Here is a 72,089-nt window from a genome sequence, read left to right as displayed (position 1 = left end):
ATTCTCTCAACAGTTTTGTGAAGTAAGCTAATCTGAGAGATTGTGACTGATTATCATCCAGTGAGCTTCATGGCTGAATAAAGATCTGAATTCTGGTAAGTTTGGTCCTGATCCAACAATTACACTAATTGGCTTTCTATGGCTGGGTCTGCACTTTGTAATCACCCATAGGTTTGTTTACTTCTGGCCAAGTACATGTACAAATCCATCCATCTGGGATTGTAAAACATGGTATATGACTTATTGTGTTGCATCAACTGAACAATTTTAGATTTATTAATAATTCATAGATAAATTTATAATTTATGGTCATTTATTTAGTACCGAGTAGTACTATCTTATCTGCCTTGCGATTCTCAAAATTTCTTAAAGCTCATTCTCCATCCAAAAAGTAGCACTGGTACCTAAGATGAGAGTATGTTTGTCACCTAATAAAACTATTTTTCACAAGCTTCAGTTAGACTATTAGAATGCTTTTTTAAAAAAAATAAGGATAATATAAAAGAAGATATTTGAATTCATAGTTTTCCCCCCCTTAATACACTCAACAAAGCACTGGTGTAATTCTATATTCTTAAACAACTGTACCTTTCCTTTTTTTTCTTTAGTAAATTGTTGTTGTTAGTTGCGAAGTCGTGTCCGACCCATCGCGACCCTATGGACAACGTTCCTCCAGGCCTTCCTGTCCTCTACCATCTTCTGGAGTCCATTTAGGCTCACGCCTACTGCTTCAGTGACTCCATCCAGCCACCTCATTCTCTGTTGTCCCCTTCTTCTCTTGCCCTCAATCTTTCCCAGCATTAGGCTCTTCTCCAGTGAGTCCTTCCTTCTCATTAGGAAGTAGACTGATGTGAATTATAATAATCTTAATATTTTATAGTGATAACCAAGTTTCATAACAAGAAAACAATATGTAATATGACTTAGTGATTTAAAGCACATTTTTCCATTTCAGTGGAATATATGTATTAACCACAAAGAGTATTTTTTAAAAAAAAATGGGGCTACAGAGAACTTCTCTGTAAGTTAGAATAGGAAAGGAGGCAAGGAAATCCCCAGAGCCCCAGAGCTGAAGCTAAAGCAGCTGTTTTGTAATATACCAAATCCTGCACTATGCCATAGCTCTGACTCACATTCGTTGATGGGGTAATGAATGTGAAAACGCTGACCTTTTTTTTAAAGCCAAAATACATAATAATGCACAGAAAGGGCTACTATTCTAATCTACAAGTCCTGTTGGTTTAAAATCATTAGTCTTTTTTCTCATTATATTCCAGACCTTTATGCATTTCCTATGATAATATAGTCTGGTTACAAAGGCTATGTGGCTTAGCTGTTACACTTCTTTAACAGTAAACAATATCTCATCATTTAAAACTAGTATTTTAAAATATTTATCTCTACATGATCTTCTTGTAACTGTGAGAGGGATCTCGGAGTCCTAGTAGACAATCACTTAAATATGAGCCAGCAGTGTGCTGCAGCTGCCAAAAAAGCCAACACAGTGCTAGGCTGCATTAACAGAGGGATAGAATCAAGATCACGTGAAGTATTAATACCACTTTACAATGTCTTGCTAAGGCCACACCAGGAATACTGCATCCAGTTTTGGTCACCACGATGTAAAAAAGATGTTGAGACTCTAGAAAGAGTACAGAGAAGAGCAACAAAGACTGGAGGCTAAAACATATAGGGAACGGTTGCTGGAATTGGGTATGTGTAGTTTAATGAAGAGAAGGGTGACGGGTGACATGATAGCAATGTTCCAAAATCTCAGGGGCTGCCACAAAGAAGAGGGAGCCAAGCTATTCTCCAAAGCACCTGAAAGCATAACAAGAAGCAATGGATGGAAGTGGTGAATGCTCCAACACTGGAAGTTTTTAAGAAGAGACTGGACAGCCATTTGCCTGAAATGGTATAAGGTTTCCTGCCTGAGCAGGGGGTTGGACTAGATGACCTCCAAGCTCCCTTCCAAGTTATTGTTGTTGTTGTTGTTGTTATTATTATGATTATGATTATGATTATTATTATCTTAGACTTTGAGAGAAATAATAGACTTCTATTTCAGAATATTGTTATTCAAATGAAGTTATCCTAGTCAGATGTAGATCTTTACGCACTCACTCCAACTATTTCAATAAGTAATTAGTTTGTTTCTATGAATAGTGCTATTGGCACAACCAAAATGTTCTCATCTTGGTGTATAACTAAACACCAAGTGGGGAAGCTAAGAAACAAGTATTGCCTTTAGTATGCCTGGTATTTTGTAGGTAAAAGTTAGAAAGATGTTCTGCATGATCTTCCAAGGTCGCTTCATGTATGGTACACCAGATGAAAATTTAAGTGATGCAAGAAATAAGATTAACAATCCTAGGCATGAGATCTGAGTTCTAATTATTTTGGGGTACTATATCAAATTTCCCTTTTGCAGAATGTTTAAAAACTTGCTTCCTAGCCAAGTTTCTTCTTAGTAGAAGCAGAATGTCATTTTCTCTTCCAATTGGAAAATGACAAAAATTATACATGGTCATAGCAAAATTGCATACTAAAATAGAGTTTCAGAAATTAAAAATTATCATCACTGCTCCTATCAGCGAATGGCAGTATGTTTACTTGCTAGTAGACCTGTAATCCATCTCCCAGGTATAGAATCTAGCAGCTAACTCTACAAAAACAGATAATTGAACAATAATTAATTAGTGAAGAAACAGGAGAAAAACTAATATTGTATTTACTATTTGCAAGATATTTTTCCTCGGTTGTAGTGGTGAGCCTCTTAAGCCAGAGTTCCCCAACTTTTCTGGCTTTGCAAGGGAGTGGGAGAGGGGACGGTTCCATGTGAACAGCAGGCAAGCACGTGCATATGCTCACCCGCTGCTTATGCAAGTGGCGATGTTTGCGTGCTTGCCCATCACTTCTACAGTCCAGTTCCAAACAGCTCAAGGCCTGGTAGGGGGCCTGGTAGTGGGGGTTGGGGACCCCTGTCTTAAGCAATTCTCAGCTTGCCAATCTGCAGTGTTACACAAGACAGGGGTAACTTGAATGTACTACCAAAGAAATGTAGAGGTTTCTATTAAAAAAAACCTAATTACTTTAATTCATGTGTTTTAATATATCTCCTATTTTATATATCAACATTTTATATATCAATATTTTTGTCTTTTAGAATCAAAAGTCAATGGTCTTCCTCCAAAGAAAGCATCTGCTACGAAAATTTTGGCATTTCCCTTGACATTATAGGAATCCTGAGAAATCTAGTTATCCTTTATGCTTTCATCAAAGCCATCTGTCAGCAAAACATCACATGCAGTGAATTTATTTTTGGCAAACCTGCACTTATTAACCTTCTGGTGATACAAACAAAGGGAAGGGGTCCTATTAACTCTTTAAATAGTTGGAGCCCATACTAGATATCATACTAGATATGATAGTTTGAACTGTACCATCATAGTTTGAACTGTGCTGTATCTACTATGTGAGCAGAGTTATGAGTATCTTCTAACTTCCATGTTAGGCTGTTTCCAGTGTCTCTTAATTACTCCATGTCCACTTCAGTGTTTATAGCTAAGCCCCAGAATCCTTATAAGACTTCCTTCCATTTCTCTTTGATTTTTTTCAGCCTATTGGTCTGCTGCACCCATTTATTTTGTTCTGTGCCTCACACTGGTACTAACTGCACCAAAGAAGACATCACTGTCATATATGACTTTTGCTGTATGATATTTCCTGGCATTTTTTATACTTTGGAAGTGAAGTGGTGTTTGTTGTCCAAGATGTGTTCTGGAGCTGATGACCTTATCTAGTAGCTACTTTGCTTTTATTCTTTATCATCATGGAGAATGGATGAAACATTTGCCCACAATACAAATGAAACATGCAGAAATTCAACCAGCAAAAACAGTAATGAATTTGCTGATTCTGAACCTTTTCAGCTTTGGGCTAAACAAGAACTTCTGGATGGTCAATCTTTGCATATCCCCAGTCTCACTGAGGTTTGCTAAATCACACATGTTTTGTTTTGTTTTTTAATTCCTCCTAGTCCACTGTTGATTACTTTAACAAACAGAAACATTAAATCAAGCAAAAAGTGTGCTGTTTGGAAGAGTTAGGCATCAGCAAAACCAATTCTATTTATTATTCTGTAGCTTTACATTTTTTTACTATTCTTCTTTTAACTAGAAGTCCTGAACAGTGGCTTGCTGCATATGAATTTTTTACAGGTTTGAAACAATAGTGGTAAATATCAATAGTGGTAAAAACAAACAAAAAAGCAAACTTGGGGATCCTATTTGGATAACATAACAAGCATTTCATATGGTTTAACACTAGTATGTCCAATCATACTAACTGGTTCTTCCCCGCCATCTTGTATATATTTTTCTCACTACTTGAATGAATCTCCGGCAACAGCTGCAGCTCTATTAAAGGTTTAGAACATCCTGTCTCTGAAATCAAAGGGCAAATTTAAAGTAATAAATCACTAGTTATTTATTTGTTTAGTCAAGAATGAATAATAGAGATAGGCCATACTGTAAGCTTCTTAAAAAGGTACCAAGACATGGAAAGGAACCAGTTCCAACAATTAGTCTTTTTCACATTATCCATAAGCTATGCTTTTCATATTATTTAAAAATGCTATACTTTTTCACATTCAAAGTGAAATGTTTTATGGGTGTGCCCATTTGGACAATCCACTGATAAACACTGTAAAAAAGCTTATTATTATTTTTTCCACAGTTCTGTTAATGCAGATAAAACACTGAACGGTATGAATAACAAATCTAATTTACAAATCTGAGCAGCTACAAAGTGTAGCATTTGGCAGGTAGATTTAAAATACTTGTGTGAAAATGTTCCAGGAAATGATTTTATGACTGAATGCACTAAAACATTTCCATACTACTAGGGTATCCAAGCCCCTCCTCCCCCAGTCTCTCATAGTGCAATTTGAAATAATTCCATATTAATTTCAGTTATTCCACCCTTGAAATTCGGGAAACATTATGAGCCTCTCACTGGTTTTTCTTGTTTCCTATATTTGACCAATACAATTGTGCAAACGATGTCTGGAAATGTAACAAAAGTCACTCATCCCCCATTCCTTATTAAATGCACACACTCACACACACTTGTATTATCTCACCTCTGTGTATGACTTCAAAATGGCAGATCATACATTATGTCCATCTGTTTATATTTGCATTGTGATGCTCTGACACAAGCTCTCTCGTTTCTTATTTGTATTGTGATATATACAAGTATATGAGATATGGAGTTGCTTTAATTGAAAAGCTATGACATACATTTTCATGAAATGTAATGCAAGATGTAAAGTGGAATTTAAAATTGCTGATGTTTGAGGAACCACAGAAATCTTTAACTACAAATTTAAGGTAGAAAAGAAATATTACTTATTATCTGTATCCAAGGAGTATCTCTAAGATGATTCAACCAGTCATAAATCAGCTAACAGTTTACCTTTCTGGTGGTAATATTTCATACCCAGCATATGCCTTCTGGGGGTGGTTTTTGGAGTCAGCTTTTCTGGAGGTCACAAGGCAGCATGGTAGTAATGGAAGCACCTGAACATCTGAGAGCTGATATCTGTGAGCCATTTATCCAAGAGTCTAATTAGCTGTGCCCTTATGCACAACGAGCTGAACTCAGTGAGGCAGGCAGAGACATAGTCACCTTATTTTGTAAATTATATGATTTTGACATTTTGAGTAGAAAATGTTGGCTAGCTGGGACAGGGGATCACACTAATCTGGGAAGCTAAAGGTTAAATATTTAAAGTGCACATTGCACCCCAGGGTAGAGAGTTAATCATACAGATATGTTAGGACCCTTGGTTAACTTTTAAAATGTATCTCCATAGGAAGCTAGCTGTTCTAACTTGTTTTGTATACCTGGCTACAAAGCAGTAATGGTGGTGGTAGTTTATTTAACTTCCCAAACTATCCTACAGCTCTGAGATTTCTCATCAATGGATTTTCCATCCAACCTAGATTTGACCCTGTTTAATAATTTTGAGATTGCCAAAGTCAACCAGGTCACCTGCTGCAACTGGTCTGTCTTGGCTGGCTGGGAATTCTGGGAATTGAAGTCCAGACATCTTGAAGTCACCAAGGTTGAGAAACACTGGATATAGGGTGAGCCCCCAAATGGATGTATTTAAAACAAAAATTCTGCTTCTGTCAAGAAATATATGGCCTACCCATCTTGTCCTGCCTATTGTAGCTTTCACTGCCTCAAAAACTGTAAACTGTTACTAAAATTAGCTCCCTCATGTGGAAAGTTTATAACTTCCATGCAGTCTCCTGCCTTCAGATGATCGTAGTTTGGTTCACCCAATTACACCTGGTGAAAGCAATCTAAACTTTTGAGACTTTCTTTCCTATTGCAATCATTCTTCTTTATTTTTAATAGCTGAAAAGAATAGCTTTTCTAAGTTTGACATACTGTCCTTGAAGAGTTGTGTATTGGCACGCAAGACAGCAAAAAGGGCCAAGAAACAACAGAATGATACATAAATTTGACTGCAAGCTTCCAGCTGATCTTTGTCAAGAAATTTTTGAACATTGCAAATGTTCTGGACTTTTACTGATTACATTCTTTCTCCAAGGATCTTGACAGGGAAACAATATCTTTTTGAATAATTGCAGTATTATGGGATTATTACAGTTGAGGAAGACCATTAAGACTATCGCCAGCTAAAAGAAACATTAACTTCATCTGCTTACATATTATTGTTGAATAATGTCAGAGAAAGCCTGTATGTTTTATCAAAGATGATACTGACAATTGAGTCACTTCCATAGTGGTTAAAGATCAAATACTAATTACAGTCATGGAAAGGCAGAAAAAGGACCTACAGATATAGCCTTCTCTGGTTGAAGATATTGGTAATGGTCAAGGTTGAATCTTCAGTTGGTTTGAAGAGTATTTCTCATACAACTTGCTGGATTTGAACAAATTGTGTATATTATATGATATGGAAGGTTCCTATGCTGATACTATTTAAAAGCATGGGAATAACTGTATCATTTCTATCAGGATCCCTCCATCTCAAAATTTTATGAGACTGCAAACACACATAGTGCTCTCAGAAACTCACTGGTCTGTCTTTCTTTGAAACTTGATTAGTTCTAAATACACCCTAACGGAAAGTTATAAACTCATTTATAATCACCAAAGCTGAAGAACATTTCAATCTAGGAAATAACATTTAACTATGGTCAAGTTCTTGCAAATGTTATTTTAGTCAATTGACAGATTCAATACTAAATTAAAATTCCCAGCCAATATTCTGTGGGTTCCCCCTATACACTAAAAAGTTTAGAAATCAATCTTGCAAAATGCCTGGTTTGTATGTGTTTGGGTCATAAACATTAATCAGTCATTTGCTTAGCATGATTTCTTACAACATCAGTATTCAAAATGTATTGCTCAACTTTAAAAATTAATATAACTACCCCTTAGTCCATTTTCAAATTTCCACAAATACAAATCTGATTCATACCTTTAGAATGAAAAGTTTTTCATCCAGAAAGTATCTGTTTGATATGCCCCTCTCAGACATTGGCCATTTCATGACAGACAGAATGAATCCTTCTATATAAAACAATAAAGATATATAGTACTTCAACAGCCTCAGGAAATTGTGTTTTCCTTAATATCCCACCTCAAGATACTGAAAAGCAAGTGTATTGATGTGCTCTGAAAAACAGGCTTGATGCCATGGTAGCAATATTGTGGTTCAACTGGTTCTGCTGATTTCATTTGGAAGTGCCCATTCCCCTTTTGGCTATAATGGTCTTTTGTATCTGTCCCTCCTCTGCCTGCTCTTTATAGGTGCCTTTTTTTCCTTGCAGAACGTGGGTCTCTCATTATCCAATTCAGGAACTTCAAGCCAGCACTCTTTTTCTGCCTCTTCAGCCTCAGAGAATTCAGAGGACACCAGGGCAAACTGAAAATCTTGGGTTGTTGTGTCTATTTGTTTTCTCCATCTGTGAACCTACCAAGAAACATCTCTTATCTGCCACCTGGTGGTTGAAAGTTTGAATAATCTAAATCACTTTCCATTCCACGGTTGTGACAAGGTTACGTTCAGGGGGCAGCAAAATTTAGGGCAGCATGATTTACTGATAGCTCCGGGGGTAGGGGGACACCACAATGAAGCAGCTGAGTTTGTGTAGATTTTGGCAACATGGTAGCTACTAATATATGTCCAGCATGCAAAGAAAGCTGTTTCCTCTGTTTCAAACACTCTGCTAATAAATCAGATCTAAAGACAGTATAAAATGAGTAATTGGCATTCACTGAGTCCATGTATTGTTCCAAGCCATAGCTTGTCTAAGTATGGTTATTGAATACACTGAATTCATAGTACCCTAAATCACAGTTTACCACATACAGTCACTAGCAAAGCAAACCCCTTTATGGTTTAGCTCAGGAATCTCCCAAAACTTAGCATAATGTATGAATCCAGTCAGTTTATTCTATTATTCTAGTTTGTACAGGGTTGAATCACACAGTTTCAGTGAGCCATCTAGGTAATTTTTGAACTAAAATCGCCTTCTATCTTTAATGATGTTTGAATATGCATATTTTCACTTCTCACATCTCCTTTCTCTTTATATCATATTTGTTTTTACAAGTATGTTTTACTTGACAAAAAAGCAAAAGTAACCCTATGTAATACACACACACACACACACACACACACACACACACACACACACAAACACACACACACCCACACAAACACACATGCAGGGCTTTTTTGTCATAGAACGCTCAGAATGGAGTTCCGGCACCTTTTTTGGGATGGAACCTTGTAGGGTAGGCAAGGCAGGTTTTATGACATGTGTGAGTTCCGGCACCTTTTTCTTTTACAAAAAAAGCACTGCACATTCATTGCAATTCATACATTTGTGACAAAATAGCAACCCAATGCTGGCAGAACCTGATTTAAATCAACTTTCTGTGTTGTGTTGTAGCAGCTTTTCTGCAAAAGGTATTTAAAGAGAGAACTAGTCTTTTTCAAAAGTATGGTAAACCCTAAATTTCAAAACAGATCTAACACCTTTTCAAAATGATGCTGGAACCAAACAGAGACAGTGAGTTTGGGTGGCTTGAGATGAGACATTTGCAAGATCATGGGGATGTGTCCTTTAATATAACTTGCAGGGCATCCCAGTACTGTGGTTCAAGGGACCTGAGGATGAGCATTCTGTTATCTCTCTTCCATTTCTCTGATGTTTATTCAACATAAATCCAGATTATACAGTTATCTAAGCACCCTTTACCCATGGCATGGTTGGTCAAGCATGAAAATTCCACATTTAAAATATCTTGGTACTCATCATTTCATTCTAAATGCTATCAACAGTGTGAAATACCTCTGAATCTTGTGTTTTCTTTGCTCCCTTTCTTCCTTCTTTCATTTTCTAAGTTGGATTTGATAAATGTCCCTTCCCCATACTTAGGACTGTACCCTTAATGATTTCAGTCCACGTTTTATCATTTTTGATAATAAAACTTTCTTTTTCCTCAGTAAGCTATACTGTCAAACAGCCTGTAATATAAAAATACAAATCAATACCACTTAGAGGAGGATGTGTATAGATATACGCTATGATTACATACAGTTCTCTCCAAGATGAAGTCTAGCCAAAGCATAAAAGTTGCATTGCCAGCTTCTTAAAATTGTCATAAACATTGTTTTTAAATGTCCTCTACTTAATTCATTAAAACTGTGCACTCTAAGTTCTCATTGCTTAAAGACTACTGCCTTCTAATGGTCAGAAAGAGCCTGACAGCTTGTTTTCAGACTAACATTTTATTAAAAACATAAGCTTTCTTGAAGCTCAGGTTCACTACAGACCTACAAAAGCATATGCTTTTAATAAAATGTGTTAGACTGAAAATACACTACCAGACTTCTTCTGATTTAGACTACCATAAACTAAACCCTCCTTCTGTAATAACAGTCCTTGATATGACAACTAATCTTTAGGTTACCCTCAGTGGATACTCAAGATACGTTTAGATATTTAACTTATTAAATGTTTAGAGTTTGTAAAAAATAAGGGAAGTCGAAATAATGAAACAGTCACTGCAAAGAAAGCTGATTTGCTATAGTCCTCCATAACAGCATCAGACTTTTTTTTTTGGGGGGGGGAAACCCAATGGACCAAGACAGGGTCCCCTCTCTTTGCATTTTTAGAAAAGTTGATGACCTTTTTCTCATGGCATCTCGTTTATTAAATCAGATAAAATAAAATAAAATAATGAAACACCAGATCTTAGAAGAATTAACACTTTAGCAAATTTTCTATGATGTAGACTTGCTCTTCATCCTCGTTCCATAAAATGACCCACTGAAAAGTGTCCCTGGAAAAGTGGCCACAACATGACATGATGCACACTGCTTGGGGGTAAAAAGTCTTCTGAATCTAAAAAGTCTTGTGAAGAAATAGTCTATGGTATGGTAAACTTTTAAAATGGGTGATATCAACTCATGTTTTTATTTATTTGATTTGTACATTGCCCACCTGCCAATGACTCTGGGCAGTCCACAAAAATAGTATTAGTTTAGTTTAGTTTAGTTTATTATATTTGTATACCACCCTTCTCCCGAAGGACTCAGGGCGGTGAACAGGGCACATATAAAATACAAAGTACAAAAGTTAAAAAGAGAATTAAATACAAAGCCCGAGCTAAAACAATAAATAATAATGTAAAAAACCACAATAAAAAACCCCAACACATCCCCCATCAGGCCAGGCCAGCTTGTTCAAATAAATAGGTCTTCAGATCGCATCGGAAGGAGCGAAGGTCAGGCGCCGTCCGGAGCTCAACCGGCAACTGATTCCATAAGTCCGGGGCGCCCACAGAGAAGGCCCTCCCCCTGGGGGCCACCAGATGACATTCTCTGACCGGTGGCACCCTGAGGAGGCCCTCTCTATGGGAACGCACAGGGCGGAGGGAAGTTGACGCCGGCAGCAGGTGATCCCCGAGGTACTCCAGACCCATGCCATGTAGGGCCTTGAAAACCATTACCAAAACCTTGAATCTCACTCGGAAGACAACTGGCAGCCAATGCAGCTCGTGGAGCAGAGGTGTAACATGGGAGTATCAGGAGACTCCTAACACAACTCTCGCGGCTGCATTCTGTACCAATTGGAGCCTCCGAGTGGTCCTCAAGGGAAGCCCCATGTAAAGAGCGTTGCAGTAGTCCAAACGAGAGGTCACGAGCACATGAGTGACCGTACACAGGGCATCCCGGTCTAGATAGGGCCGCAACTGGCGCACCAGGCGAACCTGGGCGAAGGCCCCCCTAGTCACAGCCACTATATGGTCTTCCAAAGTAAGCCGCGAATCTAGGAGGACTCCCAAGTTGCGAGCCCTATCTACGGGGGGTAATAGCTCACCCCCCCATGGAAAGAGATGGAATATTCTGAATATCCCAGGATGCTGGTATGCACAGCCACTCAGTCTTGTCGGGGTTGAGTTGAAGTCTGTTCCTCCCCATCCAGACCCGAACCGCTTCCAGGCAACGGGACAATACAGCAATAAAAGAAGGTACAACAGTGTCAAAACCAGGCATCAACAAACATGCACTGACTCCTCAAAAGGGCTACATCCATCCTAGACAAAGGCTTGGGTGAAGGGACAGGTCTTCAAGGTCCTCTAAACACCCAGTAGGGTGGTAGCCACCCTGTATCTCAGAGGGACCCTCATTCCAGGGAGAAGGCATTGAAACAGAGAAGACAAGCTTCCAGGATCCTGATAGATGCCATTGTTTAATCATGGGAAGCTGGAGCATGCTATCTCTGCCTGATTACAGCCTTACTTAGCCAGCCCAGAATCAAAAGATATCAATTCAATATCATCAACATACTAATGATACTGAATCCTGAACTGGCCAATGAACTCTCTTAGCAGTTTCATATGAATATGAATATGAATATGAATATGAATATGAATATGGATATGGATATGCATATGCATATGCATATGAATATGAATATGAATATGAATATGAATATGAATATGAATATGAATATGAATATGAATAAAAAGAGACTGTATAGTCACTTGTCTAAGATGGTATAGGTTCTCCTGCTTGAACAGGGGGCTGGACTAGAAGACATCCAAAGTCCCTTCCAATTCTATTCTATTCTATTCTATTCTGTTCTGTTCTGTTCTGTTCTGTTCTGTTCTGTTCTGTTCTGTTCTGTTCTGTTCTAATGTTAAATATGAGGAGGGAGAGAGTAGACCCCTGTGAGGAGAGGCTGAAGGAACATTCTGCCTACCAACACCATCTGAAATCAACCCTGGAGAAAGGAAAGAACCAGGGTAAAATAGTGCTTCCTATCTCCAGCCCTAGAACCAGCTCCAAAGAATATCATGGTTGATGGTATCAAAAGCCACCAAGAATTCAAGGAGCACCACTTCTATCCTGACTACACCATAAATCATCCATAAGCTTAACCAAAAGTATTTCAATACTAAATCCTAGCCTGGAGCCCAATTGATTTACTCTGGTAGTTCTAGTAGAATCTGAAAATAAGAAAGGAAGGGAAGAAAAAAAATCCCAAAGGTAACATTATGCCTTTTCTGCTCTTCTCCTCCAGCTCACCTCCAAATTTTCAATTTACTCACTTTGTTAATTTCCATGGAATTCTCATTCTCTCAAAGTTCCATACATGGAGAAAATTAAAGAAAGCAAACAATCATTCTGAACAACAGATATCCAACTATTAGCGTACTTAAATTTTCCACACAGAAAGTTTTAAATGGCTATCACACCATAAAAGTGGCCTCTAGATCCAACTCAGAGGGAAATCACCAATGAACTTCAACAGAACCCATGTTGGTCTGCTACTGATTAGTCATTCTGTATGCAAGCCCCCTCTTTAACAATCCAAAATTTAGAAAAAGCCAGCCTCCCATTTTAATTGAGATCATGTATCAGCTATGCATGAATATTTTCAGAAAGCCAACTGCTGACTTAACTGCTCAATACTAAGGAATTAAATGGTATGTGTAGGAGACAACAAGAAGGAAGAGAAATAAATTGACTATCTTTCAAAAACTAGAAAAATGACTAATCAGCATCTGCTGCCAATTTTGGAATGCTAATTTGAAGAAAATTATCCACTTCTAGCAACAAGAGTACCTGAGTTTTCTTTTATGAAAGGACGGTAATTCCCTAGTTTCTGGTACCACCTATTCAGCTTGCTTTTCAAATTATTTTCCAAACATTTGAGACTGCTCTTGGATGAAAGTGAAATACAGTTTTGCCATCTGATATTTTGGAGACCAATGTCTCCTTCTCTGCCTGTTGTCTCTTTTCTGTCTTGTTTGTTGGAAACATAAACCCAGTTCCCAGGTCACCTGAGATGAGAATATACAACTGTGTTTGCCAAAGTCGATGAGATGTTTCTGAGTTTTCTCTCTGCTAAATTCAAAAATTGGGGGGAGAAACTGGGGAAAATTGATTAATTGATCGATCAATCAAACGACAGCTTTATGCAATTTATATGTCCACCCAACTTGCAAATAGCAGCTTTAAGGAAATAGCTTTAAAAACATAAGTAATGAGTCTAAAAACTGTAAAAGCAAAAATTCAGCAACACAAACTATTTACCCAACATCCAGTGCCCTAGGGAAGAACCTCTTACAGACTTATGGAAGGGCAAGTCTAGTTTCCAGGCATTTATTTATTTATTTCTATTCAACCTTTATTACTTTTATAAATAACTCAAAGCAGCAAACACACTAATGCTCCTTCCTCGTCCAATTTCCCCCACAACAACTCGGTAAGGTAGGTTGGGTTAAGAAAGAGTGACTGGCCCAAAGTTACCCACTTGGCTTTCTTGTCTATGGTGGGACACTATTCCAAAGGACAGATGCTACAACAAAGAAGATATGCTTCTTTATGTCCCTTTAGATGACATTGTTTCATAAAAATAACCCAGAGCATGACTATTCTGTTGTATGTCATGGGACAAGCAGACACAATCAGCCAAATGATAGATGGTTGATGTGACACATGAGAACAGAACAGATTTTTCAAATAGAGTGTACTCTTTCTTGCATTTGTCTTAAAATAGCATGTCAGCATTATAAACTCTAGCATATTACAGAGAATCAGAGGGGAGAGGCACTAGAGATTTCTTTGAGGATTTGTGACATAGTTTACAGCACTCAATCTTTTACTTCTTAAGAATCATCATTTTGCAATATTGTCCTGATATTTCAATTGGGGTGTTGCTGATTTAGCCTACCTAATAAAATCATGGCAGACAAAGCATTGCTACTGTAATAAATTCTAAGGTACAGGAATTTGTTACAATAAAACTTATAAAACATCAGTTGTTCTGATCCATTACACACATATATTATAATGTCTGTCTAACTTTTGGGAAGATGTCTAGTGAAAGGCAGGGTTGGAGTTTCCTGATTCCATGAGGAACAATGACAAATAGGGATATAATCACAAAAATTTGCTGTTTTGTACCCTTTCTCCGGCAAGGCTGTATATTGTCGCCCTGCCTATTTAACTTATATGCAGAGCACATCATGAGAAAGGCAGGGCTAGATGAATCAAAAGTTGGCATTAAGATTGCCGGAAGAAACATCAACAACCTAAGATATGCAGATGATACCACTCTAATGGCAGAAAGTGAAGAGGAACTAAAGAGCCTCTTGTTGCGAGTGAAGAAGGAGAGTGCAAAACTTGGGTTGAAACTAAACATTAAGAAAACCAAGATCATGGCATCTGGCCCTCTCAATTCCTGGCAAATAGATGGGGAAGAAATGGAGGTAGTGACAGATTTTATTTTCCTGGGTTCCAAGATCACTGCAGATGGGGACTGTAGCCAAGAAATTAAAAAACGCTTGCTCCTCGGGAGGAAAGCAATGGCAAATCTAGACAGCACACTAAAAAGCAGAGACATCACCCTGTCAACAAAAGTGCGTATAGTCAAGGCTATGGTCTTCCCAGTTGCAATGTATGGCAGTGAAAGTTGGACCATAAGAAAGGCTGAGCGCCAAAGAATTGAAGCCTTTGAACTATGGTGCTAGAGAAGACTCCTGCGAGTCCCTTGGACTGCAAGGCGATCAAACCGGTCAGTCCTAGAGGAGATCAACCCTGACTGCTCTTTAGAAGGCCAGATCCTGAAGCTAAAACTCAAATACTTTGGCCACCTAATGAGAAGGAAGGACTCACTGGAGAAGAGCCTAATGCTGGGAAAGATTGAGGGCAATAGAAGAAGAGGACGACAGAGAATGAGGTGGCTGGATGGAGTCACTGAAGCAGTAGGTGTGAGCTTAAATGGACTCCAGAAGATGGTAGAGGACAGGAAGGCCTGGAGGAACGTTGTCCATAGGGTCGCGATGGGTTGGACACGACTTCGCAACTAACAACAACAACACCCTTTCTCCATTGTATCACTAGAGTTTAAATTTAACATTCATTTGTATTTTTCTTACTTAGTCATACTGCAGTGATTCATCTGGTTTTTGTTCAATTCATAATACCAGATCAATAGATTAAACCAATTCAATTCAGATTGCAATATTGTTTATCTACATCCTCAACACACACACACAGTATAAATGGTGGCTCAAGACATAAGAAACTTTGTTAAATAGTCCATAGAGGAAAAGACATAGTGGTAACTAAGACAGAAAAGGGCCCTCTGTCACTCAACTATTGATTTCACCAGTAGATATGAAACAGAACCTATGATCAGAACAAGAATCAAATTCTGTGCCTTGAACAGCAAATTAGAAAAACAAAAAAGCAGAGCAGCTAAGAAATTGCCATCTTCCTTACCACCACTTTTTCTTGCTTTTCTCAGGAGAAAAATCAGTGTGATGATCAACAAACTTTAAGTCCTCTACAGTATAATGAGCAAATTATTATAGTAATCATAAATACCAAGTTATGAGGAGGAGGTTTGCATATAATTATCAGCCTAATTAAAAACAATTCTGTATTCTCATGATTAGAAAAATCAGTCAACTGTGAAGGTTTTACAAAATTATGCCAATGCAAATTGTGAATGCTTCTTCTTCTTCTTCTTCTTCTTCTTCTTCTTCTTCTTCTTCTTCTTCTTCTTCTTCTTCTTCTTCTTCTTCTTCTTCTTCTTCTTCTTCTTTAAATCTGGTTAATGGATTGTAATTATAAAATAAAAATCAAAAAAAGCTGGATTCAAAAGATTGGCTCCAAGACTTCCTTTGGAAGGGGGCCAGTTAAATAGCAATTGTCATCATGTGAAACATTTTAAGATATGAATGCCAAAAAGAAAAAGAGAGGACAATCTTGAAATACAACTGACTCATAAGATAATAAATACACTGAAGGGATATGGTTTGATATTAGACATGTTTTATATCTTTAAGGTTTTAGGTCCATTGACAAGATGCTATTGTAAAATATACAAAAAGAGAAAGAATAGACTGTGATCAGTTCCTTGAGGAAGCAACTTCCTCAATAAATACAGCTGTAAAATTCAACATATTCAAAAGACTCAAGAGAAACAATTTGGGGGGAAAAATAGGATTCAAACAAACAGTAAACAAATTAAGTGAAAGAAATACAACAAACAAAAACAACCATATAAAACTGGCACTTGAGTCCTTATAGAAGAGCATGGGCTGTAGATTCAATGACACCCTCACACAGTGGTGGGATTCAAATATGTGAACAACTGGTTCTCTGTGTGCATGCCACTTCCGGAAGTCCATTCTGGGCCTGGGCAACAAAAAAATTAGCTACCAGTTCTGCCGAAGTGGTGTGAACTGGCTGAATTCCACCTCAAGGGCACATTCCTAGCTTCCATAGAACCTGTTTATATTTGCTCCCCAGAACAGCTATTGTTAGGGCATTGAAGTGTGTTCTTTATAGTTTGGGAACTTAGTGTTGTAGTTTTTGCAAGGATGATTTTTTTTCAATGTTTACTCATAATTATCTGCCATAACTCAGATCTTCCCAAAGAAACAGTAACTTTAGCCTGTCAACACTCATGTAATTCTGTACAATAATCTCCCCTTTAGTCAGACCATCCTCCCTTCTTCCTACTGCATTAGGTACAACTAGGGCCACTTGAGACATATTCTTTAGATATTTAATCTGGGGCAAAGAAGCTGTATAGTCTCTTATGAGCTTCAAACAAAAGTTATATACAAGCCTTCACTGAATATAAGTTTAACTTTGATGGAATATGCTGTGCCCCTCTGGAAAAAGGAAGAATTTACAAAGAATTTTAAAAGCTAAGAATCTTCTAAAACCGTATTTTTTTAATTGGGATTAACGGACAACTAGAAAAAGCCATGGAATGTTATTTTTATATACCATCACTGCAGCGACACAACAAAATGCACAAAAATAAAAAGACTGTAATACCCACAATGGAGATTGACTGGTGAAGAAGATAGAACTAGCAGAAAATAATTTATTTGCTTAGAGTAAGATCAATTACTACACTTATTAGCGACTGGAAATCCTTTGTGTAGTTTTTATTTATCCTATTTATATAACTCTTCACTGAATTCATGGTTTATAATTTTGAAGATTAGAAAGGGTAGTTTATGGTAAAATAAATGTACTTATAATTGCTATAAGGACTATTAAGCCATTTCTTTATCGTCCTTTCTTTTATTTTTTCCCCTTTTCTATTTCCTTTGTTTTATTGCTATGACATTTCTCTACTTCTCTTAAAAGGTAAAGTTTCCCCCGCACATGCGTGCTAGTTGTTTCCAACTCTAGGGGCCGGTGCTCATCTCCGTTTCAAAGCCGAAGAGCCAGCGCTTGTCCAAAGACATCTCCTTTAACTTAAAATTGGTATTGTTTTTACAGTGGAGAAACTTCTTTAATATATACTGGAAAAATGGAAGGACTATATGCATGTCTGATTTTGTGTTACATATTTTGAATGTGCCCCAATCTTGATAGAACTATGAAAAAGTACACCCAAATATTTAAAGGTTTTAACTTGCTCTATTGTCAAACTATTTAAATCCCAAGCGTACCCTACTTTTTTTTTTTTGCAAAAGTTAGGAATTTTGTTATAGTATAATTGAATTCATGATTTTCCTCAGAAGGGTATATGGCTAGAGTCCATTGTAATTCAATAGCTAAGCATTCAGATAAATAAAAATGCCTCAGATCTTACTTAAATGCAGTGCAATAGAAACCCTGCATCATTTGCAAACAGTAAGATGGTGATATCTTTATTTGTTAATTACTGGTCTGGATTATTTAATTTGATCACAAGAGATTATAGAGCAAGGGAGCCAAGATATATCCATCTTATCTTCCTCAAGTTGGAATTTTCTTAGTATAGTAGATTTACATACTACAGAGAATATTTATTGTAGAGTTTTTATGGAAAAATTGGTTTTTTAATTTTATTCTGGAGGTAAGGTTAAATGTAGACCTAAACTCTAGGCCTGAATTAGAATGCATAATGCAGAAGCTGTCTTGGACAAATATTTTTCAGCTATATATTACAAATTAAAACATGGGCAAAAACTGAGTGTCCAGCTCTGAAATTTACTAGCTCAACTATTAAAATATGTTTATCCAATAAAACAATTATATAAACAATTAGCATTAACTTTTCACATTACTCTAAAAAGACTGATGAGTTTGTACAGCATTTAGCAGAAATAGTCTGATTGCTCTTTTTCTATATAGGTACCATAATAGCTAAACCCCAATCCTTTGTATTGAAAAAGTGCCATCAGTGTAACTAAAAAAAAATCTAAAACAGGGGTATATCATTCCAGATTGCTTTTTAAAACTTCAGCAGTAATAAAACCATTACCTGGACTATTAAGCACCATTGAACTAACTGATACTTACTTTCAAGTGCACGTGTAAAGGATGCTGTTGCCAGTCACTTATTCCCCAGACACCTATCAATCATCTTTTATCATAGAGATACATTCCACTTTTTCTACACTTTATAGTAGCACAGATCCAAGATGGTCTTCTATATTTTTTTTAGCCAGCCCCATTCAATTTCACGAAAGGGAAATTACTTTAGAAATTCTTTCAGAGAGACTGTGCTGTTATGAGGTAGTTATGATATTATGAGTTAGCCACCAAGTATGTGTGAGAATGTCCTGTCTTATTATACAAGCATCTCTTCAGTGGTCTGTGGCCTCCGTAGTTTCTGATACTTCAGTTAAATCCTTAAAGAATGAGGTAACTCCTCCCATTGGGCTTGCTCAGGTCTTGCCTTTTAAAAATTATTGGGGAATTTCTCCTTTCCTGGAAAATTTTTAGGAAATGTTATCCAGTACTAACAGAATAACAGAGATGGATGGATCTTGTGATAATGGGATCTTGTGAACTTCTCTTAAGTAGACTGATTTGGTTTAGGATTAAAGCCAATTTTGTTCTTGTTAGCATTTTTTCTTATACATGTGTAGTTCAAAGCAAGTGCAAGGTCCACTTTTTTTGGATAAACTGAGTGTCATCTGAACCTGGTGTCCTGGGTTTAGAAAGATGACTGACCCAAGTTCAGCCAGCTGGCTTTTTTAATTAAGGCAGAAACAGAACTCACAGTGTCCTGATTTCTAGCCTGGTGTCTAACAACTAGACCATACTGGCTCTCTTTAGGATTCAAGACTGACCTGAAGCAAAGATAAATTGGTGTAGGGAGTAAAGAGGATCAGTTTGACATATAGAAGGGAGATCCATTACTAGAACAATAAGGAGCAAAATATGACTTGAGTCCAAAACAAGAAGAAGCTTCTCAGACACCCCTTAATTCACCCCCTTAATTTGGTTTGTTCTGCATTATTGGCCTCAAAACTGGTTAATGTCTCACTTCATCCAACACCAACAGCAAATGGATTGTCACTGAGAGTCACTCTGCTGGACAGTCTCAACGTTTATTATATCCTCAATATTTGTATGCAGATATGACAACTATAGCCTAGGGGAGACTTCCCAAGTGAATCAAGGGGAAAGCGTAGCTATCTCAAAGAAACAGCTCAGATAGAAGCCAATGTCCCTCCTGCAAGGACAGAGGTGGGACAGGGCTTGGCAAGATAGTTCCCAAACTTGCAGCACTCTATTCCCCTTCTCAAAGATGGTAGGAGCTTTTGAGGCACAAGGGAGTGGCTCAACAGAAGCCACACTGGGCCAGCTAGTAAGGCCTGAATTTCCAACCTCACTCCAAAGAAGTGTTTGTCAGATGTGCAGACTTCAAGTCTCAGAATTCCCGAGTCAGCATGCTGGGAGTTGAAGTTCACACTTCTTAAAGTTGCCAAGTTTAAACAACATTGTTCTAAAGAGATAAAAAAAAGGAGGAACAATTTTTATTAAAAGGCATGAGCCACCAGACTACTCCTAATTTTTAACAACTACAATGTCTAAGGAAGTAAAAACATGAATAAGCACCATATTCCTCCCTGTTTTAAATGCATCCATCCGTATTACATAGTTGTGCATTCTATTGCTAATATTAAGTTACTCCTCAAGCAACCTTGGGATACATTATGATAAAGCATGTTAGGACTTTCTGCTTCATTTTACCATGTGCTGGATCTACAAGAGAGTAATAGCTATTTTGACTGGGATTGATTTGGATGGGGACTGTGTCATCCTCCAGAGGTCCAAACAGCCTGGTAAACGATGAGGGATTCATAACTGTTTAGGAAGTCTTGAAAGCTCTCCTCTCCATGTAATCTGCATAGACAAGAATATTTATGGAGCCAACGTTCTTGATAAAACAACAAATTGCAGCAGGAATCAACAAATGAAAAATCAGTTAGAAAAATAGTATGGATTAAATGACACGTCTCAGATTTTTATATGGTGATGATGCTAACTAAACTGTTTCACAAAATAATTACCCACAGGGTCATACTTAAAGAGCTGGGTTTAATCCTTCAGAGGAGATAGGGCTGGGTTATAGGGCTGGGTTATTTTCTATCTCCTTACTAATGTAAGAAAATTTTAAAAAAGAAAAATGACTTACCATTTTTTATGCTCCAGTCCCATGGTGTCCTTTTCTCCTAAGCTAGAATGCCCTCCAGTGGTAAGAAGTTCACATTTCAGATAAGAACTTTATTAACCAACTCTCATTTATCAGTCCAGAAAATACTGGTTTTAGCAACCACCATTTCCATGTTGCTCGAGTACAGCCAACTACTAAAATTAATGCAGAGCAAGCCTTATGGCTGGCTCATGAAGATATTGTGTCAGGAAGATATTCGCTAATGTCCTTCCAGAAGGTGATAGCTGTTCAGGAGAGCATTTGGTGGCTCATTTTACCATCATTGCTATTTGATTGTTATGGTTGTTAGTGTGTTAATATTTTACAATATTTAGCAATTGTATTTAGATTTTTTTTATTGTAATTCATTTGTTTACTGTCTGTGTTTTGATTGCTTGTCTTACAACTGCTTTAGTGCTTAGCTGGAAACAGCTGGGTACAATTGGCAGTATAATATAATTAATTAATTAATTAAAATGCATGTGGTTGCTGGTTACGTTTGCTTTGAGATTGGAGAAGTTGGATTCTCATCAGAGCCATTCGTTCCAGCAAACTTCTAAAAGCTTCAGAAAACAGTTTGCCCTTGATGAGATTGTACTCTCCATTGGAAATATAGACTAAATAGATTGTTTTAGGATAGGAAAAGCATTGCTCTCATACTTTAGCCCAATTTATATTCTTGCTTGAGTCTATTAAAGTATACTTATGTAACTAGAACCACTCATGGAAAGCCTCAGGCTGAAACTTTATTGTTTATCACCTACATTACAAGACTCTCACCAGACTGCTTGCCTTCCCCTGAGAATGACTAGATAAGGCTTCATGAAACTTGGGGAAAGTCATGTTTATGCTATTTACAGCAATACAGCAAGGACTCTAAGCTCATCCCTCACTTATCCCCTCCCTCTAGTCTAGCTGGCAATTCTTACACATCTGTAGCTATCCTTTGCTGGCCACTGGACCCTCCTGGATAGAAAGGGTTATTATTGCATATTACAAAGAGGTCGTCCTGAACTCATGCCCGCTCAGTTCTTTCTTATATTGTCCTTTGGATCTGACTCTGATAAATAACAATGATAATTTGGTTCACGCTTCATAGGAAAACATGGATTGCTCGATTAGGGATTTCTGGATGAATTACAAATGGATAGGCTTGAGCACCATATTATACCATATAATATGTCATATGGTTCATAAAACACAGTGCTTAGGTTCACGCAATCCATCTTATAATTTAGGGTAGTTCTCAAACTCATTGCAAGGGCCACATGAGGGCTAATTTCTTAGTGCAAATTATCTTAATACCCTTTTCTTAATACCAAGGTCTTCAGTGAATAAAAATGAAGAAAAAGATTATTAAATATGCATTTATTGTTCAAAAAGAAGTTATTGTGAATTTTTTTTTCAGCATTTTGTATTGGTCACATCTGATTGACAGAGCACCCCGTTTTGGTTTCATTGTTGTTGAATACCTACAAAATTCATGAACTTTGTACATCACCCAAGTTTCTCTGTGAACCAGCAGTCTCTAAATCTGAGAAGTAAATAATTAAATCTAATCATTTGAACCCTGGCAGGATTCATCTTCTCAGAAGAGGCAACTATGCCTAAAATATACCATGTTTTGTTGGATGTCATCTTCTCATAAGAGGGTATAATTTCTGCAAGTGTTACTTAATTTCTTTTAATGGAAAAAAACATTTAAAATGTTTAAATTACAATGTGTGGTACAGGAAAGTGCTATTAGATATTTTCCAGTTATAACTCATGGCAAAGAATATGGTTTGAATCAGATTGCAGCTAGTTCCTTTTCAGAACAGGAGGCTTGCTCCCCATTCCTGGCCAAGTTCATCAACATTTGCAGAAAGAGGCTGCACCAGCGCTGCTTTTTGCCTTTGTCCTTCTCTCCTGCTCTTTTCCCATGCCCTAACAGCTGCAGGGCCAAGGAGACCTGAGGAATGCCATCTTCACCTTGCCCTCCTTGTGGTCCCTCTCTCTTTAGCTGGGGAAGGGGAGGGTATCCACTAAAAGGGAGTACAAATGGGGTGCATAGCAAACAAATGAGGCTCCCAGTCCCAGCCTGAGTTGTGACAAAACCTCAAGGCAGGGCTAGAAATGCGGCCTGCCCAGGCCAATATTGTAGTCATGCCTTTCTCGTAGCCTAAGGGGTGATGCATAGGATCTGACAAAATTTGCTGCCTTATTTTCAACCATTGCTTTTCTGAGTATGTGTCTGTGAGCTTTAGGCTGTATAGATTGCCTGGAGGCCATCATGCAGCCTGTGAATTTGAGACGGGTTCAATATAATATATAAACTTACTTTATTGCACAAGCTCTTTGATCTTGATTTGCTTTGGTCCTAAGCTCTAACTCCAACTAGAACATTATTTTGGCTCCTGCTCTTTCCTGCATTTCATTTCATTTCATTTTGATGATGATGATGATGATGATGATGATGATGATGATGATGAAGAAGAAGAAAGGGACCTTGGAGGTCATCTAGTCCAGGGTCCCCAACCCCCAGGCCATGGACCAGTACCGGGCTGTGGCATGCCAGCAACTGGTCCACACAAACAAGGAAAGCCCCATCCACGGGATGCAGGAAGCACACAATAGCACACCCCCTCCGGTCTGTGGGAAAAACCTCTCTCCACAAAACTGGTTCCTGGTGCGCAAAAGGTTGGGGACCTCTGATCAAGTCCAACCCCCTGCTCAAGCAGGAAACCCTATACCATTTCAGACAAATGTCTGTCCAGTCTCTTCTTAAAAACTTTCAGTGTTGAAGCATTCACAGCTTCTGGAGTCCGGTTGTTCCACTGATTAATTGTTCTAACTGTCAGGAAATTTCTCTTTAGTTCTAGATTGCTTCTCTCTTTGGTTAGTTTCCATCCATTGCTTCTTGTCTTGCCTTTAGGTGCTTTGGAGAATAGCTTGACTCCCTTTTCTTTGTGGCAACCCCTGAGATATTGAAAGACTGCTATCATGTCACCCTTTCGTCCTTCTCTTCATTAAACTAGACATACCCAATTCCAGCAACTATTTTAGCCTCCAGTCCCCTAATCATCTTTACTGCTCTTCTCTGTACCCTTTCTAGAGTCTCAACATCTTTTTTACATCATGGTGACCAAAACTGGATGCAGTATTCCAAGTGTGGCTTACCAAGGCATTGTAAAGTGGTATTAACACTTCACGTAATATGGATTCTAGCCCTCTGTTAATGCAGCCTAGCATTTTCTGGAATGCCATCCTGTTTATGCTTGGCACAGCTTCTGGTTTCCTGCTCTTTCATAATGCAGCTCTGGCAGCTGAAAGCGCACTGGCATTATGTGGGTTGAGTGAGTGGATGAATGTCATTATGACTTTTTTCATATCCATTTGTCTCTTTTCTTTAGCTAGTAGAAGAAGCAACATAAATAAGCCTAATAACTTAGGAGATGGGTAATCCAGTTCACCTTGGGCCCACCTCTATGTCCATCTGCGCTGTCATATCATTTAAAAAAGTATAATTTTCATCATTAATTATGACAGCTGAATTTGTCATGTTCTTGGTGCTGATATTCGTTTATCCAATTATTCATTTAATATAATATCAGCATTTACATTTTGGATTGTTTTTCAATGTTTGGAGATGGGATTTGGAATTGAAATTGGAAACATTTAGACTTTTTGCCTTTGTTCTGTAAAACAATTGTTTTAAAAATGGGAGGAGGAAAACAATTAAAATAAATGTTCCCATGCCTTCCAGTGATGTCACCACATTACACAGTGGCCTCCTGTAGCTGTGCAGAAGGACAAGAGGCTGACTTGCATCTTTCAAACACAAACATTGCTTATCCTGATCTAAAATTCTCCTAAGACTTTTGTTTGAAATTCAGAGATGTAAGACAATAAAAAACTAAGTACTCTGCTAGCTCAGATTAATAGCTAATCTAGTCCAGTATTCCATTCACATAGAAGTATTTGGAAGTCTATTATTACAATCAGAGATAGCATCTACCTTATAGTTTGTAAAAGGTAAGGTAAAGGTTCCCCCGCACATGCGTGCTAGTCGTTTCCGACTCTAGAGGGCCGGCGCTCAGCTCTGTTTCAAAGCCGAAGAGCCAGTGCTTGTCCGAGGACATCTCCGTGGTCATGTGGCCGGCAAAGTCCATGACTAGACGCCAAAGGCGCACGGAACGCTGTTACCTTCCCTCCGTAGTGGTCCCTATTTTTCTACTTGCATTTTTACGTGCTTTCAAACTGCTAGGTTGGCAGAAGGTAGGACGAGTAACAGGCGCTCACTGTTACGCGGCACTCGGGATTCGACCCGCCAAACTGCCGAACTTCTGATCGACAAGCTCAGCGTCCTAACCCACTGAGCCACCGCATCCCTTATAGTTTGTAACCTTATATCAAAAATAGTTTGTGCTTTCTCCCAAACTCATCAGGACAGGGCTCAGCAGTCCATCTCCATCTGAAAGACAAGGGTCACTCTTTTGAAGACAGCAAAGTCCACATTCTGGACAGAGAGGACCATGTTCTGTACCAGCCTGCTACTGGCTCTGCAGAAAAGGCAGGGACAACCCCTTTTACAAGAAGGCAAGAGGCTGGAACTAAGCCTGCCAAATTTATGGATACAAAAGCAAACAGAACAAGACACGAACCATGAAACAGGAGCTATTCAAGCAGTTGCCTTCAGCAAACCAGCCCTCCCACACATTCCCCTTTTATACAGTTCAGGGCGTGGCTTCTCTCTGCCTCCTTCCGAGGTGCCCCATTGCCTTCCTCTGTTTACTCCTGACTGACTGCCTCCTGCGTCGGGCGTCCTTGAACAGGGCCAGCTGTGGGTCATCTTCATCCATGCTGTCAGGCTCACACAGCTGGGTCTGCGTCGTGACCAGGTGGGAGGGGACTGGCTGAGGGCTCTCATCAGCAAGCTCTCCAACACCTTCCGCAACCTCTCCAACACCCCCCTCCTCCTCCTCTGAATCATCCGACCCAACTGCCGAACCCACAGGCTGACCCTGAATCACAACAGACCACTGGTTTGAATGAGGAGTCAAAGAGGCCATCTGTGTTAAAATTGAACAGCCTTCCCTCAACAGAGGGGGAGGAATATAACACCACCTATGTCCTGTTTACAATTTTCAGCAGTACCAAGAAGGTTCCACACCCATTTGTGCTCTGATTCTGGTGACTCTGAGGATACAGATAAGCCCCCGAATGGCCTCAATGACTCTCACAGAGCTAACAACTAACCCTCAGAGTGCTAATGACCAGATGACTGTGAAGGATATAGATCATTTCATTCCCTCCAGTCAGTTAGAACTGAAGAATCTCCTTGGATGAAAAGTGAAATGTTTTCAAAGTAAAAAAAAAATGGAAAAAAAATCCAATTGCCTTTTTGGAAAAAGCACCTGGATGATTGACAATTTCCATCCTCTTTCTCTCTGTACTCCATCATTGGTCTAGAGTCTAAGGTTCCTTTTACTCCTCTAGATACATTTCAATTTAAAATGCCACCTCTAATCCAGGCAACCAAATTGAAAGGGATGAGCATTTTTAATAGGAAAAAATATATACCAAATCTACTTGGTGGGGAGAGATGGAAATACGACTGGCTCTAAACTAGCTTTACACCTTTTATAGGAGTTAAACACTATGGAAATACTTTTAAGCAAGTATATCACAGTTCAAACAATCTGAAGCCTTTACTCCATAAATCCCTTTATTCCCACACTCCGTAAAGCATATGTATAAATAAAAAGGAAAGAAAAATACTTGTTCTTATTTATAGTGGGTTTTCTGAGACCTGAGCTGGTGAGTAAATTCAGCTGGTTGATTGAAATGATTCCCTACTATGCAAATCCCTGGAGAACTATCACTATTAAATTGCAGCATTTTCAAGGCCATCCTAATGTGCGGTGGCATAAACCATATCATTAGTCCTTGAATGCTAAAGGCTTTTATTTTTCTCTTCAAAAACAACTGACAACAGGAAGGAGATATAAAGACACTCCTGGGGCTAGTGTGGATTTAATCTATTACCACATGCTGTGATCCAGTTTGGGGATCAGCCATTTAGTCTTACAAATTACACTGTAAAAGTAGGCCTTCTGTGAACCAGGGAAAATTTTATCCTTCCAATGAAACTTGAACAAGATTTCCCAGAATATTTTTTTAATCTAATAGAGATTTGAATTCAGCAATATGCAATCTGCTTCATTATCATTTTCTCCTAAGCTATTACCACTTTATTTATGCCTTCTGTAACAATTGACTGTCCTATTAAAGTGTATGTGCAACACATAGCAATGACAGGCCTTTTAATGGCAATATCCCCCCTTTATATATAGGTTTAAATTAGAGAATGGTCTGATATTATTAGTTTGGAGAAGTCAGAAGGGCTACTGATTTTACTGAGAAGCAGTGGTGAAGAATAAAGACTCAATATCTTTCTCCTGTACTATTTATGATTAAAATCCATGACATGCACACAGACTCAGAACTAATATTAGTTCAGTTTAAGAAATGTATTTTCTTAATACTTTTTAAATAAGACACAAGCTAGAAAAATTAAATTACATGTTTATCCAACAATATGGCTAAACTTGAAAATTATTGAGCTTTGAAATCTGCCCAGTACTCACCGCTAGAGGGCAATGTTTGATCACACATTAGGAAAAAAATAATGATAATTTAAATAATAACCATATTTCTTAATGTTAGTTCTCAGATATAGGAATGTTATACTAAGAAGAGTAATTACTATTATCCTTTTGCCCTCAATTGCATTTAAATTATATCCAGTGAAGTTGTTTAAAAAGGTTATATTTGTTGTAAAGTCCTTCTCTTATTATTAATATAAAGTATGACTGCACAAGCAAAGAAAATCTGCTTTAAAATGTGCAAACTGATTTCTGTTGAAGAAAAATATCTTCCTTCCTACAGAGTTGACCAAGGAATAATAATGCAAAGTATAATGTAAAGCTAAGTGCATCAAGGATTAATCCAGATTTTGTCATGCTTAGAAATGACTCACTGAAGTTAGTGCAACTTGAATTATGATTTATTGAAGTCTGACTGATTTCAATGGAACTGATGTTCTTCTGATCTGAGGTTCTTTAATTGATAGGCTAATAATATGTTAGTCCCTCGTTGCCTAACCAAGTTTCTTCCTGCCTCTTCTTCCAAACTTCTGTTCATTGCTCTAGGTTTCCAAATGAATGGAGGTAGAGTTTCCAAAGACTTATCATTTGTCATCATCCAGTAAATCAGTGGATGGATTGCATGTGGAACAAATCCAATCCTTTTTGCAAGATTCAAGTCTCAAAACTATGACCACTTAAATGTATCTATGACTTGATTCATATATTATATTAACAAGATGTAGGTATCCAGACATTATAGATCAAAATTTGGATTATGGTTTGGCATGATTTATGAAATTAGACTAGGTCTGGCTAAAATCCAAAATTTTGATTAGGATTTGGTTGTGTGAAATAAGATTACTGCTAAATCTTTTTGATGTACGTTTCATTCCCTACCATGTAACTATTTGTCAATGATAAATCTTCCTTTCCTTGAAATTAAAGCTGTATATTTCAAAACTGAATATAATCTCCAACTGGATCTAAGACAATGTGCCATTGTACAATAGCCATATTGCTGGTTTTTCACCTTTTCTCATTACTGGTGGCATCTTTTAGCTTGAACAGCATGGATTTGACAGGATAGAATATTGCGTATTTGTTCACATGTGTATGTTTGACTACCTAGATTCCTTGCAATTTACGCAATGAAAACAGCTTCTGTGTTTAGTTCCTTGATCCTTTTGCTTTTAAACTGGAATTTGATTTTAGCACCATGGGTTGCTTTTCAGCCTCCAGAAATTTGCATTGGCAGAAATGTGTGCCATAGCTGAGGGGGAAAAGGCTTTACTAGAATCCTAGCAAGCAAGGAAAAGGAATATGTATGAAATGCTGTTTTGACTATTCTAAAGCACCCTGCCATTCCTTCAAAAGTAGACCCACACATAAAAGGTTTGGAGTGTGTTAATGATAAGTGTAAACTGCCACTTTTATTATTGTTACAGAAATACCCACCAAGAAATGCATGCTACTGCTAATTCCTCACCCTGTAAGAGCTTGCTTAGCTGTGATCTCATGAAAGGAGCCTCCTGCTTCCCTCCCCTTTAATCTTGGTTTATTGTTAGCATTAATCCCTGTAGACCTGTAGGAGCTGAACAGGCAAGTCAGAGAATAGAAGTTCCTTCATTCTGGTCTGGGGGGTAAGTCGATCCTATTTCCTTGACAACCATTTATGTTCTGTGTCTGTTTTGTCAAAACTATGATGTGCATTCTGTTCAGTCTGTTTCAGGAGATGTTTGCTGTCTTCATCATTAACAGACTGCTTTACTGATTTTGTATTCCAGCATAATACTTTTCTCTGTCCTTTTGCTTATGACTGAATAAAATGTGGAATGAGGGGAACCATAGGGCTAATAAATCTTTGCAAATGCCTGTAACATTGAACCTTAATACTATAAGTAATTTTGAGTTATTTTTTCAATGACCTCTAGCAAATGCATTCCTTTGGCATCAATAACATGGTCTGCTGTTGTTTACTATATGGATTAAGTTTTCTTTTTAGTATGTAATCAGTTGGATATATATTGGAGTCTGCAGTTTTCTTATTGATTAGGATGATGCATTGAATTTTAGATGAATTGTGTTGTTTTATAATACAAATGATTTGCTTTACCTCCACTATCTCTTTGGGGTAATATATTAAGAGTCACAAAAGAGGGAGGAGAAAACAGCAGAAGCTTTATTTTGCTTTTCTTCCCATTTCAACTTTGACTCAGTTAATTCCTGTGTTTCTGTAGTTTTATTGATATAAGCTTTCAGCATTGCTAAAGGATATAAATGCTGAACAATTTTTTATCAGTGAAATATTTATCCATGGTATTAGATTGTAATGCATGACACATTCTCTGTTTCAAACTAAATAAAGCAAGTCCAATTATGCTACTGGGAGAGGTAGAAGTTGGAAGTTAAGCTTGTATTTTGTCATCTCTTTATGCAAAATATATGCATCCAGATTGGGACCCAGAGGGAACAGTTTGGATGTCCCACATAGTCTTGATAAGTAGCAAAATATATTAATGAATTGTCCCAAAGGTGCTTTTTCAAAAGGCAACTGAACTTTGTTTTTTTCTCTGAAGATGTTTTGCTTCTCATCGAAGAAGCTTCTTAGGTGAGAAGTGAAATGTCTTCAAGGAAAAAACAAAGAAAGTCCAGTTGCCTTTTAAAAAAGCACCTTTGGGACAACCATGACCTGGATGACTGAGAATCTCCATAGACGCATTAATGGTTTGTGGGTTTTTGTCTCTATATAAGGCTCTAAGGATCATTTGTTTTAGAATAAAGTTTGGTAGACTCTTTGTACAACTTCATGGGCATTTGATTTATTAGGGCTATGAAGGTACACAATTGATTGTCTATTCTTAGACTGACACATAGGACTTGGCAGGAATATTTTGCAAGTCACTTCTCTCTCTGTATGTCTCTTATGTCTTTTCTCTCTATAATTTAATGAACTTATATTACATGCAGACTATGAAACATATAGCATACTTTATTTCCTGGTTGTATATTTTCTCTCAGTTTCTTTCTTGGTTGGGCCACGTCTTTATGAGGTATCATTATTCATAGCTCTGTTTAGTGCCTTTGCAAACCAAACAACAGTGAAGTAGAAGAAAATGTGGATGGGTTCAATATATCATATTACATGCTTAAAATGTTTTCTGATTTTATAAAAAAAAAAAACCAACACATTGAACAATGTAAATGAACATCATGCATTTGCAAAATGGGTGACTGAGAAAAAAAGACAAAATGGAAACTGTTTTTCTCTCAAATGCCTCCTTATATATTCTGTCACGCATTAATTCCACATACTTAAGAACCATCAAAATATCAATGTCAAATGGTACACTGCTAACTAGATCAGTAATTATACTTCCACACAACCTGCTTCATTCTCAGCTTTCTTATTTTATGCCTGATGATCATGTTACTTTCTTGGTTGCTCATCTTTTTGCTGTTCATTTCAGAAGCTTAATCAAAGTAACTGTTCAGGCTTAGCCTTATTTAACATCCTAATAATTAACAGCCCACATGCTAACTGGTCTAGGGCTACCATAATTGGACTGCAAAAAGTCCACTAAGCTCTACGTTTGTTCTGTTTCACTTTGCTGCCACCTAATGGACATCTGGATTTCTACATTGCAGATATACTACCTTAGACTGGGGGCAATTTGTTTTTACCTATGCTTGTTCTGTATATTGTTGGCAGAATTTATCATTACATATGTATTTCTAAAATAAACTAATAAAATCAACAGTTCTGAAACAGATACTTTCTAGAAGCTGCCAACTTTAAATGAGTTGGCATCTTTTTTTCTAAAATTGGTTATTCATGAACATAATGTTACACTTATCATGAGAATTAAACCACCACATCAAATTATCCCAGACTTTCCAAGGTGGACATTCACCAATAGGCTGACTATGAAATAAATAGCATAAATTTATGTTTAGACTAGGATGTCAAGCTTTACTCATAGCAGTACTAGTTCAAGTATACAGCTCTCAGAAAATATTTTTATTGTTGATACCACTACCTTTAATGAACAAATGTTAGTAAACAGACTACTGAAAAATCTATAACATTAAACATTTCTTTCTCCTGCCATCATAGCAAAAGAGCCATTTGTTCCTCAGAGTAAGAACTGGTTGGCACCATACTCTCTATTAACCATCCGATTTCTCTTCAAGATAGGGAGGAAATGAAAGCCTTAACTACTTGCCACAAAAATGTATTTTTTTCTCTTTATTTTTTCCTGTGCAGTAGTGACTCCCTCTGTTCAAAATGTTCCTTTTTTAACAAAGGACTCCATTTGATCATTGGCAAACGCAGTCATGTGTTTGAAAAGTTTGCTATTCCTGAAAAAGGAGGAGGTGGAGGAAGAGCAATGTTGGGCTTTGCACCCAACTCCATTTTCCAATTCAGTGTATTTGCTCATAACAGGACATTTCCAGGGCTTCCATTTAGAAGTGCTTTCCGAAAGCTCCTTAATTGCATAAATTATTGTTAAATGTAGCTGAAGAAAAAACCCTCCTGATATGTTTGCAGTTTATCCCATAAAGGGCTTCTACCATGTAAGCCAAATGTAGCCATGGAGATAAATGGAGATACTGAGAAGATCTGAATTCAGTCTGGAACTAACTAAGAGCTCCCTGGAAGATCTATAGCTAATGGTGGTGGGAGAAAATAACATTTCTGTGGATTGTTTGCAGAAGAAAAGGATTAAAATTAGTCAACATCTTGATATGCCTAGGCTTGAGGAAACAAGTAGCATCTGTTGTTTTCATTTACTTTCTATTTAATTCTCAGATCAAGACAGAGAAACTTTGTAAACTTCCTCAACCCATATATACTCCACTAATAAGGCGATGGTAGCAACTAATAGACAGCAGCCTTGTTCCTTTCTATCCATATTTCTGCTAGTCTATTTGTTAATTTAATATTGATTTCTGCAAAATGGCAGTCTCCAAGCATACACAAACAGTACAGCGTTGTGTAGCTTTTCCTTCTATAGATGATGTATTAATTTCTTGAAGGTCCTTCATGTTGCAATCTTATCCCTTCCAGTTTGGAACTAAACTCCTAATAAGTGAAGAAAATCAGGTGCTGATCCCCACGACTTGCCTGCCACTCTGCTGATCAGTGAAGCAGCATAAACTTTGCCTGTTAGTTGGTGCCAGGCTTCTTTGGACTTTTCCTGTCAAAGGAGACATCAAGCAGCTTCATCTTTGACAGTTAACATTTAAATACTATTCCACTGATTATTTAAAGAAGACAGCACTAGTTTTATATTGAAAGTATGATGCAACAACCTATGAGATTCATTCTTAAAAAACACCCATTTTAAAAAGAACTTGGATAGAAAAGGTAACACTTTTATCAATCCAAATTCTTTAATTTTTCATTACTGTTTAAGATGTGTAGTAACATCCAAATCTTAGCCCTGAAAAAACCCAATTATCCAATTCTGGCAAGTACTCCCCAAAAGACAAATGTTTTTTTTTTAATTGAAAAGTTTTAAAATACAGTTTTCCTTTAAAAAAAACCCCTTCCCCCTCCCTGCTCCCCCCCTACCTCCCCCCAACCTCCCTCCCTCCCCCCCTCCCTCCACCCCCCCCTCCCCCCCCGACTTCCCAGAGCTAAATACAAGGTATATATATATAAAAAGGCAATCATAAACAACCATATACTAACAACTATAAATTCTAAAATCCATCACTCTCTAGCTTATATAGGATAAGACACACCTTAACAATATTAAATATATATAAAAAACTAGAATAAAAAAAGAAAAAGAAAAAAAAAACGAAAGAAGACTTATTCGAATGCTACATAAAACTTCTTAACCCTATACTTGTTCTGGATAAACTCAATCCATTTTCTCCATTCCATAATATAACGTTCTTGCGAATGATCTTTCAAATAGGCCGAAATCTTCGCCATCTCTGCCAGGTCGGAAACCTTTAAAGTCCACTCTTCTATGGTCGGCAGTTCCTCTTTCTTCCAATATTGGCCTATCAAAAGTCTTGCCGCCGTAATTAAGTTCAACATCAGCTTGGTGTCCACAACTGTAGCGTCTACAATTATTCCCAACAAAAAAAGTTGCGGACAAAACTTTATCCTCTGTTTAAAAATCTTCTGCATATTCCACCAGACTTTTATCCAAAAAGCCTTAACCTTCTTGCATGTCCACCATATGTGAAAATATGTTGCATCTTCATCACCACACCTCCAACATTTAGGCTGATAATTCGGATACATACTTGCAAGCTTTTTAGGATCTAGATGCCATCTATAAAACATTTTGTAAAAGTTCTCTCTTAGATTTTGAGCTTGAGTAAACTTTACGTTCCTCACCCAAATCTTTTCCCACGTGTCCATTGTAATAACTTCCTGGATATTTTGGGCCCATTTTATCATACAATCCTTAACAAGCTCTGTTTCCGAGTCAATCTCTATCAATGCAAGATATATCCGTTTAATATGTGCTGATCCCTGATTTCTAATCTGCTTTATCAAATTTTCATCAGTCATTGTAAATCCATTTTTCTGGTCTTCTTTCCACCTGGCCCGTAATTGGATATATTGAAACCAAGTTTGAACAACCTTCTCTTCTCGCAAGAGGCTATATGATTTCAAACACCAAACATTCCTTTCCAGGCTTAAAATTTCCTTGTACGTAGTCACATCATGTTTGAAACCAGCATGTATATTTTCTATTGCGTGTTTTGGAATTGCCCACAATGGTATCTTGCTGCTTAGCTTATGTCTATACTTCTTCCAAACTCTCAGCAATGCCTGTCTTAAAATATGCATCCTAAACACAGTATCTACCTTCTTATCATACAACAAATATGCATGCCAGCCAAACAACAAATCATGGCCCTCAAGATTTAATAACCTCAATTGCGTCAAATTAATCCAATCGCTTATTCCTACTAATGCAGCAGCTTCATAATATAATTTAAAATTAGGCAATTTAAGGCCACCTCTCTCACGAGTATCCTGCATAATCTTAAGTTTAACTCGTGGCTTTTTCCCTGCCCACACAAATTTATTGATACCACGCTGCCATTCCTCCAAGTTAGAATCTTTCTTAAGAATCGGTATCATTTGAAACAAAAATAAAAATTTGGGCAGGACATTCATTTTCACTGCTGCAATCCGTCCCAACAAAGACAATTGCAATTTTTGCCAACTCTCCAATTCTTTTTGAATTTTCCCCCATAGTTTTTCATAATTATTTTTATATAGCTTTGTATTAGAGGGCGACAAAATCACCCCCAGATATTTAACCCTTTTAACAATCTCAAATCCAGTTAATCCTTCTAAGAGAGCCTTCTGTGAAACTGTCATATTTCTAGCCAAAATTTTAGTTTTCTGTGTATTTACTTTAAATCCAGAAACCTTCCCATATTGTGTTATTATCTCCATCAGGTCCACAACAGAGTTCTCTGGCTGGGTCACTGTAACAACCAGATCATCTGCAAATGCTCTCAATCTATAGTCCTGATCTCCAACTTGTATCCCCTTAATTTTTTCCGAGTTCCGAATCTTAACCAATAGTATCTCTAATGTTAACACAAATAACAAGGGCGATAACGGACACCCTTGCCTTGTGCCCTTCTCAATATTACATGCTGCTGTCAGGCTATTGTTAACTATGATTCGGGCAGTTTGTTTTTGATATAATGCCCTAATCGGCTGTAAAAAATTTTCCCCAAAATCCATTTTATCTAAAACTTTCAACAAAAATTGCCAATTCAATTGATCAAAGGCCTTTTCAGCATCTAAAAAGATTAGCGCTGCAGAGATCTGGTTGTGCCTTTCCAAAAACTCTAACACATCAACTCTATGTCTCACATTATTTTTCATTTGCCTACCACTAATAAACCCCGTTTGATCCCCATGAATCACCTGTTGCAGAACCCTCATCAGTCTATTAGCCAAAACCTTAGCAAATATCTTATAATCTGTATTTAAAAGCAATATCGGTCTGTAATTTTTAACTTGAGTAGCATCCTGGTCTTCCTTCGGAATCAAAGAGATAAAAGCTGTTCTCCAAGACGGTGGCACCTTTCCCCCCCTCTGAATTGTCTGAAACAGTTCCTTTAACGGCTTTATCATCTCAAATTGTAAATTTTTATAATAGGCCGCAGTCAAGCCATCCGTGCCTGGCGCTTTATCCACCTTCAGTTCCTTAATTGCTGTAAGAATTTCTTCTTCTGTAATCAGTTGATTAATCCCCTCTTTTTGTACTTGCGTAAGAACCGGGATGCTAGCATTCTCCAAGTATATATCAATATCTTTTACATTAATTTCCTCTTTAGTATATAATTTCGAATAAAAATCCACAAAAGCATCCTTAATAAGATTCTGTTGAAACACAACCCTTCCTTTATACTCAATCTTATCTATATTAGAGGCCCTTTGTTTTTTCCTCAGTCTATAAGCTAACCATCTGCCTGGTTTATTAGCGTTGCAAAAAGTATTGTGCCTAGCAAACCGCAGATTGGTTGCCACTTGATCTGCCATTAATTTATCAAATTGTCCTCTTAGCAGTCTAATAGCCTCCTTGATCTTCACATCCTCTGGATTCAAAATCAAAGCCTTTTCTTTTTCCTTTATTTCATTCTCCAGTTCTTTCCTTCTAGTTTCCACTGTACGTCTATGTCTATTATTCATATATATCAACACCCCTCTCATATAGGCCTTGCTAGCATCCCAAACCATGTCCATAGAGGTACCCTTATTCATATTAATCTCAAAAAAATCCTTCATCCGCTGTTTGCATTCTTCCACATTTCTCTGATTTCTAAACAAATTCTCATTTACGCGCCACGAGCGCCTGTCTCTTTTCTCCTTATCAATCTCCAACCAAACTGGACTGTGGTCAGAAATAGTTCTTGCACAAATCTTCACCTTTTTAGTTCTCAAAAAAAATCATTAGTCAACAAAATAAAATCAATCCTCGAAAAAGATTGGTGTCTGTCAGAATAAAAAGTATAATCCTTCTCCTGCAAGTGTCTCTCACGCCAAATATCTCGCAATTCCAGGTCATCCTTCATTTCAAAAAAAGATTTAGGCAGTCTAGCATGACTTGGAATGCGCTTAAAAGCTCCAGCCTTGTCCAACTGTACATCCAAAACACCATTCCAGTCTCCCATAAAAATAAAAGATTTATAATCCAACTGGGTAAGCTTTGTGTGGAGTAAGCTAAAAAAATCAGCTTGTTGTTGGTTAGGTGCATATAATCCAACTAGAAGCGTCTTTTTACCTTCTAACAACAGCTCAATCATAACATATCTTCCATGCTTATCTGCTTCAATTAAGTCTGCTGTTAAGGCACTTTTAACATAAACAACCACTCCATTTTTCTTATTCTCTGCAGAGGCAACAAATTGCGTACCCAGTCTCGAGTTCAATAAATGCTTTTGATCCAAAACTCTAATATGCGTTTCTTGCAAACATATAACATCTATCTTAAATTGTTTTAAATATTGAAAAACTTTCTTCCTCTTCTGCGGTGAATTTAGTCCATTAACATTCCAGGTTAGAAATTTAGTTGCCATGCATATCCTCCAAAAGCTCTTGGACCACAGCTTTGATAGGACTAACTTCTTTAGGCCGTGCTCCTCCCACAGCTTGACTATATGTACGTTGTGAAGAATCTGAAGACTTTTGCTGATCTTGTTCTTTTATTTTCTTTGCTCGTTTTAAAGCAGCACGCGTTACTCTTTGCTCTCTAGGATCATCCAAAGAAGTTGTAGCTTGATCTCCTCCAGCACCACTTTCCTCTGTTTCATCCTCTTGATGTTCTCCTTCTCCAGATCCCTTTCCAGCTTCCAGAAGTGTTAATGGGGTTGCTTTTAAGACATTATTGTAGAAATCACGCGCTTGCTTCACAGTAATCAGCCGATACCTTTTACCTTCATGCATCACCATCAGCCCATCTGGAATCTCCCATCTGAACCTTATATCTCTTTGCTTAAGCTCATGCACGAGAAATGTATAGTCCTTCCTTCCCCTTAAAATCCTTGGAGGAATTTCTTTTAAAACCAAGACTTCTTGTTCAGCAATCACCACTTTAGCATCATAGGCAGCTTGTATAACTTGATCTCTAATCTCTCTTTTTGCAAAATAAACCACCACATCTCTAGGCAACTTTCTCTGTCTGGCAATCCATGAATTCACCCGAAACACTTTATCCATAGCTGCTCTTATTTCAGATGCTGGCTGGTTTAATACCACTTCAAGAGCCTCAGAAATCAGCTGCTTTAAATCTTCTTTAATATTCTCTTTTAAACCTCTGATTCTGACAGCAAACTGCATCTGGTAATATTGGGCTAGGCTTAACTCCCTTTCCACTTTGTCTCTTGCATTTTCATTCTCCCGTGCTTTTACTTCTAATATAGCATTCCTTTGAGCCAGATCATCCATTTTTTCATCTAATTCTTCCACACATTCCGCCACTTTATGCACTGAAGACAAAATGTCTACCTTCATCACGCTGAACTTCTGTTCCATCCTCTCTTCCATTCTCTCCTCCAATTTCTCCAATTTCTCCTCCATCTGTGCAAATTTATCACCCATTGATTGATTGATTGATTCCAAAAGTTTATCCAGAGCATCTCGTAAATCCTTCGATGTCAGCGCTTCAGGAGGGTGCAACGCCTGTAGTGATGATTGTTGCACCGGCGAGGATCCACCGCTCCGAAGAGTTTTAGGGGGAGGTTTCGCCGCCATCTTTTAGTCCTCAATTATGACGCACTTTCACTTAAAGTTTAAAAAGTCCAACAAGCTAGAGAGTATAGTAAAATAATCCTCTTCACCTTTGCCTCTTGTACCGCTCTGCCTGCTCCTTTAAATCATAGTCCTTTCTTCAGGCAGGGATGGTTCGCAGACGCCTGGCTCTGCTCCAAGAAGTTCGGAGCAGAGACGCCGGCCAGCTGGGAGCAACCCAGGCTTCGGGGGAGTTCAATCCTTCAGCCGCCCAAGCTCCAAGCTCAGGCGGCCCCGGAGAACTCTACCCCTACCTGGGGCCTCACCCCCTCCTCTTCTCCCGAGGAGGGGGCTTCAATTTCGCCCGAACAGCTGATCGGCGCTGTTTCGGGCGAAAAAACAAACAGCTGAGCCGCGGGCAGCCCGGGAAGGCTGTCTTCGGTGCCGCGCCGCCACCGGAAGTCCCCAAAAGACAAATGTTTTGATGCGATGGGTATAGCTACCATTCAATTTGTATCAAAGTAACACTCGGGTTTATCTTTCTTTCAGATTAGTCCAGCCTTAGGATTTTTAAACGGATCAGTTAAGCAGCTGCAAAAATCAGAATCTGTGTAGTTTTATCTGCATTTTCTATTTGCTCTAGTGCAAATAGATGATGGCTCATTCTGGACTGGAAGCAACAAATACAAGACAACAAAAGGCTATTCCACTATCTTATTCACTTAGGATTTTTGTTTACAAAAAGATTTGCAGCTGTATTTTTAAAAAAAAAATATTTAAAAAATAACTTGATATGAAGAAGGGCTTTCTTGTAAACAATGTTACTTGGAGAAAAGATCAAGCTTTCTTCTTGTACCCAATAGTCCTGATTCAAATAAGAACTTTACTCTCTTCTTCTCCCATCCCCATCATCCATTACAACCAGGAAAACCAAAGAAAATGGTAGCACAAGATGTTTTAATTATCATGTAGTTTTGCCCTAAGTATCCTATTTGAACATGTATATGTAAAATGCTTTAATTTAATTACTGTTTGAAGAAAGATTTATTCTGTGTTGTTATTATCTGGCTTTGCCCATTGTTTTCTCACAATGAATCTGGTCTATACATTCTATTCAATTTACAATTATATAATCTGTTTCAGAGTGTTAGCTCTCGATTCTAGCAGTAAACTATTAACTTAGATGAGCAATACGATCACACAGTCTGATATAAACTACAAACATTACCATTTAATGAGTATGTTAGCATCTAATATCCCTGAGTTTTAAATTTGGTATAAAATGTGGGTCAAGCCTAATAAAAATAGAAGCTTAATTATTATGGAACATTTTATTGCCATTAAAAGGAATGGAATTTAGATTTTCTATGTGATTTCCAAACTAGCTTTACTAAGTATATTATAATGTATTTTATGATGACAGTCCTATATGCTTTGTCACAATGAATAACAAGAACCAGCCATTTAGAATAATTGCAGCAATTATTTTATCAACATCATAAAATAATCCTACTCTGAAATTTGCAAATCAACACGGTATTTACTAACACCTCTGAATCATCAGATCTAAATTTTCATATTCCAAAATACAGAATACTCCAGAGGAACATTTCTGACTCTCAATAAGATTTAGAAGCTCAGATGACAAGTCTTTTTACAATTTAAACCTTCATAGTGCTGAAAAGCCTCCTGGGGCTTACTAGTGTTCGGAAATGGTGCCCATTATTACAAGAGAGTAGTTCAGTCCTTCAAAGAAGAATAGGAAAAATTATGACAGTGTCAGCATTGTTTTAACTCTACTCAGGTTTGTAGTTTACAGAAGAATTCCAGAGCATGGATAGTAACTAGAAGATCAAATTGTAGAAATTAGAAGGTAACCTGTAGTAAACAATTATCACTGATTGTACAATTACCACTGTAAACAATTACAGAGGCAGATTCTTTTCTGCTGGTCTGCAGGTTGTGTTAAATTCTGCTAAAGATGCCAGAAATCTGACATAGAAAAATGTGAGAATTTACTAATGGGTTATCATTAATAACTGTTTAGAATATTTTTCTTCAACTATTATTATATCCTTTCAGAAATTTCAGCTTTAACTCTGGAGAAGATGGGTTGCAAACAAGAGGATAATGGCACTTCCTGGAAGAAACAGACTGCCAACATCAGAAAAACATTTGTTTTCATGGAAGCACTTGGATCGTATGTGTTCCTTTTTATTTTTATTATTCACACTAGGTTTTCCAAAGCTCCAGGCTGCTTTCAAAAGCAGCTGAAAAGTAAAGAGTGAAGCAGCTTTGGACCTTTTGGGGAAGATTCTTCATCACAGAAGGTTGTTCTTCAACTCAGATATTTTACCTCACATGATGTTCATACAGGGTAAGGGGACTAATTTGAGGGATGTGAGTGAACAGGTAGGTGGGGCAGGAAAGACTATAAATGAAGAGTAAAGGTTTTCAGATCTTGCCAGTTTCTAGCTAGTGTTAGATCCTATCAGCCTGACCAACCTGACTTGACAGCAATTTAAATTGCATCCAGTCCAAAAGGGTAAGAAAGCAGAAACTTGGAGAGGATAAAAGAAGTTCCACAATGCTTCATGCTACAATAAACAGCACCCCGTCACCATTTCCCTCTCTTCTAACTGCATTAGTCTCCTGCAGAAAATGAAATAGTCTTATTGTAAATAATAATAATAATAATAATAATAATAATAATAATAATAATAATAATAATAATAATAATAATAATAATAATAATAATAATAATAATAATAAACAATAACAATAATAATAATAAAGTTGGGAGGTACCTTGGAGGTCATCTAGTCCAACCCCCTACTCAGGCAGGAAACCCTATACCATTTCAGACAAATGGCTGTCCAGTCCCTTCTTAAAAACTTCAGTGGTGGAGCATTCACAGCTTCCGGAGGCAGGTTGTTCCACTGATTAATTGTTCTAACTGTCAGGAAATTTCTCCTTAGTTCTAGGTTGCTTCTCTCCTTGATTAGTTTCCATCTTCTTGTCTTCTTGTCTTGCCTTCGGGTGCTTTGGAGAATTTTTATTACTACATAAGCATGATATAATTCTGAGGCATCTGATGAAATATATTGTGATGCAAGAATAAATGCATTAACTTTAAAATGTCATAATACTTTTGATTCTTTATTTTCCAGCACATTAGTATCCATGGTTATTAGGTTGCTTACTCTTATGCTTTCTTTAAGAATAACAATGTCAACTCTTAAGTATGCGTAGCTGAGAGGTTATTTTTCCTCCCCCAGAAGCGTTTTATTTCCAAAATTCCTTTCACTCATCAACACAATCATCTTGTATGTTTTCTTTTTGAAAAACACTCCATTGGCTCTGCAATTCGTCTCTTGATTGTGATTACATAGCTGAATGGTCAAAAGATTCTCCTTCACACTTTGCATCCACTTTATTCCTCTCTTGACATTGAAGTGACTTCAATATTGTATCATAAATGTCATTTTCCACCTCCCTGAAGCCAGCAAGGGGTCTGAACATCCTATCAATTAGCTCTTTCCGCCAACTCTCACTTGACCATAATGGACTTTTAAAAGCGTTCCATTCACTGTATGACTTAACATTTTCCCCAAAGTTTCTTTTTATAAACACTCCAAATGTCTAAAGAATGACTCAAAATGCTTTTTAAAATGCTTCAACTCTACTGCAATTCTCCAGTTATTTACAGCTCTAATCAGAACACATTTCTGAAACGTCGGGGATTTCCTTGGAAGAATGCAGCACGGTATATTGATTTGGGTGCTAGAAGAGCACTAGGAAGACTCAGGTCTTAGCCCAGGGGGTCTTCAAACTTGGCAACTTTAAGATTTCTGGACTTCAACTCCCAGAATTCTGGGAGTTAAAGTCCACAAGTCTTAAAGTTGCCAAGTTTGAAGCCCCTGTCTTAGTCCATCCTCAGCTATTAGAGGCTCCCTGAGTGACTGGATGAGAGTCCTTTTCTCTCAGCCAACTTACTTCATACGATTGTTCTTTTTTTTTTTAACACAAGTTTTATTAATTTTTTAATTTTACATCCAGATCTTTATGAAGCAATACAGTGATTGGGTAGTTAAAAGTAAACAATATCAAATAACAAAATCATTTGTAAATAGCTCAAATTACATCAACAAAAATTCCCTCTCCAATTCCCTTATTTATAATAACAGAGTCAAATTAATCAAATTAATACATTTCTAGTTGTAATACAATCAATTAAAACAATTTCAAGTATTTTCACTTATACATATCCATGTCCTGTTTTTGAGTTTTACCTAATTGCAATAAGATGTTCCAAAATAGGCTATAATATATAAATGAAAACTTAGTTTTCGGTTAGCCCACTTTTCCCAATTTCAATATATAGTAACTATCCTGTCCAAAATAGTTACATTGTTCATTTCAATACATTCTTATTTTATACTGGTTTGTTCTGTTTAACATCTTAGTAGTATAAATCAGTTCTAATAAATAGCTTTCTTTTCCCTTAGAAGTCTAAAAATTAAGTATAAATCAGTGTATATCTTTTAAAAATTCCCCTTAAGCCATAAAAGGAAGAGAAAGGATAATATTAATATTTCAATATTTCAATATTAATATTTCATTAATTGTTAAAATATCTTTTATTATCTCATTGCAAAATCTATAATACAATTCAAAGTTATATTCTAATAACTAATCTATTTCATTATATAAAAGTTACCTATCTAAAATGCATACATATTCTATTTATTATCCTTACAGTTGATCTATAATTGACAAAGTATGTTTTATTGTTTGTGGCTAATTTTCATTCCCTTAAAAATCTAAATCCTAAATATAAAATCAGTTTACTTCTTGTAACAGTTCCCCTTGGCCCATTAAAAGAGAATTTAAGCTTTATTATTGCCAATCCCCACATTTACAACAACAACAAAAAAGCAATAAATAATTTTTTAAATCTAACTCTCGCTTTCATCTTGTGCCAGGCAGGCTTCCATATCATTGCCTTTAACTTCTTAAATGTGTCTCCCTTTCTTCCTACACACATTGTTTGAATCCAGGGAGAACATCCAATTATCAATTTTTGAAAGAAAATGGCCCCTTTATAATCATTAAATTTTCATTCTAATAAGTCCAATCTCCTTGTTTGGCGTAGCACAGTTGTCATTAATTCAATCTGATCTTCTTCTCCTTTCAAATCCATCTGGCTTAGATAAGAGGCCATGTCTAATGTTGTAATTTTCGTTTGGTTGGTTAGAGTCTTAATGTACTGTATTTGAGGGTCTTTGGCATCCTCCATTTTAATATTGCTTTCTTCAGCTTCTGTTATTTGTTGGATTGTAGGTTTTATAGTTGAGATCAAAGTTTGGGCATCAAGGCTCTCAGTAGATTGTAGTTGCTGTGTTTTAAAGTCCCCTATTTTGTTGTTGATTTCCTCATCCTCTGTTAGATTTTGAGTTGTCAGTTCATCATTTGAAGTCAAAGTCTCATTAGGTGAGTTTATGCTGTCAGATTTGTCTTTAAGTTTAGCTTTTATTTCTTCAGTCATTGCCAAAATTGTATCAAGAATGAGTTTATAGTCAAGTGGTGGGATGTATTCTTCCATTTCTTTAGTATGTTGCAGATAGGCCTTTAGTGGAGGCTAATTTAAGAAAAGCCAGTAAATATCCACCTCCACTATTCCTAAAAGTTGTTTTCAATGCCAGGTGTTCCCAATTTTTATCTTTAAAGATAGTGTCAAGGGTAACTCTATTACAGCCAGATCTCAGAGTTTAAAAAAAAGGTTTACTCGCTATACCAGGTTTTGCCACAAGATATCCTCACTTTCATATAGAATCCTTTTTTTATTTATCCAAAAATCCAAAATAAAATAGCTTAATTAATTCTTTTGAGGCTTTAAAGTTATAAATCCCCAGGTAGGCAGCTGCCGAATTTTTGAAAAGGGGGGAGAATTTTCCAAGAAAGTCCCACAGGAAAGAGATTAGGGAAGTAAGAAGGGTAAGGTCTCACCCAAATCCTCCAGACTGCTTGGTTGTGCTTAGATGGTGCTGTGGCTTTCGGCAGGGAACGGCTTAGCTCTTCTTCTTCGGGCCAGAGGAGTACTCTGGATCAAACGGAGGGCTGCCGCCCTTCCACGATCTCAGGGAGCTAGCCTCCTCATGGTGGTCATCCCTCCAAGGTGACTTTTAACCCTTTGCAGGGTCCTCCGAAGGAGTAAGATCGGACGGCAGTGGGAGAGAATCTCCCGGCTCGTCCACTAGCGTCGCATGCACAAACCGGAAGCCTCCACATGGTTGTTCTTATGGGGGAAAGAAAGGAGAGGTATGTACAACCCCTTCAGCTCCAAGATGTTTGAAATACATCCAAAAATATCTAAAATATAATAAATATCAAGGAACAATTGGGATTGTAATTTGAAAAGATGCCAACTACTTGATCTCTCTGATATTTTATATACATTCTAAAATAGTCAAAACCACGTCAAAGATTTAGTCTGGTTCATACTTTCAGATGATGCAATCTGAATTCATTTCCTTCTCTAATATGTAGATCTGAACACTGAGAGAGAAGGTCTAAGGATGAGTTGTGACAGCTGGGAATTCTCCCCAAGTTTTTTGTGGTGTCCAGGTGTTGTGAGCCGAGAAGCTCCACCATAAGGAGAGAAGAAACACTAGGCACCATAGCCCATCTCTAGAGCTGGCTGTTAGAATTGCAAGGTAGTATGGAGGAATCACATTGTATTATGTATTCCCAGTGTATCTTTCATTTTTACCATTTCATGGCTCCTTTCCTTTCCATTCCATTTCTATTTTGACAGTGATAAGAACTGAACTGTTAGCTTCCAGAGAGGTACCAGCTTTGATAGCACCATGGCTGATCCAGCCTTAGGTAGTATAGTTATTTTCTCAGTTTATTAAATCACTTCCCAGGAGCTAAATTCAGGCCAGATGTGACTTATTGACAGATTGGCTAGTCAGCATGGGGAGCTGCTACTACAATAAAAACATTCATTTGAGATGCATTCGATAATTTTCCCCTCAAGAGAACCAAATGGAGAATTCTTATTTCCCGAAGTATAGATACAAAACAGAGTATGAGAGATGCAATCTACGTAAACAGAAAATATATTGGCTTTACTTCCAAAACCTTAACTGGAGCCTGATCAAAACAGGCTGTCATTGTGTTTATATTTATTCAAGAACAGACCTTTTTAAATCTGGGAAACAACATTTTTGAATAAAGAGATTTAGTTGAATGTATATAAATCCTGCTCACAATTAGTTGTGTGTAAGAGAGATCAAAAACAGTGGTACCTATTCCTCAGCTATAAGACCTTTGACTAAATTATGCCTTTATATTTCCAATTACAGTGCAAAACAACACAACTGTAATTCGGCTACATTTATCACAAACTGGATACACAATCTGAAATACCTAGTTTCTTATTGCTCTAGTTTCTTATAGACTCTGAAGTTACAGAAAAGTTTTTGGGCTAGCTGTTCATTAATTTATAATTTAAATTTATATAGATATCCCTGTGGCTGTGTTCACATCATACACTGGACATTAGCCAATAATATTTTAGCCTGGCTTACTGTGTAGAGAGATTAATGTTTTACTTTCTCATTTTATTTTTAGTCTGTACTTAGTGGAAGACACTGCTACTGTGGCAAACATTGCCTTAATCCAGTTACTAATTCCTTGTATTAGTCCATCAAATCAAGACCTTTGCAGCTTGAAAGGGAGAGTATATGTCAGAGTAGACAGAAAAAAAGGAAGATAAATATATACATAAATAAATTGTGCACACAATGCTTTGAGTAAAATAACCTCCAAGTTTGTATATGGTAAAGCCAGAAAAATCCCACAATTCAAATCTGCTATTACATTTGGCAGACTTTATTAGTATAAATGAATCGGGAGTCGTCAAGGACATTGGAACATTTGTTCTATCAAACGCTTCAGAAAACGGGTCTGTTCTAATGTCATTCTGCTTCACTCATGCCTCCAAGTGCAAATGTTCTTAGTATGTATTCATGGTTAATCAGCCTTTTGGATTAGAATGGTTATCCAGAGCCAGTATCCTTGTATTTCATGTAGGAAAGAGAAAAATAACTACAGAAGGTTTTGTTTCCTTTGCACCAGCTTGTTGATTCAAGTGGTCTTAAATGCGGGCAGTAATTATCATAAACTGTTTAGGAACGAAACATGAAACAGATGCCAGTGCATCTGATCTGTGGGATGATGATTTCCTACTATCTTCACTTGTGAACATAGGGACTACTACAAATTTTTTACTGATTCCCCAATTTAATAGGAATTTTATAGAGAGAAATATAACTGTAAAGTACAGGGGAAAAAGAACAAAAAAAGTAAAAAAAATCAGAGAGTTAAAAAAAATGAAACAGTATTAACATGTTGGCAATATTATGCTAAAGATATAATTATTTTTTCTTGATTGTGCTGCATTCTGGCTTAGCTGATAATATGAACCAGGTTTCTATGGCTCACTGAACAAATATTACTAAAATTAATGGGTAAGTTGTTGTTGGTATATGTTACCATCAATGTGTGAAATTAGACATTTTATAGAATGCCTAGAAATCTATAGAATGCTAAAAAAAATGGGGTGTCAAAAAATAAAACACTTAATATTACATGCATTTCCTAGGTATTCTATGCAGTGCCAAAAGGCAAAGCAGCAAAGTATAAAATGTCATTCTAGCCTTCCTACTTGCAACAAGTAAGTCAATACAGGTCTTTTTCTCTTGTTTATTTGTTTGTTTGTTTTTCAGTAAGAAAGTCCTGTACTTTTTTTTTTGCATTTCTTCTTTCATTTTCATATATGTCGTTTCAATAAAGGGTTAGGGTTAGGATAACACTAGCCCTTTTCATGAGCTCTTTTCATACTTTGCCAAAATAGTTCTTGTCATTCTGCATTATGCCTAGGTATTATATACAATGCTTAGGGAAAGTAAATAGCATATTAAAATAACACAGACATTTCATACTTTACTTAAAAATGTCCCACATTCTATAGATTTCCTAAGCATTCTATACCAGTGATGGCTAACCTTTTAGAGACCGAGTGGCCAAACTGCAACCCAAAACCCACTTATGTATCATTGGGTGCTGGGTGGGTGTGGCCCATTGGGTGGGCGTGGCTGCAGTGGTAATGGCAGACTGGGTGGGACTAAAAAGTTCAATCAATCAATTCCAACTTTGTGAGATTTTTTTTTCCCCGCGAGAAGTTGAAATTGATTCTTTGAACCTTTGTTTTTCTTGCACATGGCAGCGGAAGCCTAAAGGAAAAAGGTTTTATAAAGCCCAGCTGAACGCCTAGGACTGGGGCGATGGCACGCGTGCCCACAGAGAGGGCTCTGCATGCCACCTTTGGCACCCGTGCCATAGGTTCGCCACCACGGTTCTATACAATGCCAATTTTTCACACATTACCGGTAACATTCACAAATCCAACTACAAAATACTCCCGTATAATCAATAGAACTTAATTTAGAACTTCATGAATTTTATTCTCATTGATTCAGTAAGTCAACACCAAGCATACATACAAGTCTGGCTCTTGTATGTAGATAAGGTTAATAAAGAATATATGTGAGAAATTCAAAACTATCCATTTACAATAAAAAAACCAGAACCAATGGCCCCATTTTTTAAAAAAGTCTTTACTTACTTAAACTAGTTTACTTCTGGATATTTATGCTTCAAGTGGATATGAACAAGAATCAGGTGAAATAAAAATGAAATGAGGTGGAGGGAAGGATAACAAATGGAATAATATCCAAATAAATGTTTTTACAGCTTGTATGCAGTATCTCTAAGGACTTTGAACAAGGTTTATAAATGGAACATAGCTTGCTATTAACAAAATAAACAGGCCTCTGCCTATTAGACTGCACTGTGCAGAGAGCTCATTCAAATATAGTTTTCTGCTTTATCAGGTCACTGAAAATGTATTCTCAGCATCTGAGAAGTTGAACTGCAGAGATAGTACATGGGGATTGACAACAAAGCTTAGCAATCCTGAGCAAGTTCTTTCACACGGTTTTTCAATTGGGACAATAAACATTATAGAACATTACAAATGTATTCATGAGCTCTCTGCACAGTGCAGTCTAAGCAAAGCACTGATTTGCAACTTAAAACAGTTACAAATGACCTTTCTGCCTCAAATGAAGGACAATTGATCTTCAAGTACCATATCTTCATTGTTTTAGGCATAATAAAGGTAAATACAGTAAATCTTATTTTCCACTGTTCATTGCTCTTCATACATTTGCTGTCCATTATGTGGGCTAATGACTGTTCCCTCATTCTCCCCCCCCCCAATTATATTTTTAGTCTTCCTCTCTGATTTTCAACCTATTTCTGTTTGGTTCTCCTGATATTAACATGCTAATTATATATATTGATGTGGATCTGGTTACCTAAGGTAAAATTCTATTATGGATAGATTAAGTGGCCATTTTCTATTCATTATCTTATGAAAGATTTTGATAGGACATAACTACTAAATGTAAAGGTAAAGATTTCCCTGTCTAGTCATTTCTGAGTCTACTAACCATACAATATAAAACAGGTTGCACCTTGTAAACCATAGTCACTACTTCTTAATCCTGGAAATTATGTTTACATCTAAATCTGTACTTGATACTAGACAGCCCATGCCCCACTGAGTCATTGTTTCAGAGATATTTCCTTAAGAAGCTGGCAGGAAGCATCAGAAATCTTCCTTTCTCCCTTGTTTCCTTCATTCCTTCCTTCTTCCCTGTTCCTCCCTCCCTCCCTCCTTCCTTCCTTCTTTTCGTCCCTCCTTTTCTCTTTCCCTCACACCCCCTCCCTTCCCTTCTCATCATTCTGACCTTATCTTCCTTACTTGCTCCCTTCCTCCGTCCACAGTGGGGAAGGTGCATGGGAGTGCACAATAAATGTCCTTTAGCTTGGAGAAAGTATGGGGGACATGGGTTGGGAAGTAGGCAGCAGAGTCCAGGAAGGGTGCATGGAGGTTCATGCCTCCCGGATCCTTCCCTCTCTCCCTCCCTTCCTTCATTTTTCTCCATCTCTCCCTTCCTTCCCCTTTCTTTCTCTTCCCTTCCCAGCAGGCAAGAAAGTGGCTACTGGGGTGAAAGAGGGAGAAAAGGATTGCAAGAATGGCTGGGAAACTGTCACAGAGCATTCAAGATGACATGAACATGGCAACAGCCTCTTTTCTAAACTCACTTTTCATACTTGATATTATATTTTTCATTTTGCTTCTCCCTTACATATTATTTTGCAAAGCAAATGCAGATGGTACAGACACAATTCTCAGTTAGGCATCAATAGTACATAAATGTTTTCTTGGATCAATTTTATTTACTCCCAAAAGGCCTAAAAGCAATTTACAAATATAATATAAACTTGGCATTGGTAAAACAGTTTAACGAATAAAATATTTAATAAATATTACACAATGTTTTCTTTACTTTCTTTGTTTACTTCTGAAAACACTGTGACAATTATATTTACTGCATAAACTGGGAAGTTATCATCACTATTAAACTGTCAAGCTCATAAATATTTATAATTCTAAATTGGATAGCTTTGTACATTTGATTTATAAATAAACAAGCATTCCTTTGAGATCCTATATAGACAAAAGACTTGTTAGGAAGGCTAGACAAATTTTTTTAGGATGTTGTCATAATAAACAGTAGCCAACAATAGCAACTCCTATGACGAAAGAAAGCATAAGGATCTTGATCATCATACTGTATAAAGGTAAAGGTTTCCCTTGTCCAGTAGTGTCTGACCCTAGGGGACAGTGTTATGATTTTCTTAGCTGGGAGAGCCAGCGTTGTCTGAAGACTCTTCCATGGTCATGTGGACAGCATGATTGTACTTGGAAGCACATGGAACACTGTTACTTTCCCATCAAAATGGTACTTATTTATCTACTTGTATTTACATACTTTCAAACTGCTAGGTGAGCAGGAGCTGGGGCAAGTGGCAGGAGCTCACCCAGTGGTTGGATTCAGCCAGTTCACACCAGTTTGGCAGAACCAGTAGCTATTTTTTTGTTGCCCAGGCCCAGAATGGACTTCCAGAAGTGGCATCCACACAGAGAACCAGTTGTTCACATATTTGAATCCCACCAGTGAGCTCACCCCCTTCATGGATTATTGCCTTGTCGTGGCAAAGGGGCTTGTGTAATTCAATGAAGCTATGAGCTATGCCATGCAGGGCCACCCAAGATGGACAGGTCATAGCAGAGAGTTCTGGCAAAACGTGATCCACTGGAGAAGGAAATGGCAACTCACTCCAGTATCTTTGCCATGAAAACCCTAAGGACAGTACCAAAAGGGAAAATGATATGATGCTGGAAGATGAGCCCCTCAGGTCGAAAGGTGTCCAATATGCTACTGGGGAAGAGCAGAGGGCTAGTACTAGTAGCGCCAGAAAGAATGAAGCAACTGGGCCAAAGCCGAAAGGATGCTCAGCTGTGGATGTATCTGGTGGTGAAAGGAAAGTCCAGTACTTAAAGATTTTTTCTCCATAGGAATCTGGAATGTAAGATCCATGAATCAAGGAAAGCTGAACGTGGTCAAACAAGAGATGACAAGACTGAACATTAACATCTTAGGAATCAGCCAACTAAAATGGACAGGATTGAGTGAATTTAATTCAGATGACCATCAGGTATACTACTCAGAAGAAATGGAGTAGCCTTCCTAGTCAATAAAAGAGTAGGAAAAGCAATACTGGGATACAATCCCCAAAATGACAGAATGATCTCAGTTCGAATCCAAGGCAAACCATTCAATATCACAGTAGTCCAAGTCTATGCCCCAACCACCGGTGCTGAAGAGGATGAAATTGACCAGTTCTATGAAGCCCTACAGCACCTTATAGAACTAACACCAAAAAATGATGTCCTTATCATCATGGGGGGTTGGAATGCTAAAGTAGGAAGCCAAAAGATAACTGGAATAACAGGCAAGTTTGGCCTTGGAGTACAAAATGAAGCAGGGCACAGGCTGATAAAATTTCATCAAGAGAATACAATGGTCATAGCAAACACTCTTTTCCAACAACCCAAGAGACGGCTCTACACATGTGCTCTGCAGCCAAAGATAGAGAAGCTCTATACATTCAGTAAAAACAAGACCAGGAGCTGACTGTGGCTCAGACCAGGAGCTTCTCGTTGCAAAGTTTAGGCTTAAACTGAAGAAAGTAGGGAAAAGCACTAGGCCACTCAGGTATGAATTAAATCATATCCCTGTTGAATATACAGTAGAGGTGACAAATAGATTTAAGGATTTAGATCTGATAGACAGAGTGCCTGAAGAACTATGGACAGAGGTTCACAACATTGTACAACAGGTAGCAACCAAAACCATCCCAAAGAAAAAGAAATGCAAGAAAGCAAAATGGCTGTCTGAGGAAGCTTTGCAAATAGCTGAGGAAAGGACGGAAGTGAAAGGCAAGGGAGAAAAAGAAAGATACACCATAATTACAGAGAATAGCTAGAAGAGATAAGAATGCCTTCTTAAATGAACAGTGCAAAGAAATAGAAGAAAACAATAGAATAGGGAGGACTAGAGATCTGTTCAAGAAAATTGGAGAGATGAAGGGAATGTTTCATGCAAAAATGGGCATGATAAAGGACCAAAATGGCAGGGACCTAACAGAGGCAGAAGAGGTGGCAAAATTACACAGAAGAACTATACAAGAACGAGCTTAATGTCCCTGATAACCACGATGAGGTGGTCACTGACCTCAAGCCAGACATACCAGAATGTGAAGTGAAGTGGGCCTTAGAAAAGCTGAACAACAACAAAGCTAGTGGAGGTGACAGTATTCCAGCTGAGCTATTCAAAATCTTAAAAGATGATGCAGTAAAAGTGCTACACTCACTTTGCCAGCAAATTTGGAAAACTCAACAGTGCCAAAGAATGTTCAAACTATCGCACCATTGCACTCATTTCACATGCTAGTAAAGTTATGCTTAAAATCCTACAAGCTAGACTCCAGCAGTATGTGGATCGAGAACTACCAGAAGTACAGGCAGGATTTTGAAGAGGCAGAAAAACTAGAGATCAAATTGCCAACATACACTGGATCATGGAGAAAGCTAGGGAGTTCCAGAAAAACATCTATTTCTGCTTCATTGACTATGCTAAAGCCTTTGATTGTGTGGATCACAACAAACTGTGGCAAGTTCTTAAAGAGATGGGAGTACCAGACCATCTTATTTGTCTCTTGAGAAAACTATATGCGGGTCAAGAAGCAACGGTGAGAACTGGACACGGAACCACTGATTGGTTCAAAATTGGGAAAGGAGTCCGGCAAGGCTGTATACTGTCGCCCTGCCTATTTAACTTATATGCAGAGCACATCATGAGAAGGGCAGGGCTGGATGAATCAAAGTTGGAATTAAGATTGTCGGGAGAAATATCAACAACCTAAGATATGCAGATGATACCACACTAATGGCAGAAAGTGAAGAACTAAAGAGCCTCTTGTTGCGGGTGAAGAAGGAGAGTACAAAGTTGGGTTGAAATTTAACATTAAGAAAACCAAGATCATGGCATCCAGCCCTCTCAATTCCTGGCAAATAGATGGGGAAGAAATGGAGGTAGTGACAGATTTTATTTTCCTGGGTTCCAAGATCACTGCAGATGGGGACTGTAGCCAAGAAATTAAAAGACGCTTGCTCCTGGGGAGTAAAGCCATGGCAAATCTAGACAGCACACTAAAAAGCAGAGACATCACCCTGTCAACAAAAGTGCATATAGTCAAGGCTTCCCAGTTGCAACGTATGGCAGTGAAAATTGGACTATAAGAAAGGCTGAGCTCCAAAGAATTGAGGCCTTTGAACTATGGTGCTGGAGAAGACTCCTGCGAGTCCCTTGGACTGCAAGGCGATCAAACCGGTCAGTCCTAGAGGAGATCAACCCTGACTGTTCTTTAGAAGGCCAGATCCTGAAGCTAAAACTCAAATACTTTGGCCACCTAATGAGAAGGAAGGACTCACTGGAGAAGAGCCTAATGCTGGGAAAGATTGAGGGCAATAGAAGAAGGGGACGACAGAGAATGAGGTGGCTGGATGGAGTCACTGAAGCAGTAGGCGTGAGCTTAAATGGACTCCAGAAGATGGTAGAGGACAGGAAGGCCTGGAGGAACATTGTCCATAGGGTCGCGATGGGTCGGACACAACTTTGCAGCTAACAACAAAAGTATAGTATAGTATAGTATAGTATAGTATAGTATAGTATAGTATAGTATAGTATAGTATAGTATAGTATAGTATAGTATAGTGTATAGTGTATAGTGTATAGTGTATAGTGTATAGTGTATAGTGTATGGTATGGTATGGTATGGTATGGTATGGTATGGTATGGTATGGTATGGTATGGTATGGTATGGTATGGTATGGTATGGTATGGTATGGTATGGTATGGTATGGTATGGTATAGTGGACAACCACTTACGTATGAGCCAGCAGTGTGCTGTAGTTGCCAAAAAAGCCAATGCAGTCCTAGGATGCATCAACAGAGGGATAGTATGAAGATCAAATCAAGTGTTAGTACTGCTTTATACTCCACTAGCGAGGCCACACTTGCAATACTGTATCCAGTAAGATGTTGAGACTCCAGAAAGACTATGGGGAAGAGCAACAAAGATGATAGGGAGTCTAGACACTAAACCCTACAATGAACAATTGTGGGAGCTAGCATATGTCTAGTCTCACAAAGAGAAGGACCAGGAGTAACATGATAGCACTCTTCCAATATTTGAGGGGCTGTCACAGAGTAGAAGGAATTCTTCTTCTTCCCCAAAGCACCTGAGGGCAGATCAAAAAATAACTCGTGGAAGATTATTAAAGGGAGTTCCAATCTAGAATTAAGGAGAAATTTTCTGACAGTGAGAACAATTATTCAGGGAGACAGCTTGTCTGCAGAATTTATGAGTGCTAGAGGTTTTTAATGGAGACAAGAAGAGATTGGACAACCATTTGTCCAAAATAATATAACGTTGCTTGCTTGAGCAGGGGTTTGGACTATAAGACCACCACTGGATTCCTTTGAATCCAGTTATTCTATGTTGTATTATAAACTTTAGCTCATATGCCTAACTTATTTTTATGCTATGGTTTCATCTCTACATGGCCATTGCACAATAAATAGAACTCAAATCTCACAGGGGATTTATCCAATTAATACCCTTGAATTTGCATCCAAATCCCTGGATCTAATTAGTAGTGCCATCTGTTTCTGGAAGCCATGTTAATGTATTACTATCTTCCTTGCAGGCTATTTTATGTGGCAGTGTTTTATATCTTAACAATTAAGTCAGCATAATGCAGTACAATGCCCAGGCTTTCATTTTTGTTTTCCTTACAGAGGGGCCTTTTCGGAGGTCTTCCTGGTGAAGCACAGAACCACTGCCAAGCTTTTTGCTTTGAAGTGCATTAAAAAGTCACCAGTCACCCAGGATAGCAACCTGGAGAATGAAATAGTTGTGCTGAAGAAGTAAGTATAGTTGGGAATGCATGACAGAGTTTAATGTTTCTTTCAAACTTCTTTAAGAAGGCTACAAGTTACTTATTTTCGATCAATTGGAAGGGCAGAAAAATTAAGACTGTCTCATCTGGCAGAAGGCTTCTTAGATGAAACATCAATATTCTTTTTCTGCTTAAAATCCACTAAAACAGTACTCCTCAATCTTAGCAACTTTAAGATGTGTGGACCAGCTAACAAATGAGGGCTATTGGACATGAACCATAAATAAATTGTGCACTCAGAGGTGTATTGTACCAGAAGCTGTTTTCCAATTTAGCTAAATCCCTACCCCCACATACAAAATATTCCTCTCTTTTACTATATATAGTCCTCACTTAGCAACCACTCATTCAGCAACCTTTTGAAGTTACAATAGTGTTGAACAAGTGGAACGTGCAACCAGTTCTCACACTTACCATTGCAGCATCCCTGTGGCCATGTGGACAAAATTCAGATGTTCATTGACCAGCTTGCATTTCTGACCCTTTACCATCCCATAGTCACATGATCACCATTTGTGACTTTCCCCACCAGCTTCCAACTAGGAAAGGTCAATCTGGAAGCCAGCAGGAAGTCACAAGATGTAGTCACATGAAGTACTTGTTTAATGACCAATGTCTTCACTTAATGACTGCCATAAAAATGCCATCATAAGTTGTCATGGTCATGCTTAGTTAATGACTGCATCTCTCCGTGATAGAGTTTCCAGTCACAATTAATGTCCTTAATCAAGGACTCAGGTTTTCAAGATTCATGATCATAGCCTTGAGGAGCCTGTTTTCTGGCCTATAGACATCAACAACACAGATCCATTAAAAAGACACTGGATGGTGGCCTAAAGTCACACTGTTAGCTCATCAAGCAAATCACATCCATACTCTATCAACCTCCCAATTCCAATGCCTGGGAAACAGGCAGATCTTCATAATCTTTTGAAATACCAAAGTTAAGGCTATGTGTATTTAGTGAGGAGACTATTCACCAAACAGGCCCATGACAGAGAAAGTATATGCTCTAGAATCCACTTTGTGATACTACTACACTGATGAGAAAGTATGTCCACTCTGCCAAATCTAATGGGAAAGACAAAAACATCAAGGATAGGATTCATTCAGTTGGAAATTGTGATTTAGGTAGATCTTCAATCTGATCCTTTAAGTATATTTACCTCATCATGAATCCAGAAGAAAGAAAATGTGAGAAATTATTTTTAGAATAAAACATTTTAACAAAACTATACTAGTAAGAAATCTTACATCTTGCTGCCTTCCAAATAGTATAAGGAACATAAGAAAGGGTAAAATTTCTAAACAAGAGAAAACATGTTTTGTAATGTTCTTCTTTTCTTTCCATGAATGTATAGCAAACAGTAGTGGGGAAAATGGATCTCTTGTTATTAGAAGCTGAAATATGTGTTTGTTCCTTAAATTAAAGTACCAGAGTTCAGTCCGAATGAAAAACATCTGGCACAAAGGAGGGATGAATGTTAGCTTGCTTTTTAATGATCTGTTATTCTGTCAGACCCATGTTGCATTCTGTTTTTGGTTGCAGAATAAAGCATGACAACATAGTAACCCTTGAGGACATTTATGAAAGCACAACTCACTATTATCTGGTAATGCAGCTGTAAGTATCAACACATACATTATGTAAGAAGCAAATGTTGCACAATTCTCCCAGTCAAGAGTCAGCTGAAAACATCTAGGTCACACTAGGTTGCAGAAAGTGGCATTAAACAGTCCGAATAAAATTGTGGGAATGTTTTTGTTTTTTAATGGGAGCATTATAAACATCTGTTTTTATGCTTAAACGAAGAATGGCAGCCATAGAGATATAACCCAACCCAACTCAACAGTCTTTATTGTGCTATCAACACAGTCCCTCTATGTTGTAAGTGTATAGTATTTAAGTATAATATCAATTGTGTCAGATGAAGCCGCAAAAATGTAAAATACTATTATTACAATTTAAATAAAGTAAAGGTGCTAGTCGTTTCCAACTCTAGGGGCTGGTGCTCATCTCCATTTCAAAGCCAAAGAGCCAGCGCTTGTCCGAGGACGTCTCTGTGGTCATGTGGCCGGCATGACTAGACGCCAAAGGCACACGGAACACTGTTACCTTCCCACCATAGTGGTCCCTATTTTTCTACTTGCATTTTTACGTGCTTTCGAACTGCTAGGTTGGTAGTAACAGGCGCTCACTCTGTTATGCGGCACTCGGGATTCAACCCGCCAAACTGCCGATCTTCTGATCGACAAGCTCAGCATCCTAACCCACTGAGCCACCGCGTCCCTTTGACAATTTAAATAAAAGGTTTCTAATGAATTAGATCACTTTATATTGTTGATCTGATTAATTTTGCACTTAATTTCTTAGGTTTAATCATAGTCTAACAGAAAAAGTTCTAAGAAGGGTTCTGCTTTCTCTTTTTCTTTCTTGAGATTCTTTTTAATGGCTTTATTTTATTTATTGTTTATTAATTCAATTTATTATTATATATTTACTGCTTGATCTTCCTGCTCTTGACTTTAAAGCACCAGAAAATCTCAAGCAGTTGAAGATTCTCTCCCCCTCTACCTCTTCCACCCAAGTAGTTCAAATTGTTCCTCCAAAATTAATTCATCAAGTGAAAACTTGGAATTTTATAATATATTCAAGTTTTTTGCAGCCTAGTTGCAGTCTACCCATCTAGCCTTGTGGCAAAGAAATAATATTTTCCTGGTTGGGGTGGTTCTAAAAATGCATTGTCTCAAATATGTGAATAACGCCATGAAAGCAGCTTCTTCTTTATGTCTATAATAGTGTGTTGTAAAGAATAAAGAAAAAAATATGATTGTTAATAACAGTATGAAAAATATCTTTATATCAAAATTATATTCTTCCTATACTGTCTCTGACCCCCCCCTTATGATCATTTTTATGACCCACAAATAACCAAAATTAGAAAACCATGTTGCAAATCTATTTCTTTCTCTGATAATTAATGACCAGGCTAAACTAATTAACCTGAGCAAATAATAGCACACGAACAAAAACCTTTCATGGTAGAGTTTCCCTGGGTACACAGAGGTGGTACCAAAGCCAACATATGGGCACACATCAAAGGGGAAAAGATCTACACATTCAGCAAAGTATGAGCTGAATGTCCACCAAATTAAATATTACTGAGGGCACATTCTTTCTCTCCCTTCCTCCCTCTCTCCCTCCCTCCCTCCCTCTGTCCCTCTCTCCCCCCCCCTCTCTCTCTCTCACACACACCATAAAAGATTCCCAGTTTCTGCACTTTCGAGGGCTTATGCTCTTAAATGAAAATGAAATTTGAGAGCATAAGCCCTCAAAGGTGCAGAAACAGGGAATTTTTTATGGTGTGTGTGTGTGTGTGTGAGAGAGAGAGAGGGGGGGGGGCATGGATTGGGAGCTTAAATACTTCTAACAATTTGGCAAGCCAGCCAGAAATCTGAGACTAACCTGGCCAGAGGACTTCACCCTGATGACACCAGACCATCTTGTCTGGGGATGCTGCTCCCAGACTCTGCCCGCATGGTACTGTTAGTATAGGGAGTTTTGAATTTTGAACTAGACAGCTGCTTGAATGGAAAATAATCAGTAAGTACCTCAATTTTTTGTGTGCGTTTGTGCCCAGGGAGACTGTGTGTGTGTGTGTGTGTGTGTGTGTGTGTGTGTGTGTGTGTGTGTGTATCCCTCTCTGCCTCTTTCCTCCCATTGCAGCTGGACCTTACTTCCAGTTTCATTCCCAGCTACAGCCAACCTCCTACAAGCCCCATCAAGGTTTAGAAGAGAAAAAGAGAAGAGCGTGGTATCTCATTTGTAAAAAGGGATGGCCAATAGTGAATATTAAGAATTATGCAACATAACATCCGTGAGTGGGAGGATTTCTACACAGCAGACAGATGGATCCTAAACAAAAGTAGCATGGCTCATTTCACTCACATTCAAAAGAGGAAAGAATTAATGAGAAAATATCTAACTTTTGTATGCTGAACATTTAAAAGGGAAAATAGGCTTGCTTGTCAGCAAAAAACAGACTGAATTGGAAGAAAATTCATGCAATGAAGATATTTCCTGCTAATTATATGCTAGTAAATTACATCAGGCAAGAGGGAACTTCTTTATAGGCCAGATTTAATGAAAACAGAATCTAGTCATTTGGAGACAGGCACAAGCATTGCCTGGTCTAAGGCTTAACTGTGTTTAATCTGTCTTGTCCTGTATTGTAAGCAATTCATTTTTCTTTGCAGATCCAAGTGTGATACAAACCCAAAGGGCAGCACTTGCAGTTTATTTCTAGCTGAGGTCTTAAATTGCTTAGTGGTGAAATTGAGAATTAAAATTAAATGTGTTTATTTGTGCTATGATTTCATATGTAAATTGGGCATTATTGCTTGCACTGAAGCTTTACAGCAATATTTTTTTTCTGACCTGAGAATTAGAAGTGACCCAGCAACAGGTTCTACTCCAACAGATTATTTGTCTGAGTTTATAATTCCATTGATATTACAAACAAAGCAAGTAAGAAGTACAAAAGTTCCCAGTGTTACCAGTAAATGGCACTGTATATAAATTAATATAAATTAACTGTATATAAATGAACAACCAGTTTTCAGTGTGGATGCCACTTCTGGAAGTCCATTCTGGGCCTGGGCAACAAAAAATTAGCTACCGATTCTGCCAGACTGGTGTGAACTGGCTGAATCCCATCACTGATTAACACAGAATATGGAATAGAGAGAAGTTAAACCAATAAGATTCTATCTACATCAGCATGTAATACAAACTGAATTTTCTTGCACAGAGTGTCTGGAGGAGAATTATTTGACCGTATTTTAGAACGAGGTGTTTACACTGAAAAGGATGCTAGTATTGTAATTCAGCAAGTCCTGGGAGCAGTGCATTATCTTCATGAAAATGGGATAGTCCATCGAGATCTAAAGGTATTTTTCTTTAATGATCTATATTTAATTATCGGTGTATTTTACCTACAAGTCATGCAAGTATCCATGAACTTGCAGTGATTTTTTTTTAAATTACACCTGCCTCCTAATACGCAGAGTTGGGAAGAATATTGACCTTAGAATATTGTGTCTTATATTATTCTTTTCTAAAAAAATACATTTATTACACTTTCTATTCCCCAACTTTAGACCAACTATATACACAACAAATTAAAATTGCATACTCTGGTCTTGGTATCTCTAGATTCATTACAGCAATGTTATCTGCCAAAGAAGATTGTAAGTAGTGCTCAATTTATGACAATTGACTCCAACGTTGCCATTGCTAAGCAAGAGGTTGTTAAGTGAGTTTTGCCCCATTTTACAACCTTTCCTGCCACAATTATTGAGTGAATCACTACTGTTAAGTGAATCTGGAGTCCCCATTGACTTTGCTTGTTAGAAGGTTACAAAATGTGATCATGTGATCCTGGAACACTGCAAGCGTCCTAAATACATGTCAGGTACCAAGCACCCAAATTTTGATCCCATGAGTGCAACTGTCCTAAGTGTGGGAAATGGCCATAAATACCTTTTTCTTCAGTGCCACTGTAACTTTGAACAGTCACTAAACTAATGGTTATGAGTCAAGGACTACCTATATTCAGATACTGAATGTCAGAAAATTAATTTTCACTTCCTTATCCATAGCCTGAAAATTTGCTCTATCTAACTCCAGAAGAGGACTCCAAAATTATGATAACAGATTTTGGTTTGTCTAAAATGGAACAGAATGGCATCATGTCTACAGCATGTGGAACTCCAGGATATGTTGGTAAATAAGAAAATGGAAATAATCTTTAAATTATAGTTTTATTATTTTGTGAATTATAGTTTTATTAAAAACTATAATTCACAAAAATAAAAAATAAAACCAACTAAAAAATAAAAGATTAAAAAGAAAAAGAGAAAGTGCAGAAAAGAGAAAAGAGAAAGAAAGGAAAGGAAAATAGAAAAGAAAGAAAAAAGTAAGAATATAGTAAGGGGGAAAAAAGAAATATATACAGAAGGGACTCCCCTCTTCATCACAAGTATTAATTCATCATCTTTTGTAATAATACAACAAATGATTTTTTCTTCCCATATCTCATCTCTTATCTATAAATAAATGTATAAAGTCTTATCATTTCATTCCTGATGTCAGCAAAGGCCCTTTAAGGGTTATGCGAAATAACAAGACCTATTTTAACTTTGTTTAAATAAATCAACTTTCTGTTCCTTCCTTTTACTTTGAACAGCCTTGATCTTTAATCCCTTCAAATAATGCTCTAGAATTTATTTGTATATCCTTTTTAATTGTTAAGACATCAGCCAGATTTTTTTTAATAAAAAGTCTTTTCCCTTGTGATTTTTAAATCCACTTTTAAATCAGTTTTAATCATATCAGGTAATGCTTGTTCCTATTCCATAAAGTAAAGTAAAGTAAAGTAAAGTAAAGTTTCCCCCGCACATGCGTGCTAGTCGTTTCCGACTCTAGGGGCCGGTGCTCATCTCCGCTTCAAAGCCGAAGAGCCAGCGCTTGTCCGAGGACATCTCCGTGGTTATGTGGCCGGCATGACTAGACGCCAAAGGCGCACGGAACGCTGTTACCTTCCCACCGTAGTGGTCCCTATTTTTCTACTTGCATTTTTACGTGCTTTCGAACTGCTAGGTTGGCAGAAGCTGGGACGAGTAACAGGCGCTCACTCTGTTACGCGGCACTCGGGATTCGACCCGCCAAACTGCCGACCTTCCGATCGACAAGCTCAGCGTCCTAACCCACTGAGCCACCGCGTCCCTTTTGAGCCACCGCGTCCTATTCCATAGCATCTTTTAAATGTAATGCATCTACTTATATTTTTTTAAGAATTCAGGACAAAAGATTTTTTTTCCATGGGAAGGTTTCTCTATAATTAATTCCAAAACCTTATTTCAAATTTATCTGGACCTTTAGTTTGTTTCTAAAATCAAAGTTTTGTTGTTTATTCCAGAGAAAAAATAAAATACTCAAATGTGTATTTAAGTGCACCTTTTGCTAAGGTTTGAAGGAAACTTATCTGGTGCTGTAAAAATTTTTGATTAGAAAATTAAGTTGCTAATAGTGAAAAGCAGTTAACAAGCAATTTCTGAAAGTGATTAGAAAAGAAAATGTGTAGCCCCAGTGTCCTTTTAAAGGCGCTGAATGTGGTTTGAGCAAGATTACTATTTCCTCATCTCCTAGAACTCTAAATGCAGTAGAGGCTGTTCCTTTGCAGTCTCCTTGTCAGGAGCAGCTCTTTGGAGCACTTGTGGGCTACCTCAAGTCCTCTCCTTTTCCAGAATCCCATTGTATGCAATTGTATAAGCACATGGAATTTTCTAAGTGACTGGGACAGATTATGAAAGAAACACTTATATTCCTTCTTCATATACAATTGTAAATGTAAGGTCTGTTGCAAGCATAGTAACTAACACTTAGAACATAAGTGATCTGAAAACCACTCACTCCATATGTTTAGACAATATCTGAAAGATCTATTGAAAATCATTGATTAAATTCTGCTTTATATAAATATACATAAATTGCAGCCTTTATCCACAGAATCGAAACTATGCTATGGAGTACTGATTAAAATAAAACTTGCTCAGGATCTATAAGAGGTACAAATATATACTGTGTAGGGCTATGTCAATATATTACAGTTTGAACAAATATCACATTGCCCTATATTCCACAGCTAATCTGTGATATATGTGTGTGTATCCTATATTATCCTCCTCAGCCTTCCAAAATAAATAACTTGTGTCATTGCTTATGTCAACCATGCTATTTTTCTTTGTTTTGTGCCCTGCTACACTGAAAGAATTCTTGAGCTAATATAGAGTTGGTTAATTTTTCAAAGATCAGCTGGTCATATTACTGGTAATTTGGGTTTTGTTGTTTCTTCACTGCAGCTCCAGAAGTATTAGAACAAAAGCCATACAGTAAAGCTGTGGATTGCTGGTCAATTGGAGTTATTACCTACATCCTGTAAGATAATCTGTGAACTGAATTACAGTAAACTTCCTAATGTCCTTCAAAAGTTTTATGTAGTCCATAGAAAAGATATATTAACAGCATGCTAAACCCAGATAAAAAGTAGAAAGAAAGCACTAACCAGTAGTGGCCTATTAAGAGCCAAAAGAAAACAATGATAATTCTTCACTGTATTTTAATATCTTATACTTGGTTGCCTATTTTTGTAACAAGTTTTATAAAGTTTATGGTCTCTTAAGGATGATAGGAGGGGAGAGACATCTTTTCTACCTGCAGTTGACTCACCAGTTATGGCCATTTCTGGATGGCGAATTGTCCAGGTAGAGCAATCCATGTGCTGGTAACCTCAAAGCTGAATTGTTGCAGGCTAGTCTTATTAGGTCTATCCTTAAATCTGTGCCTGCTGTAAAATGTTAGTTACTACACGGAGACCAATGGTGGTTGTTTCTATACCAAGTCAGAATCTACCATAATTTTTAATAATGTTTAGAAGCTGGATTTCTGTTAGAGCATCTTCTGGCTTATGTGATGTCTTGGAACCAATTTAGTGTTGATACTACAACCTGAGAGAAGGTATTCTTGGCATATATATTACAACAATGGAATTCTGCATCCTATCCCCACTTCCCCAAGTTCAGTGTTTAGCCCTGCAAATTTTCAGTACAAACTGAAAACCTATCTACTGTACATGTTCAGATCTTTGGTTAATACTGTGTTATTGTCGTTCCTATTTGTCATAATTTTTCTGGTTGCTGCCCCCTATGATGATTTTTTTTAAAAAAACTGGTTTCAAATATAGGAATTTTGGAAGGTTTCCTTCTATGAAAAATTTCTATTAGAAGTTGCTCCTTCACTATTAACTAGATGAACCTGTTTATGCTCTATTTATAAATCATTTTTTCCTTCCTATTTTTTTTTTCTACAAGTGTAGAGTCTGCTTTTTTTTCTGGATCAACCAAGTGTTGATTCATTAGTTACAACTGGAATTGAATGACTAGCTTGATTGCCGAGCCTGACATTATGAGCTAAGAGAGAGTGGCTGACCCAAATTCACCTAAGCTGGCTTTCATGCCTAAGGCTGGATTAGAACTCAGGGTCTCCTGGTTTTTAGCCTGATACCTTAACAACTAGACCAAAATCATTCTTCCATTTATAATCCAATATATTATAAATATTTATACATGGATGGGGGTGGGGGAGAGAATTATGCAATCTAAGAAACTGTCACAGGCAATGCATCAGGAATATGCACAGATGCCTGCAATAAACTTTGTTAATTTGATGAACTAATTAATTTAACTGATTATAGCAGCTGCACCAACATGAAATTTGAACAGAAAGGGCCTGGAAGGAAGGTTCAGGAAAACTGGCTGGGGTCTTTCTTTCTTTCTTTCTTTCTTTCTTTCTCTTCTTTCTTTCTTTCTTTCTTTCTTTCTTTCTTTCTTTCTTTCTTTCTTTCTTTCTTTCTTTCTTTCTTTCTCTTTCTTTCTTTCACAAGGATGTCATCTTTCCCTGGCTGAGAGTTTTCACCCTCATCATTGACTAAAACTCTCATCAATTCCACCTAGATGAGAATAACCCATTAAAACCCGAAGGCATTAGTTTGAAGATATCTATTCCAAGGATTTACTCTAATTTATGATGAACTCTGAATATGGCTTAATACTAAGGTGCCATCTATACAGGTTTTATACGTTATTCAAAAGCCAATCTTCTCTCTTCTCTTGATCATAACTATGTTTGGGTAGAAACTTGCCTGTTCCATTGGCAACTGACATCCAATATGATCTCCTGGAACCTCTCATCCTCTTTTACAATTTTGGACTGTAGCTACAATGAGCTATGTATAGTTCACAATTGTCCTAGATTAGATATCTATCAAATGATCAATCAATCAATCAGAGTAGAGCTGGAAAGAACCTTGGAGGTCTTCAATCTTTTGAATTTACACAATTTTGAATTTACACTCAAAATTCAATCTTTTTCAATTTACACAGAAAAGCAATATAAATGCCTTGTCTTTTTCTCTCTCTCTTCCAATTTAATTTAGCCTATGTGGATACCCTCCTTTCTATGAAGAAACAGAGTCCAAATTGTTTGAGAAAATCAAAGAAGGATACTTCGAATTTGACTCTCCATTTTGGGATGATATCTCTGAATCAGGTATTTTTAAGCCTGGGAAAATCTCTGCTAGAATTGTGTTTCATTTCTGAATTGCTACACAGATGAATACATAATTAGGCAACTATTCAGTAGTCAAGAGCTTTTTTTAAAGTATGTGTTCACCAATTTGGAAACTGCTCTGATTCCTGGAACTGCTCTGCCATGTTTTTGATAGATGTGTGTGCACGTGGCCGAGTGAGGAAGAAAAGCTGTTTTGCAAGCATGTGCAAGATGTTTTGTGATGCTGTACCCCATTGAAGCATTTGAAGGTGCAGATGTTCTTTCAGAACCTGCAGCACAATTAATCATGTTGATTATTAGATGCCTCCTTGTTTCTAATAGATTTTGCTTGAATAATTGCAAATGAATTGATACAATGAATCATAAGCATGCCTCCTTTTTAGAGGAAACAGTTTGGTAAAGAAGATTCTAATGTACACCGGTTTTGGAACTCATTGCCATTTTTTTATATTGGCTAGAGGTGCATGTCATCAGTTTGATCCCTATTACTCAAGCCTAATGTTCTGGCAGATTGATTTTGGCTTCTGGCTTTTGTGCTAAAGCCTCTTTCTCTGTTTCCTTCTCTTTTCATTCTTTTTAAACAGCCAAAGATTTCATTTCTCATTTACTCGAGAAGGATCCAAATAAGAGATTTACCTGTGAGAAAGCCCTCAGGCATCCCTGGTGAGATGAATAATGTTATTGCATTTTTTTATTAAAAAAGTGCAATTCTGTGGTACAGTGAGAAATTTTATAATTGTATTCACATGGAATTAGCAGTGGATCATAAAATATAATTGACTTCTCTAATAGTTTTGTTTGAATTAATTAGTATGGAGGACAATATGGACAGGAAGCTATTATATACCTTAGACCAGGGGTGTCAAATTGCTGGCCTGTGGGCCGGATGTGTCACATGGAAGCTGCGCCCACCCCAGCTCCAGCAAGGGAGAAAAATTTGTGATATGCCACAACATGTCACATGACATGGCGAGTTTGACACTCCTGCCTTAGACTTTAGGGGTCTTTGATTTCAAAAGCACTGATTTCAAAAAAGTTAGAGAGAGCTTGGTAAGGATTCCATGGATGAAAATATTAAAGGGGAAAACAACTCAAGAAGGTTGGGAAACTCTGAAAATGTGATTATAAAAGCCCAGTCAGCATAATACCACAGAAAAAGAAAAATAAGAAATCCAAGAAGAAACCAGCATGGTTGCATAAAGAACTCTCTGATAAACTGAAAGACAACATGTAAAAAAACAAGAAAAAAGTCAAAGAAACAATCAGTCCACTAACGGGAGAAGATGGCAAAAAAGGGACAGGCAGCAGGGAGAAAGCAGAGCTATTTAATTGATTCTTTCCAACTGTCTTCACACAAAATGAAAAAAATCTACCAAAAGCAGAACCATAACATATGAAGAATGGTTGCAGGAATTGGGTATGTCTAGTCTAATGAAAAGAAGGACTAGGGATGACATGATAGCAGTGTTCTAATATCTGAAGGGCTACCTAAAGACAGGACAAGAAGCAATGGATGGAAACCTATCAAGGAGAAAATCAACCTAAAACTAAGGAGAAATTTCCTGACTGTAAGAACAATTAACCAGTAGAACGACTTGCCTCCAGAAGCAGAATGGTGGCTGCTCCATTACTGAAGTTTTTAAAGAAGAGATTGGACAGCCATTTGTTGAAATGGTATAAGATCTCCTGATTGAGCGGAGGGTTGAACTAGAAGACCTCCAAGTTCCCTTACAACTCTATTATTCTGTTATATTTTATAACATAATTTTATACTAAAATTACATGTAAGTGATGACATGGCACTAAGTGATGATTCCCTACTCATTCTGGACAGCCATAATAATTCAATTAATTAATGTATATTTTAATAGATAGTAAATAGAACTTCTGGATGTTATGATAGATCTTCTCAGTCTTAGCAAGAAGAAGAATACGACAGACTTCACTCATGACTGAAAAGATAAGTGAAATAGAAAGTAGAAAGAAAAATGGGCTTTGAGATGTTCTGAGTCACCAAAGGGTAGTCACAGAAAAAGAACATTCTACAAAAAGCTGAGAAGGAGATCCATTAGGTTTAATAATAAATAACATAGGCAATAACCATATAATACATATAAGTAATTTTTCTTCAGGATCTTGGCTCAAACAGTTCTGGAAGAGTCAGCCTATACAAAAGCAAAAACTTTAAAAAGAAACTTGCACCTGGCATAGTAACTGTCCTTGGTACTGTGCAAAGCTTCAGAGGGGTGGCCACTTTAGCAATGCTTTGAATCTGGCAGTTTTACAAAGTAGAACAGTCTACTCCAAGGGTCTTCAAACCTGGCCCTTTTATGACTTGTGGACATCAATTCCCAGAATTCCTCAGCCAGCATGCCTGGCTGAGGAATTCTGGGAGTTAAGTCCACAAATCATAAAAGGGCCAAGTTTGAAGACCCCTGGTCTACTCTTACAGCAAAATACTTACTTTACTTCGCCTTACCTTTGAGCTTTCCATACCTCCCAATAGTGCATGCAAAAATGTCTGCTGATTCCTGGAACTGCAGGGGAAGGCTTCAAGGTGATACTAATCACCTTATCAACCCAGTTGTCTCTGCAGTGCAGTCAAAACTATGTTCCCTTTGCAGAACCTTGTTGAGACAAACCCAAACCACTCATACAAAGAAAGACATCAGCTAGAAGTTACAAGAATGCAAACTGTATCACTCAAAAACACCATCTATCTACAGGCCTGTTCTTCTCTTACTTAATTTGCAGGATTGATGGAAACACAGCCCTCCACTGTGACATATATCCATCTGTCAGTTTACAGATCCAAAGAAATTTTGCAAAAAGCAAGTGGAAGGTAAGTAACTTGATGTTGTTTTATGCTCCGGTGGTCTTCTACCAGGAGCATGGAGATAAAATTTCAATTAGAACGTCTCAGTCCAAAAGTCCCATAAAATAAAACTGCCTAGGTAGCTAAGGGTTTAATACATTTTTAGGTGAGTCATATGATACAAAGTATTAAATGAATTTCATCAGTAAATACAGAAATACAGAAATATTTGGCAACTTGTTATATAAAGGGTTATCTGAACGGTTATATAAGGGTTGTTATGTAAAGGGGGCTAAATGTTAAAGCTGACAGCCTGGGTTCAAGACCTAAGCACCTCACAATGGAGTGAGCTCCAGTTCCTTGCCCCAGGTCTTATCCACCTAGCAGTATTAAAACATGCAAATAGGTAATGGGTATCATTTTGGTGGGAAGATCACAGTATTCTGGGCACCTTTGGCATATACCTTTGCTGGCCACATGACCATAGATAATGTCATCAGATAATGCTGGGGTCCTTCAGCCAAGAAACAAATATGAATACTTACCCTCCTAGAGTCAGACATGACTGGACAAAGGAAACCTTTACCTTTTATATAAAGGGTAGTAAATAGAAAGCGCTGCCATCAATTTCAAAAGACCCAATTCCCTTGAAAAAAAATATGACTTCTTCACTACAAAATTTAGACTGCAGAAATGAGTGGATGGAAGATCTGTGGATGCTTGTTCTTTTTCTCCTTTAGTTTTTTTTTTCTTTTTTTAGGGATGGGGGTTCTTATTACATACTCTTTTTTAACATATTGTGAGTTACCAAGAGTCTTTTGGATTTGGATAGCTTCATACAGATGACTGATACTGATAGATATAAATAAGTTTTAAATCACTTACTACGAAGCAAGCACCACTCTGAACATAGGATCGTTTGTTTTCAGACAATTTTACATAGAATTGCACTTGTATATATTCCAAGTTCTTCTGTAAATTTTTGTTGCAGGAGCAGACAAATATTTTGTAACTGAGTTTGCAAGTTTTTAAACATTTCGACTGCCATGGGCCTCAGGGAGCATTGTGATGTCATGATGACATCAGCAGATTCCATAGAATATTTTTAAGCTTGTTTTTTCCTCTTGAGAATAGTAAAAAATCTGCTTTTAGCTGTGCCATGTCAGAGTAGATTCCAAATTCCTGTCCAGACACTCTTCCACAAGAGGTGTAACAACAATAAAATATAGACCTGGATTACCATACATTGGTCAAATTTCAAAATTCTCTAAATGGTCAGACAGAAAAAAGTATAGAGCTGCTTATAGTTTGTGTTCCATGGTTTGCCTACCTTTTTTTTATTGTACATTTCTCAAGCCGTTCATACCATATTCAGATAAATATAGCATCAGCTAAGTTTCCTCATTACTTTTTATCTATAGTGCATGGAATACTAGTGAGATCATAAGAATTTGAGGCCTGCTTCCAATATCGGCCTAGGTAAATTTTCAGCAGTAGCTTATGAACACACTCAGCATTCTTCAGTCTGGTTTTTAAGAGAACTACAGTTATATAATTCTCATAAAGCTGATCATCTTCTCCTTTACTAGCAAGCCTTCAATGCTGCAGCTGTGGTCCATCATATGAAGAAACTACACATGAATGGTCATCATGCAGAGGACAATGTCAAAAGCCAAGTACAAGTACAAATTACATCAAGGCCTAAGACATCATCCATTACTTACAAGGAACAATCAAGTGAAGACACCAAGAATTTGATCCCTGCATTATCCTATCAGAATACTTCAGATCTTGCTGACTTGCATGCCAAGAAGACAGAAAGCAAATATTTAGATAACCTGGGGACCACATCAGTTCATATGACTTCTGTAACTGCAATAGATAGCCAGAGCCATCCAAGCAGACCTTCAGTTAGTACTCCAGAATGTGGGACACGTGAGAAAGTGAAGACAACTTTTTGCTCAGAAGCAGTACTCATAAAAAGAGATGCCAATACATAGTAAGTGTCCTTTGGGATGACCAGACTAAAATTTCTGATTACCAGCTAGAACTTTCAGTAGGTTTCCCAGTCTGCTATTTCTAGTTGTTGGCTACACTAACTAGATATTATAGTAATTGGGGTGTCAGTGTATTTGAACATTTGTCAAACATTTGAAAAAGTTGGTGTAAGTAATGTGGCATCTTGGTCACAGGAAAGGAGATGAAAAACAAAAATTGAGGAATATGAATGGTTCAGAAATATGAAATAGATAGATAGATAGATAGATAGATAGATAGATAGATAGATAGATAGATAGATAGATAGATAGATAGATAGGTAGGTAGGTAGGTAGGTAGGTAGGTAGGGAGAGAGAGAGAGAGAGAGAGAGAGAGAGAGAGAGAGATGATAGATAGATAGATAGATAGATAGATAGATAGATAGATAGATAGATAGATAGATAGATAGATAGATAGATAGATAGATAGATAGATAGATAGATATGGATTAAGGAACATAGCAATTTCTATTTCACTTATTTTGAAATGCATACATTTCCTTTATTCTATTTGTTTAACTAATAATAACAAAAACAACTAAATGAAAATCAGGAACAAAGAACATAATAAAATGATAATACCATAGTATAAGAATATGGTCCAATTATTTTTAGATTAAAAATCTCTGGCCACTAAATATTAGCTATAATTTATGGAAGGTAGCTGACCAATTGAATCTGAAAGTATGATCTAAAATGAACCGTGCTGATAGGTATATGATTATCTCATAACTGATTATTTGAAGTTCTATGGTTACATTCATCAATTCAATGGCAGTTGTATAATGATTTTATCTGTCTACATGAAAAGGTCAGCATGGAAGAAGTATGGTCTGAATATACATTGTCATCTTCCTCCATAATATGAAACCTTCACAGTATACATACATATAGCATCACTGCATGCATAGTGGAGGAAGATTCAGAATAGAACATCAAATAGATGAGTACTGTAATGCCATTTGTACTGCATTAATCCTGTCGAAGTCCACTGAGCAGAATAGATATGCATCTTATGAAGTGGATGGTAGTTTGCATCACCTTTCTAAGCCACTAGTTAGATCATGTACATATAGGTTGCAGTATATGGTGTGTGTGTGTTTGTGTAGTCTCTGTGTGTGTGTGTGTGTGCTGTGTGTATGTTATCTGTTACCTTACCAGCTAACAATGCATCTTACACTAATTGAAAAAACAGTTTTTTGCTTTGTTTTCTTTTCAATCTTTTCTTTCAAACTCAGCCACTTCAACTCAGAAGTCCTTGTTCCAGTCAAAGCCACTAATCACACCTATTTTGGTAGTAGGCAAACTGGTGTTTGCTTGGTAATGTGATTGAAAAAACTGCCATAAGGATAAAGCATATACCTTTACAGGTAAGTGTATGCATAAAATTCACATTCACATTCACTTTTCTAGCAAAGAATAGCGACGCATTTAAATGTTGCTACCATTTCATGATGTCCCAGTTATGCTGAGTGCAGAGCAAGGAAGTGTCTTTACTCCCATGTCAGCAGGTTTGTTCATGGAAAAAGGTGCACCCCAGCATTCAATGGGGAGATGTCATGACTACTTTGCCCAAGCTGGCAGAGTAGGGAGGCAGGAAAAACCAAACTTTAATGATCAGCTTGCTTTACAGATAGCCCAAGACCATATGCTTTTGCAGAAAGGTGCTCTGTACCAAAAGATGCAGGTCTCACTACCTCAAGCTATAGGGAAATGCCATTTATAGTTTCATTTAAATGAGTGATCAATATATATAACCCTAATCCTATTCTCATATATATTTCCCAAAGAGTCTCTAATTGCTCCAAAAGCATAATACTTTTTTCTTTATCATTAATACACCTCTTTTAAAATGGAGGGTGTATTTTTACCCCAAGCTGTGAAGATGCTCTCTCTTTCTCCAATGATACACATTTCTATATACTAAGGAACATCTTAGTAATCTTCATAATAAAAGAACAATCAACCAAAGGCCATGTCAGACTCAAAAACCAAGAATGACACAGTGATTCTTCCAAGCTGCGTTCTTTATTGTTTCCACACCTCTAGATAGAATCTTACCAGATTAAACACTCTACTGCAGGGATCCCCAACCTTG

General features: G+C 37.4%; 1 protein-coding gene across 1 annotated transcript; it reads left to right on the top strand.

Annotated features, from left to right (window-relative positions):
- Positions 1–40,492: 40,492 nt before the first annotated feature.
- Positions 40,493–71,320, top strand: CAMK1G (calcium/calmodulin dependent protein kinase IG; the record flags this gene model as incomplete). The annotated part of the gene is made up of 11 exons (XM_081325447.1): positions 40,493–40,584; positions 54,791–54,919; positions 56,501–56,575; positions 59,763–59,901; positions 60,613–60,736; positions 62,875–62,950; positions 65,007–65,119; positions 65,725–65,803; positions 67,895–67,982; positions 69,545–69,954; positions 71,230–71,320. The coding sequence occupies 11 exons, from the start codon at positions 40,493–40,495 to the stop codon at positions 71,318–71,320; spliced, it is 1,416 nt and encodes a 471-aa protein (XP_081181573.1).
- Positions 71,321–72,089: the final 769 nt, after the last annotated feature.

This window comes from Vipera berus, assembly GCF_964194415.1.
Source record: "Vipera berus genome assembly, chromosome: 3".
Classification (NCBI taxonomy): Eukaryota; Metazoa; Chordata; class Lepidosauria; order Squamata; family Viperidae; genus Vipera; species Vipera berus.
This window is presented reverse-complemented; position numbering and strand designations above follow the sequence as displayed.